Source organism: Mus caroli, unplaced genomic scaffold (assembly GCF_978045245.1).
Source record: "Mus caroli unplaced genomic scaffold, Mus_caroli_1 scaffold_5, whole genome shotgun sequence".
Lineage (NCBI taxonomy): Eukaryota > Metazoa > Chordata > Mammalia > Rodentia > Muridae > Mus > Mus caroli.
The window spans coordinates 8355212-8427300 of NW_028227260.1; the positions used below are offsets into that span (position 1 = coordinate 8355212).

A 72089-nucleotide genomic window follows, 5' to 3' on the forward strand; every position below is an offset into this window, starting at 1 on the left:
TTGAGTTTTGTCCTGGTGCATTTCTCCACTTCCCACATGATGTTGAAACAAGTCCTGATTATCACACCATTTTGGCCATAGATATTTCAGCAAGTCTCTGTGGGCCAGCATGTCATCTTATAAATAAAGTTTCCTGGAAGGCAGCCACACTCGTTCATTTTCCTACTACAATCGCTTGGCTCCTTCCCAGAGTCAGCTTACAGCTTCACAAAATCCAAAATATTTTTCATTTTGTCCCTTAAGAAAAAGTGTACCGAAGCCTGCTTTAAACAAAAAGGATTGAAAAATTATTAATTAAACAACAAAAATAATGGCTTTTAAAAAACAAGATTATTATCATGTCTCAAAAGTGATAATACTTGACAGCATAGTCTCTTGAAATTGTTTAAGACTTTATACATTTTTGTTTATTCATATTCAGATTCTTTGTTATTTGTTATTTCCTTTGAATCATGCAAAGAGGGTGTCAGAAAGAAAGCCAAATCATAATGCTCTTTTTTTTAATTTATTTTTTTAATTAGGTATTTTCTTCATTTACATTTCCAATGCTATCCCAAAAGTCCCCCACACGCTCCCCCATCCACTCCCCTATCCACCCACTCCCATTTCTTGGCCCTGGCGTTCCCCTGTACTCAGGCATATAAAGTTTGCAGGACCATGGGGCCTCTCTTCCCAATGATGGCCGACTAGGCCATCTTCTCATACATATGCATCTAGAGACACAAGCTCCAGGGGTACTGGTTAGTTCATAGTGTTGTTCCACCTATAGGGTTGCAGAATCCTTTAGCTCCTTGGGTACTTTCTCTAGCTCCTCCATTAGGGGACCTGTGTTCCATCCAATAACTGACTGTGAGCATCCATTTCTGTGTTTGCCAGGCCCTGGCATGGCCTCACAAGAGACAGCTATATCAGGGTCCTTTCAGCAAAATCTTGCTAGTGTGTGCAATGGTGTCAGCATTTGGAGGCTGATTATGGGATGGATGCCAGGATATGGCAGTCTTTAGATGGTCCATCCTTTCATTTCAGCTCCAAACTTTGTCTCTGTAGCTACTCCCATGGGTGTTTTGTTCCCAATTCTAAGAAGGGGCAAAGTGTTCACACTTTGGTCTTCGTTCTTCTTGAGTTTCATGTATTTTGCAAATTGTATCTTGTATCTTGGGTATTCTAAGTTTCTGGGCTAATATCCAATTATCATTGAGTATATATCATGTTAATTCTTTTGTGATTGGGTTACCTCACTCAGGATGATGCCCTCCAGGTCCATCCATTTGCCTAAGAATTTCATAAGTACACTCTTTTTAATAGCTGAGTAGTAATCCATTGTGTAAATGTACCACATTTTCTGTATCCATTCCTCTGTTGAGGGACATCTGGGTTCTTTCAAGCTTCTGGCTATTATAAATAAGGCTGCTATGAAGATAGTGGAGCATATGCCCTTATTACCAGTTGCCCAGGAGAGGTATTGCGGGATCCTCCAGTACTTCTATGTCCAATTTTCTGAGGAACAGCCAGACTGATCTCCAGAGGGGTTATACAAGCTTGCAATCCCACCAAAAATGGAGGAGTGTTCCTCTTTTTCCACATCCTTGCCAGCATCTGCTCTCACCTGAATTTTTAATCTTAGCCTCTTAATCTTCGCTACTGGTTTGTAGATTGCTTTTATCATGTTTAGGTATTGGCCTTGAATTCCTGATCTTTCCAAGACTTTTATCATGAATGGGTGTTGGATTTTGTCAAATGCTTTCTCCGAATCTAACAAGATGATGATGTGGTTTTTGCCTTTACGGATTTGTGGATTATGTTGATGTATTTCCATATTCTTTAACTTTCTGACTAGTGTGAGGTGGAATCTCAGGGTTGTTTTGATTTGCATATCCCTGATGATTAAGGATGCTGAACATTTTTTCAGGTGCTTCTCAGCCATTTGGTATTCCTCAGGTGAGAATTCTTTCTTTAGCTCTAAGGCCCATTTTTTAATGGGGTTATTTGATTTTCTGGAGTCCACCTTCTTGAGTTCTTTATATATATTGGATATTAGTCCCCTATCTGATTTAGGATAGGTAAAGATCCTTTCCCAATCTGTTGGTGGCCTTTTTGTCTTATTGACGGTGTCTATTGCCTTGCAGGAGCTTTGCAATTTTATAAGGTCCCATTTGTCAATTCTTGATCTTACAGCACAAGCCATTGCTGTTCTATTCATGAATTTTCCCCCTGTGCCCATATCTTCGAGGCTTTTCCCCACTTTCTCCTCTATAAGTTTCAGTATCTCTGGTTTTATGTGGAGTTCCTTGATCCACTTAGATTTGACCTTAGTACAAGGAGATAGGAAAGGATCAATTCGCATTCTTCTACATGATAACCACCAGTTGTGCCAGCACCATTTGTTGAAAATGCTGTCTTTTTTCCACTGGATGTTTTTAGCTCCCTTGTCAAAGATCAAGTGACCATATGTGTGGGTTCATTTCTGGGTCTTCAATTCTATTCCATTAGTCTACTTGTCTGTCACTATATCAGTACCATGCAGTTTGTTTTTGCTTTTATTATCACAATTGTTCTGTAGTACAGCTTTGGCTCAGGCATGGTGATTCCCCCAGAGGTTCTTTTATCATTGAGAAGAGTTTTTGCTATCCTAGGTTTTATGTTATCCCAGATGAATTTGCAGATTGCCCTTTCTAATTCGTTGAAGAACTGAGTTGGAATTTGATGGGGATTTCATTGAATGTGTAGATTGCTTTTGGCAAGATAGCAATTTTTACTATGTTGATCCTGCCAATCCATGAGCATGGGAGATCTTCTTTAATTTCTTTCTTCAGAGACTTGAAGTTCTTATCATACAGATCTTTCACTTCCTTAGTTAGATTCACGGCAAGGTATTTTATATTATTTGTGACTAATGTGAAAGGTGTTGTTTCCCTAATTTCTTTCTCGGCCTGTTTATCCTTTGTGTAGAGAAAGGCCATTGACTTGTTTGAGTTAATTTTATATCCAACTACTTCAGTGAAGCTGTTTATCAGGTTTAGGAGTTCTCTGGTGGGATTTTTAGGGTCAATTATATATACTATCATATCATCTGCAAAAGGTGATATTTTGACTTCTTCCTTTCGAATTTGTATCCCCTTGATCTCCTTTTGTTTTGTAATTGCTCTGGCTAGGACTTCAAATACTATGTTGAATAGGTAGGGAGAAAGTGGGCAGCCTTGTCTAGTCTCTGATTTTAGTGGGATTGCTTCCAGCTTCTCACCATTTAGTTGGATGTTGCCTACTGGTTTGCTGTAGATTGCTTTTATCATGTATAGGTATTGGCCTTGAATTCCTGATCTTTCCAAGACTTTTATCATGGATGGGTGTTGGATTTTGTCAAATGCTTTCTCCACATCTAACAAGATGATGATGTGGTTTTTGCCTTTGAGATTGTTTATATAGTGGATTACGTTGATGTATTTCCATATTAAACCATACCTGCATCCCTGGAATGAAACCTACTTGGTCAGGATGGATGATTGCTTTGAAGATTTCTTGGAATCGGTTAGCGAGAATTTTATTGAGTATTTTTGCATCAATATTCATGAGGGAAATTGGTCTGACGTTCTCTATCTTTGTTGAGTCTTTCTTTGGTTTAGGTATCAGAGTAATTGTGTCCTCATAGAATGAATTGGGTAGAGTCCCTTCTGCTTGATTTGTGGAATAGTTTGTGAAGAACTGGAATTATATCTTCTTTGAAGGTCTGATAGAACTCTGCACTAAACCCATCTGGTCCTGGGCTTTTTTATTTATTTATTTATTTATTTTTTGGTTGGGAGACTATTGATGACTGCTTCTATTTCTTTAGGGGATATAGGGATATACAGATCATTAATCTGATCCTGATTTAACTTTGGTACCTGGAATCTGTCTAGAAATTTGTCCATTTCATCCAGGTTTTCCAGTTTTCTTGAGTATAGCCTTTTGTAGAAGGATATGATGGTGTTTTGGATTTCTTCAGGATCTGTTGTTATTTCTCCCTTTTCATTTCTGATTTTGTTAATTAGGATGCTGTCCCTGTGCCCTCTAGTGTGTCTAGCTAAGGGTTTATCTATCTTGTTGATTTTCTCAAAGAACCAGCTCCCCATTTGGTTTATTCTTTGAGTAGTTCTTCTTGTTTCCACTTGGTTCATTTTGCCCCTGAGTTTGATTATTTCCTGCCGTCTACTCCTCTTGGGTGAATTTGCTTCCTTTCCTTCTCGGGCTTTTAGGTGTGTTGTCAAGCTGCTAGTGTGTGCTCTCTCTAGTTTCTTTTTGGAGGCACTCAGAGCTATGAGTTTTCCTCTTAGAAATGCTTTCATTGTGTCCCATAAGTTTGGGTATGTTGTGGCTTCATTTTCATTAAACTAAAAAAAGTCTTTAATTTCTTTCTTTATTCCTTCCTTGACCAAGGTATCATTGAGAAGAGTGTTGTTCAGTTTCCACGTGAATGTTGCCTTTCCATTATTTATGTTGTTATTGAAGATCAGCTTTAGTCCATGGTGGTCTGATAGGATGCATGGGACAATTTAAATATTTTTGTATCTGTTTAGGCCTGTTTTGTGACCAATTATATGGTCAATTTTGGAGAAGGTACCATGAGATGCTGAGAAGAAGTTATATCCTTATGTTTGAGGATAAAATATTCTTTAGATATCTGTTAAATCCATTTGTTTCATAACTTCTGTTAGTTTCACTGTGTCCCTGTTTAGTTTCTGTTTCCAGGATCTGTCCATTGATGAAAGTGGTGTGTTGAAGTCTCCCACAATTATTGTGTGAGTTGCAATGTGTGCTGTGAGCTTTACTCAAGTTTCTTTAATGAATGTGACTGCCCTTATATTTGGAGCATAGATATTCAGAATTAAGATTTCCTCTTGGAAGATTTTACCTTTGATGAGTATGAAGTGACCCTCCTTGTCTTTTTTGATAACTTTGGTTTGGAAGTTGATTTTATTAGATATTAAAATGGCTACTCCAGTTGTTTCTTCAGACCATTTGCTTGGAAAATTGTTTTCCAGCCTTTCACTCTGAGGTAGTGTTTGTCTTTTTCCCTGAGATGGGTTTCCTGTAAGCAGCAAAATGTTGGGTCCTGTTTGTGTAGCCAGTCTGTTAATCTATGTCTTTTTATTGGGGAATTGAGTCCATTGATATTAAGATATTAAGGAAAAGTAATTGTTGTTTCCTATTATTTTTGTTGTTAGAGTTGGCATTCTATTCTTGTGGCTGTCTTCATTTAGGTTTGTTGAAGGATTAGTTTCTTGCTTTTTCTAGGATGTACTTTCCGTCCTTGATTTTTTTTTCTTCTGTTATTATCCTTTGAATGGCTGGATTCCTGGAAAGATAATGTGTGAATTTGGTTTTGTCGTGGGATACTTTGGTTTTTCTGGGTATAGTAGCCTGGGCTGGCATTTGTGTTCTCTTAGTGTCTGTATAACATCTGTCCAGGCTCTTCTGGCTTTCATTATCTCTGGTGAAACGTCTGGTATAATTCTAATAGGCCTGCCTTTATATGTTACTTGACCTTTTTCCCTTACTGCTTTTAATATTCTATCTTTATTTAGTGCATTTGTTGTCCTGATTATTATGTGTCAGGGGGAATTTCTTCTCTGTTCCAGTCAATTTTGAGTTCTGTAGGCTTCTTGTATGTTCATGGGCATCTCTTTCTTTAGGTTTGGAATGTTTTCTTCTATAATTTTGTTGAAGATATTTGCTGGCCCTTTAATTTGAAAATCTTCATTCTCTTCTACTCCTATTATCTGTAGGATTGGTCTTCTCAATGTGTCCTGGATTTCCTGGATATTTTGAGGTAGGATTTTTTTGCGTTTTGCATTTTCTTTGATTGTTGTGCCGATGTTCTCTATGGAATCTTCTGCACCTGAAATTCTCTCTTCCATCCCTTGTATTCTGTTGCTGATGCTCTCATCTATGGTTCCAGATTTCTTTCCTAAGGTTTCTATCTCCAGAGTTGTCTTACTTTGGTTTTTCTTTACTGTTCCTACTTCCCTTTTTAGGTTTTGTACGGTTTTGTTCAATTCCATCACCTGTTTGGTTATGTTTTCCTGTTTTTCTTTAAGGACTTGTACCTGTTTGGCTGTGTTTTCCTGTTTTTCTTTAATGACTTCTACATCTTAAGCTGTGTTCTCCTGTATTTCTTTAAGTGAGTTATTAAAGTCCTTCTTGACCAGCACCAGGGTAGCTAGGGTGCAGGGTCGGCTGACACTCACCAGCTACCCACAATACCCGCCACAGGATCTTAAGACTTCTGGTGAGTGGAACACAGCTTCTGCTCCAATCCAATTGCACGCGGGACCTGAGACTGCATTAGTTAGGGAAGCAGAAAAACGGCCTGAGTAAGACCACAGGCCACTTCCGGCAGGACCAGCACCAGGGTAGCTAGAGCACAGGGTTGGCTGACACCCGCCAGCTACCCAGGACCCCCGCCACAGAATTTTGAGACTGCTGGTGAGTGGAACACAGCTTCTGCTCCAATCTTTAAACAGTGACAACGACAACAACTAACCCCAGAGATTACCAGATGGTGAAAGGTAAACATAATAATCTTACTAACAGAAACCAAGACCACTCACCATCATCCGAACCCAGCACTCCCACTTCGCCCAGTCCAGGGCACCCCAACACACCGGAAAAGCTAGACACGGATCTAAAAGCATATCTCATGATGATGGTAGAGGACTTCAAGAAGGACTTTAATAACACACTTAAAGAAATACAGAGGAACACTGGTAAACAGGTAGAAGACAATAAAGAGGAAGCAAAAAAATCCCTTAAAGAATTGCAAACACTGCTAAAGAGTTACAAATCCTTAAAGAAAAACAGGATAACATAATCAAATGGGTAGAAGTCCTTACAGAAAAACAGGAAAACACATCCAAACAGATGATGGAATTGAACAAAACCATACTAGACCTAAAAAGGGAAGTAGACACAATAAAGAAAACCCAAAATGAGGCAACACTGGAGATAGAAACCCTAGGAAAGAAATCTGGAACCATAGATACGAGCATCAGCAACAGAATACAAGAGATGGAAGAGAGAATCTCAGGTGCAGAAGATTCCATAGAGAACATCGGCACAACAATCAAGGAAAATGGAAAATGCAAAAAGATCCTAACTCAAAACATCCAAGAAATACAGGACACAATGAGAAGACCAAACCTAAGGATAATAGGAGTGGATGAGAATGAAGATTTTCAACTCAAAGGACCAGCAAACATCTTCAACAAAATTATAGAAGAAAACTTCCCAAATCTAAAGAAAGAGATGCCCATGAACATACAAGAAGCCTACAGAACTCCAAATAGACTGGACCAGAAAAGAAATACCTCCCGACACATAATAATCAGAACAACAAATGCTCTAAATAAAGACAGAATACTAAAAGCAGTAAGAGAAAAAGGCCAAGTAACATATAAAGGCAAGCCTATCAGAATTACACCAGATTTCTCACCAGAGACTATGAAAGCCAGAAGATCCTGGACAGATGTTATACAGACACTAAAAGAACACAAACTCCAGCCCAGGCTACTATACCCAGCCAAACTCTCAATTAACATAGATGGAGAAACCAAAGTATTCCACGACAAAACCAAATTCACACATTATCTCTCCACGAATCCAGCCCTTCAAAGGATAATAACAGAAAAAAACCAATACAAGGACAGGAACCACGCCCTAGAAACAACAAGAAGGTAATCCCTCAACAAACCTAAAAGAAGACAGCCACAAGAACAGAATGCCAACTTTAACAACAAAAATAACAGGAACCAACAATTACTTTTCCTTAATATCTCTTAATATCAATGGACTCAACTCGCCGATAAAAAGACATAGACTAACAAACTGGCTACACAAACAAGACCCAACATTTTGCTGCTTACAGGAAACTCATCTCAGAGAAAAAGATAGACACTACCTCAGAATGAAAGGCTGGAAAACAATTTTCCAAGCAAATGGTATGAAGAAACAAGCTGGAGTAGCCATTCTAATATCTGATAAGATTGACTTCCAACCCAAAGTCATTAAAAAAGACAGGGAGGGACACTTCATACTCATCAAAGGTAAAATCCTCCAAGAGGAACTATTAATCCTGAATATCTATGCTCCAAATACAAAGGCAGCCACATTCATTAAAGAAACTTTAGTAAATCTCAAAGCACACATTGCACCTCATACAATAATAGTGGGAGACTTCAACACACCACTTTCACCAATGGACAGATCATGGATACAGAAACTAAACAGGGACACAGTGAAACTAACAGAAATTATGAATCAAATGGATCTGGCAGATATCTACAGAACATTCTATCCTAAAACAAAAGGATATACCTTCTTTTCAGCACCTCATGGTACCTTCTCCAAAAGTGACCACATAATTGGTCACAAAACAGGCCTCAACAGATACAAAAATATTGAAATTGTCCCATGCATCCTATCAGATTACCATGGACTAAGGCTGATCTTCAATAACAAAATAAATAATAGAAAGCCAACCTTCACGTGGAAACTGAACAACACTCTTCTCAATGATACCTGGGTCAAGGAAGGAATGAAGAAAGAATTTAAGGACTTTTTAGAGTTCAATGAAAATGAAGCCACAACATACCCAAACTTATGGGACGCAATGAAAGCATTTCTAAGAGGAAAACTCATAGCTCTGAGTGCCTCCAAAAGGAAACTAGAGAGAGCACACATTAGCAGCTTGACAACATACCTAAAACCACTAGAACAAAAGGAAGCAAATTCACCCAAGAGGAGTAGACGGCAGGAAATAATCAAACTCAGGGGTGAAATCAACCAAGTGGAAACAAGAAGAACTATTCAAAGAATCAACCAATCAAGGAGCTGGTTGTTTGAGAAAATCAACAAGATAGATAAACCCTTAGCCAGACTCATTAGAGGGCACAGGGAAAGCATCCTAATTAACAAAATCAGAAATGAAAAAGGAGACATAACAACAGATCCTGAAGACATCCAAATCACCATCAGATCCTTCTACCAAAGGCTGTACTCAACAAAACTGGAGAACCTGGATGAAATGGAGAAGTTCCTAGACAGATACCAGGTACCAAAGTTGAATCAAGATCAGGTTAATGATCTAAACAGCCCTATATCCCCCAAAGAAATAGAAGCAGTCATTGATAGTCTCCCAACTAAAAAAAGCCCAGGACCAGACGGGTTTAGTGCAGAGTTCTATCAGACCTTCAAAGAAGATCTAATCCCAGTTCTTCACAAACTATTCCACAAAATAGAAACAGAAGTTACTCTACCCAACTCATTCTATGAAGCCACAATTACTCTGATACCTAAACCACAAAAAGACCCAACAAAGATAGAAAACTTCAGACCAATATCCCTTATGAATATTGATGCAAAAATCCTCAATAAAGTTCTTGCTAACCGAATCCAAGAACACATCAAAACAATCATCCATCCTGACCAAGTAGGTTTCATCCCAGGGATGCAGGGATGGTTCAATATACGGAAATCCATCAACGTAATCCAGTATATAAACAAACTCAAAGACAAAAACCACATGGTCATCTCGTTAGATGCGGAAAAAGCATTTGACAAGATCCAACACCCATTCATGATAAAAGTCTTGGAAAGATCAGGAATTCAAGGCCCATACCTAAACATGATAAAAGCAATCTACAGCAAACCAGTAGCCAACATCAAAGTAATGGTGAGAAGCTTGAAGCAATCCCTCTAAAATCAGGGACTAGACAAGGCTGTCCACTTTCTCCATACCTATTCAACATTGTACTTGAAGTCCTAGCCAGAGCAATTCGACAACAAAAGGAGATCAAAGGGATACAAATTGGAAAACATGAAGTCAAAATATCACTTTTTGTAGATGATATGATAGTATATATAAGTGACCCTAAAAATTCCACCAGAGAACTCCTAAGCCTGATAAACAGCTTTGGTGAAGTAGCTGGATATAAAATTAACTCAAACAAATCAATGGCCTTTCTCTACACAAAGAATGAACAGGCTGAGAAAGAAATTAGGGAAACAACACCCTTCTCAATAGTCACAAATAATATAAAATATCTTGGCGTGACTCTAACTAAGGAAGTGAAAGATCTGTATAATAAAAACTTCAAGTCTCTGAAGAAAGAAATTATAGAAGATCTCAGAAGATGGAAAGATCTCCCATGCTCATGGATTGGCAGGATCAACATTGTAAAAATGGCTATCTTGCCAAAAGCAATCTACAGATTCAATGCAATCCCCATCAAAATTCCAACTCAATTCTTCAACGAATTAGAAAGTGCAATCTGCAAATTCATCTGGAATAACAAAAAACCTAGGATAGCAAAAACTCTTCTCAAGGATAAAAGAACCTCTGGTGGAATCATCATGCCGGACCTAAAGCTTTACTACAGAGCAATTGTGATAAAAACTGCATGGTACTGGTATAGTGACAGACAAATAGACCAATGGAATAGAATTGAAGACCCAGAAATGAACCCACACATATGGTCACTTGATCTTCGACAAGGGAGCTAAAACCATCCAGTGGAAGAAAGACAGCATTTTCAACAAATGGTGCTGGCACAACTGGTTGTTAACATGTAGAAGAATGCGAATCGATCCATTCCTATCTCCTTGTACTAAGGTCAAGTCTAAGTGGATCAAGGAACTTCACATAAAACCAGAGACACTGAAACTTATAGAGGAGAAAGTGGGGAAAAGCCTTGAAGATATGGGCACAGGGGAAAAATTCCTGAATAGAACAGTAATGGCTTGTGCTGTAAGATCGAGAATTGACAAGTGGGACCTCATGAAACTGCAAAGCTTCTGCAAGGCTAAAGACACCATCAATAAGACAAAAAAACCACCAACAGATTGGGAAAGGATCTTCACCTATCCTAAATCAGATAAGGGACTAATATCCAATATATATAAAGAACTCAAGAAGGTGGACTCCAGAAAGTCAAATAACCCCATTAAAAATGGGGCTCAGAACTGAACAAAGAATTCTCACCTGAGTAATACCGAATGGCAGAGAAGCACCTGAAAAAATGTTCAACATCCTTAATCATTAGGGAAATGCAAATCAAAACATCCCTGAGATTCTACCTCACACCAGTCAGAATGGCTAAGATCAAAAATTCAGGTGACAGCAGATGCTGGCGAGGATGTGGAGAAAGAGGAACACTCCTCCATTGTTGGTGGGATTGCAAGCTTGTACAACCACTCTGGAAATCAGTCTGGCGGTTCCTCAGAAAATTGGACATAGTACTACCGGAGGATCCAGCAATACCTCTCCTGGGCATATATCCAGAAGATGTCCCAACCAGTAAAAAGGACACATGCTCCACTATGTTCATAGCAGCCCTATTTATAATAGCCAGAAGCTGGAAAGAACCCAGATGTCCCTCAACAGAGGAATGGATACAGAAATTATGGTACATTTACACAATGGAGTACTACTCAGCTATTAAAAAGAATGAATTTATGAAATTCCTAGCCAAATGGATGGACCTGGAGGGCATCATCTTGAGTGAAGTAACACAATCACAAAAGAACTCACACAATATGTATTCACTGATAAGTGGATATTAGCCCAAAACTTAGGATACCCAAGATATAAGATACAATTTACTAAGCGCATGAAACTCAAGAAGAATGAAGCCCAAAGTGTGGACACTGTGCCCCTTCTTAGAATTGGGAACAAAACACCCAGGGAAGGAGTTACAGAGACAAAGTTCGTAGCTGTGATGAAAGGATGGACCATTTAGAGACTGCCGTATCCAGGGATCCTTCCCATAAGCAGCTTCTAAACGCTGACACCATTGCATACACTAGCAAGATTTTGCTGAAAGGACCCAAATATAGCTGTCTCTTGTGAGACGATGCCGGGGTCTAGCAAACACAGGAGTGGATGTTCACAGTCAGCTATTGGATGTATCACAGGTCTCCCTATGCAGAAGCTAGAGAAAGTACCCAAGGAGCTAAAGGGATCTGCAACCCTATTGTCGGAACAACATGATGTACTAACCAGAACCCCGGAGCTCTTGTCTGTAGCTGCATATGTATCGAAAGATGGCCTAGTCGGCCATCATTGAAAAGAGAGGCCCATTGGACTTGCAAACTTTATATGCCCCAATATAGGGGAATGCCAGGGCCAAAAGAATGGGAATGGGTGGGTAGGGAAGTGGAGGGCGCTATGGCGGAATTTTGGGATAGCATTGGAAATGTAACTGTGGAAAATATGTAATAAAAATATTAAAAATTAAAAAAAAATAAAGTCCTTCTTGATGTCCTCTACCATCATCATGAGATATGCTTTTAAATCTGGGTCTAGCTTTTCGGGTATGTTGGGGTATCCAGGACTGGCTGAGTTTGGAGTGCTGGGTTCTGATGATGGTGAGTGGTCTTGGTTTCTGTTAGTAAGATTCTTAGGTTTGCCTTTAGCCATCTGGTAATCTCTGGAATTAGTTGTTATATTTGTCTCTGGTTATAGCTTGTTCCTCTTGTGATTCTGTTAGTCTCTATCAGCAGACCTGGGAGACTAGTTCTCTCCTGAGTTTCAGTGGTCAGAGTACTCTCTGCTGGCAAGCTCTCCTCTTGCAGGGAAGGTGCACAGATATCTGGCATTCAGACCTGCCTCCTGGCAGAAGATGAATCCCGGAAACAGGACCTGTCCCAGAAGCTGTGTTGCTTAGGCCTATCCCAGAAGCTGTGTAGCTTCTGTAGTTGGCACTCTCACCTACACAGTATAGTCTCTTAGAGATGATGGACCAGAGATGGCTCCCCCAGGTGCCTCAGAAAAGCCCTTTCCGGCGAGGCAGACACTTCTCCTCTGGCAGGGATGGTGCCTGAATGTCTGGAGTCTGAAATGGGGCCTGCCCCAGAAACTGTGTGGCTTCTGTCTGTCCCAGAAGCTCTTAGCTTCTGTAGTCCACACTCTCACCTGTACAGACTAGTCTCTGAGGGATCTGGGAACCAAGATGTTTCCCCCAGGTGCTCTGGCATAACCCTGCCAGGAGGGGCGGACACCTCTCCTCTGGCAGGGAAGGTGCCTGGATGTCTCCATAATATTCTTTATTTCCCTTTTTGTGCAATAATTTGGAAGCATGGAGAGTTTTAAAAAGAATGACCCTTGACTCATTAATTGAAGAGAACAAGATACTCTGTCCTGCTCAGAATTGAATGGATTTTATATATCACTCACCCCCAAGGGATTGCCAAGGAAGATTGGGGGGAAAGGATTGTAAGAGTATAGATGATGATCAGCTTCAAGGGAACTGTTTTCTCGTCACAACAGGGTACCAGCAAAGACTTAGGAACACACTGGGCATGTGACATCTTGATAAGATATCTAAAAGCTTGAGCCAGATAAAATTCCAAGATGGAACTGAGGAGGTATTAGCATCTGACAGCTGCTAGGATAGGGAATCTGTTGTCTTAATAGTCTGATACCTAGTAGGCCAAACACATTTTAGGGCAGCTCCCCCACTCCCAAGGGTAGCTGAGCAACACAAATTGGCCTCAATATATAATTTTTTTTTTAATAAAAGAAAACTCAACATTGGGTAAATAGTGAGATGAGGGTGGAGAGGGTAGATCTAGGAGGTGAGATGATTCTGATCAGAATACCCTGTATGAAATTCTCAAAGGATTATTAAATATTTTAAAATGACATAAGCAAAGGCAGGTAGTTTGAAGACCATTGGAATAGGATGCTGCATATGATGGGCAAAGAGAAGTGTGGATCCTGTTGTATGTGACTGATAAATTCCCATGTGTTTCTTAGGTGCTCCATTTCAAGAGTATTTGACTTGAGAAAGCTAGTATGGCAAGTATATTTCAGACATGACTTGGAGTTAATTTAAGGTGAGCCTCCTTCAAGCAGTAAAAGTAACAGCAGTTTTATATTGAGCGAGAGTTCCCATGGAACCACTTTGAGTTTGAAGTGCCATCCTGGCATTTGGAGAAACAAAAATCTGTGGGTAAGCCTTTTCTAGCATCTTCCTTCAAAAAACAAAACAAAACAAAACAAAACAAAACAAAACCGTGGTGTGTTATTTTACAGGCTAGATGTGGAGGGTGAAATGTGAGATTTGGGCTCTCTTCAGTTCCATAAGCACCTAGTGTTTGGAGGCACAGCCTGGTTCATTTGTTCCTTAAAACCTGCTACAAACAAAATAAAAAATAATTTTTTCTTAGAAGAAACACATTGGAACTTTTAGCTTTTTTTTTTTTCTGGGAAAGTATAGTCTATATTTGAGAAGAAAATCCAAAAGAGCATATAAAAGTGGGAGATACACTATGTTCAACAATACTTCAAAAACTGTAAGGATAATACTTTCATTTCTTATTTTATTTATTTACCTATTTATTAGTTTGTGACATAATCTTCTTATGTAGCCCAGGATACCCTCAAGTTCCCAATCCTTCGGCCTCATCCTTGCAAATGCAAAGACTAAGAGCTTGTGACACCACACCCAGTTTTGTTCCCATTCAATGGTACAACTCCAGAAAAGGCCAGAAGACGGCATAGATCCCTAGAACCAGAGTTACAGATGGGTATGAGCCATCTGATTTGATTGCTGGGAACTCTTCTGCAAGTATATTACACTTTCTTAACCACTGAGCCATCTCTCTGGGCCCTTAGCACCACCTTTAAATTACTTGAAACCCATCAAACAACTGAAGTTCATTACTGAAGCAAATTCTAGATTGTTTAAAGGGCATGCTTGTTTATGCTGACTAATGAGATAATTTTTTCAAAAAGGACATTTAAAATGTTTTCCACAGAAATCAATTAACTCCTTGGTAGCAGGGCCCATTGCTTGATAATTTTTGTATTTCCAGGATGTGGAACTGTATCTGGCAGGGAATATGGCATTTCGTATATGTAGTACTGAATGGCTATAAAATATCAATATCATTCCTTATCTCTCTATATAATTAAAAATCACATTTCTAGTAATTAAGAGGAACTGATTACCCTAAATATCACTTCACAATGGAGAATCCTAGCAGGTACCACTTTAACCAAGTGCTCAAGTTTAACATTGACATTGAGGAATGACATGAGTCTCAAATACACTGTTGTGGACTTAATAATGGTTCCCAACAGTATCCAAAACCTGGTCCTACATCCAGTATGAATATATCCTTTTACATGACAAGCAAACTTTGTAGACAAAGGATTTTTATTAAGAATTAATTAAGATTTTTAAGATGTAGAGATTATACTGGATTATCTTGGTGGGGCCAATGTCCCACAAGGGTCCTTATCAGTTGGAGGCAGAGAGGAAGACTTGCTTATAAAGAAGAAAAGGCAATGTGATGATGGAAACAGAGAATGAAGAAGTATGGCCATAAGCCAAGGAAATACTGGCTTCAGTTCTCCCAAGAGCCTTCAGAAGGAACCTGCCTAAATAACAATTTGAATTTAGTCTTAAAGGTTCCTTTCATAATTTTGGGACACAGAAGTGGGAAAGAAAAAATTCCTCCTCCTCCACTTCTGTGCCATCAATGATGCTCCTTGGTTATAGAAGCAAAGATTTTGATGGCTTTTTTCCCTCCAGAATTCATCTCCCAAGTCTAATAATAATGAAGTGTTAGGAAAACCAAAATTGAAGGATAGTCTACAAAACTATCCTTGAACCACACTCCTTAAAAGGGTGTTAAGATCAAACTAGATCTGGTATTACAGATCTGAAATGCCAGATACTCAGGAGGATGAGGCAGGAGGATCACACATTTGAGGTCTATATGAGCTAGAGAGTGAATTCAAGGCCACTCTGTTGAAAAATAATTTAAAGGAAAAACTTGGTTCAATCATTAATAATGAGCACACATGGGTTGGGGGTGGGGGGACAAGGAAAGTCTGAGAAACTGTCACAGATATACCACTGGCCTAAAGGATCATAACGATTAACTACCACAGATCATCTTGGATTGGACCCTGAAATTGAAGATGACAGTAGAAGGACCAGAAGTCTGATTAAAGTCTATAGTTTGTGCAATAGTATTGTACCAATACGAATCTCTTAGTTTTGTAAGATGCTAACACTATGAGGAGTTGGGTGATAGATACATTTTTCAGTCTTTGCCCTGCCTTTGCAACTTTTCTGTAAATCTAAAGTTAGTCCAGACATCTATTATGGATAGGCAGAAATAACTCAATGATGCCGCATTTCAGGGCATTTAGCATTCTTCATGGAGGAGGGGAAAAAGACTGGGAAGAAATGGTTGATCTTAGAATGGTACTTCTCTTGCATGCATACTGTTACTGGTTGGGACTGATGCCTCATGCTGTCCTGGGGCAAAGGCAAGGGGGAAAATGTCCCTGTATTTCACAGATGGAAAGCCACAGCACATAACACTTCAGTAACAAATAATGTTCATTGAATTGATTTGACTTGCGCAAGCTCACTGAGCAGATATAGAGATGGCATATAAATTGTCTAATTTCCAGATATATGGTGGCTGAGCAGCTAAGTTCAGCTCATTTTAACTATCTTCAAAATACATATATCTTACCCAGATAAGAAACTTTGCTATTCTTGGAAAACAAATGGATAATAGCCTGCAAAAGTTCTTCAGACTTGACCAGATTTTTATGTCAATGAACACCCTGTCTAAATACTCAAGATTCAACTTGGGTTTACAGCACTTGCCTCTTGTGGTCCTTTGTTTCTTTTTTTTTTTTTCTTCTTTTAATGGTTTATCTTTCTTCCTCTAGTCCATCCATTGTACTGGCTAAGTGTTTTCCATTGTTATGTGACAAATTACCACCAACCAGTGGTTTAACAGTAACAAACATTTATTAACTCAGTCTCTGGTGGTCAGGAATTTGGAAGTGGCCTGGGTTGTGTGGTCCTGAATCAGGGACTGTCATGAAGCTGCAGTCACATATCAGCCAAATCTTTGGCTCTAGATCAGCGCTTCTCAACCTATGAGTTATGAGCAGCCCTTTGGGAGTTAAGGGACTTTTTACAAGGGTTACCTAAGACCATCTGCCTACCAGATAGTTACATTATGACTCATATCAGTAGTAAAATTGCAATTATGAAATAGCAATGAAAATAACTTTTTGGTTATGGGTCACCACAAAATGAGTAATGACATTAAAGAATTGTCATGGCATTTGCAGCATTGAGAAGCACTGCTCTAGAGGGTCCCACTCCTAAAATGACACAGAGCTATATCAGTTCTTCATCAAGTAGGCCTATCAATAAGGCTATTTGAATGTTGTATTAGTTACTTTGTTAGCACTTGTGACAAAATGTCTGCGAGGAAGAGAGGCTTATTTGGGCTTACGGTTTAGAGGGTACCTTCCATCATGACAGGGGGATGCATGGTGGCTTAGTCTGAGGCTGTGGAACCTTGTATCTGCTTGTTACATCTTGGTAGATCATAATTAAAGGCAGAATTTCCTTCAAGGTTCCCCATTGTCAGACTACATCATCCAGCAAGGCCCATGTTCCAAAGGATCCATGACTGCCTCCCCAAAGCAACACCATCTCTGACCAAGTGTTCAAATGTATGGAACTGTGGGAGGACAGTTCACATTCAAGCCATAGCAAGTGTCCTCATGACATGGCGGCTGCTTTCCTCCAGAGCAAATGATCCCCAAACAAGATGCCTTGACAGTTTTTTTACCCTCTAGTGTTGGGAGTTGTTGTGATGAAGCTGCCTGCTTCATCGTTTCACTTGTTAGAATCAAGAAACTGTGTACAGCTTATATGCCACAGAAAGAAAATTAATCCTGATTTCCTAAGTAGACACATCCCATGTTGCTTGTCTCATTGCTATGACTAAATCCCTGACAAAAACAGCTTAGGAAAGGAAGCGTTCATTTTGACTCACGGTTCCCAGGAACAGTCCAGCATGAAGGAAAAGTTATAGTTTGAGTAGCTTGAGGCAGCTGGGCACACAGCATCAACAGTCAGGAAATGAGAGCCATGAATTCTTGTGATTACCTCGCCTTCTTTATATTCATTTTAGGATCCTGCCCATAGACTACGACTGCCCGCACTTAGGGTGGGCCTTCCCATCTCAATGAACCCAATCACAAAAATCCAAGGTGATATTGAGCCCATCAAGTCAACAATCAAGGTCATCCATCACACGTATCAAGAACAGGTAGACTTAAAAGCCACAACATTGGACATTCCTTTAACTTTGAGGTGGGTTAAGAATGTGGTTTTCCTCTTCAGGCTTTCTCTGACCATCGGCATCTGTTTCTGCATCTTTGTAGGGCTCAAACTGACACTTGACTCTTTGAGAACACACCCCTCATCTTCCACGGAAGTTTCTCGGCCCATGAAAAGTCAAGAGTATTGAGAACAGAAAATAGAACTTGAAACAATCCCAGCATTGCAGGATCTGGATAGACTCATCTGCCTTGTCTGGTCCTGCTGCAGTACTAAAATTTGACATCTCTGATTCTTTTCAAGCAAGAGTTACTGCAGTCCTCTACACAGCTCCTCCCTTCTGTTGTCACAGGTCTCACATGGAAACCATGTCCAGTGCCCACCAAACCTCAGCACATCACCTTGTCATCAAAGCTGAATGTCACTCTACTCCTGACTCTTTCATCCTACCTTTGGACTATTTGGCATTCAGCATTCTGGTTCTCAGTTCTCTTCATTACTTACCTCTCTGTCTTCATCTCTCATTTACAGTGACTCCTTTGTTCCTATAGTGAATTCAGTTTGCACAAGAGTAGGCTCAGAATTTCCCTCTGGAGTGACTTCCATCATGTCTTTGATTTTTTATTCTCAGAGTGATATCCCTAAAAGAAAGGAAAACAAAATCACCATCCTATGGGTAAACTGGCACAGACTGTGATTATCGGAACTCAGAAGGTAGAGGCAGGTGGATCTCTAATTTAGAGTCCTGCCCCTGGGTATACTGATGTAGCATAAGACACTGGAACAACTCTCAACCATTATCATGGATATGAAGAAGCCCTGGTGCAGCATTTTACTGTCTTGTCTATTTGTTTTGTAGTATGGAACTCTTGATCCTCCTGCCTAAGACTCCTATGTATTAGGACTCCAGGCTCACATTACCACACTGAGCTGCAAGGCTGCAGTGGTTCTTAGTTAAATTTGAGGTGGTCCAGTTGCTGGTTTCAGACTGAGCATGAGCTTCTAGTCTCTCCTATCCCCATATACCTAGTTTTATGTTCCTATTCTGCTTTTTTAACCATTGTTCCCAGACATTCTTGATGCCTACAATGTCCCTGTATCATACACTTTTAACTTGCATATGACTTTCCTGGACATCTTGTTACAGTGAAGATTAGTTCTTTTAAATGCAACTTATTAGGACTAGAGTAGTGCCTAGGAGTCTGCATTTCTAACGTTGTTTTTATTTACTTAATTTTGTATGTGTGTGAGCATGCACGGGCATTACTAAATGCCACACAGCATGGAGGTCAGAGGACAACTCTGGAGTCAGTTCTCTCCTGCCACCTTGTGGGGTTCACAGATTGAAGTCAGGTTGCTAGGCCTAAGCAAATGCCTCTACTGGTTGAGCGACACCACTTGCCCATGATTCTATATTTCTAGTAAATCCTGAGGTCATGCTGCTTGTTTAAGGATTTACTCTTGGGTAACATGAACCCATAGCAGTAATCTAAATTCTTATACATGTTCCCTTCCTTTCTCCCTCATCAGAAGGGGAAGGACATGGACTGTCATGCTGACATGTTCCCTATAGCCTATGCTGTTTGCCTCGTTAGCCCCCAGTGTATCCCCTAGAGACCTAATGACAAAGAATCATAATTGGGTTCTGGGTTCTGTCATTGAAGATTTAAAGTTAGTAATATAGGGTAGGACCTCAGAAGTTGTATTTTTATGAAGTACCCCTGACAATCTTGATAATTTAAGAGCATATTTTTGTCAATTATGTGTATATCTCTGTGTGGGTACATGTTTGTCAGTGCAGATACTTGGAGAGGCCAGGGACATTGGATTCCCCTTAGAGCTGGAGTTGGTGGGATGTGGCTGCTGGGAACTGAAACCAGGTCCTCTTGAAGAGTAGTATACACTCTTAACCTCTGAACCATCTTTCTAGGACCACCTTTTCTTTTCTTTTTCTTTTTTTCTTTTTTATTAGGTATTTATTTCATTTACATTTCCAATGCTATCCCAAAAGTCCCCCATACCCTCCCCCCACTCCCCTACCCACCCACTCCCACTTCTTGGCCCTGGCATTCCCCTGTACTGAGGCATATAAAGTTTGCAAGACCGATGGGTCTCTCTTTCCACTGATGGCTGACTAGCCCATCTTGTGATACATATGCAGCTAGAGACACAATCTCTGGGGGTGGGGGATACTGGTTAGTTCATATTGTTGTTCCACCTATAGGGTTGCAGACCCTTTTAGCTCTTTGGGTACTTTCTCTAGCTCCTCCTTTGGGAGCCCTGTGATCCATCCAATAGCTGACTGTGAGCATCCACTTCTGTGTTTGCTAGGCCCCGGCATAGCTCTTTTTTTTTTTTAAGATTTGTGTCTTATAGGCTAATGCCAGCCTGAAATCTTAAATAAAAAGTCTTCCCCAATGGATCCAATATCCTTTATTTTATTTTGGTCTCTCTCTGTCTCTGTTTCTCTCTCTCCCTCCTCTCTCTCCCTCCTTTCCTTCTCTACTCCTCCCCCATCCTCTCTCTATCTCTCTTTGTTCTGGACACAATCACTGTAACTAATTTATCATATATATATATATATATATATATATATATATATATCACTTATATATATACTCTACCAAGAATTTTAATCTAGCTAATAGTAGATGTCAAGCCTCAATATACATTCACTTTTAAACTACCATTAGAACATTTCTATATGGCTGTAGAAGGCACAATGCTAATGGCAGCTTTGATAAATCAACACCTGTCCACATCTGCTTAACGTACATGGGAAGAAACACTAGTAGCCTAATTAAGATGGGGAGATATAATGCCCACACGTCCTCTTTGTGTACCCAGACTCTAGAGGCAGAACTTCATAGCAACAACAAGGGATTCAGCACTGTCTCATCCAATTTGCCTCCAGCTGTGTTTCATGTTGTACTCTCTGCACCCTGCTTCTGCTAATTTGGGTGACCTTTATAAAGGGGCTTATAGTAGTTCTCTTGCTCAATGCTACCCTGCTTCCTTTGTGCCACGAAGCATGTGCTGCGTTTTCTCTGTTCAAAAGCCCTAGCCCGCACCTAGGAAATCTTCAATGTCAGGTGTTACATTTTCTTGGGGGGAGGGGAAGGCAGTTAACTTCATTCTAGAATGGGAATGGATCTAACTTGTGATCACCTCAATCAGTGCCGCTCTCTAGCTTCTTACATATGTAGTTCATGGCAGCTATGCATTCCTCGTAAGTAAACAGAGGAGTTGATGATTCACTGGTGTGTGGGGAACTCCTGTCTATTGATTTGAGATCAATCAGTCTTCTGAGCTGTTCCCAAGCAAATCTTTTCCCTTCAATCCCCAAATGGTGATCATGGTAATAGTGATAAGTAGCTAAAATTAATCAAATGGAATAAGTACTATACAGTCTTACCAGGGATGGTTTTTATTGAACTTCATAAATTATCCCTGCTCTACAAATAAAGAACTTGAACCTGAAGATGTGTGCCCAAGCAATGTGCCAAGGTGATAAATGGGTGGGTCGGTCAGGACTGAAGCTCATGTCCTGTATCAATAAGTTGTACTTCTAGCAACTGATTGACACCACTAGACTCATGTTTATTGGCTCAATCCTGGCAGTGCTGGACTCCACTAAGAAACCCTTCTACCTGCAAGCATGTAGCATCATCAGTCCTCTGACTGCTGCCTACAAGGACTCTTTCATGTTACCAAAAGGGTACCACAGCCACCTGGCCATCAAATGCTGCAAAGGTACATGACAACGCCTTTGGAAGCTTTCTGGGTGGGCCCTGACATGGTAGCAAGCACTTTTCTTTATTTCTTATGGGTCCTGAAATATGAGCCTTTCCCTAGCACTATCTGTTATTAACTAGCTTTCTGACACGTATCAAAAAGGGCCAGCTCAATAGACACCATGAAGGTATAGCCTTATGATGTATTTGTTAGTACTAGCAAAAGGTCAAGTCTCGTTCTGATAGCATTTTTAATAGAGTATTTCTCAGTACTCCTTTGACCATAACTCATTTCTTTCACTAGCTCCCCACCCCTCTGTCTCCTGTTTCCTGTTTCTTGAGAGAATCTACAACTGTTGTATACTTCGGAGGAAATTGACAGCTTGCCAAAAATGCAAAAAGCTACACCAAAAAGCCAGCTCATATGCTTTTTAGATCAAAAGAAAATAATGCGTTTTAAATTTGGTTTCGAAAAGATGATCCATTGATCTAGGTGTGCTGAGCCTGCATAGTCAGAGGCTTGGGAAGTTTTCAAGAAAGAGCACATGTGCACCGTACTTCTGGTTTTCCTGAAGTCTGTTGCTGTAGGTTTAAGGTGTGAGTCCGTGCATGCAGTTCTCCGTAGCAGTACCTATTCCGAGGGAACTAACTGGGACAGCTCATACACAGACCTAGATGTGCCATTTTAATACATTAGTAAAGATTAGAAACAGGAGGGTCATGAGTCACATCTGAACTCATGGAGATAGTATCAGAGATATCCACTGACTTTGCAGTGAACAGCATTTATTAAATGCCAGCTATTAGGTGCTCCCAGCTTAAATGTAAAGGCAAAGGTATCTATCTGTTAAGCCACTTAGGAGTTGTGATCTGCTGCCTGATTCTCATTTGGAGAAAGCAGGCAGCTGGGCAGTGATTGAAGCGTCCAGCAGGGGGCTGGCATTCGCTGTCTATACATGGTCCTGGCTCCTCTTCAGAGCGGCAGCTCAGGAGAGCTGCCGTTTGCTAAGGAAGCCAGTGACGTCCAAAGCATCCTGCCTATAGGATTGGAGGCTTTCTTGGTGCAGTTTTTTTCTACCCACTTTAAACCTTCAGGTTCTACAAATCAGGGAAGACGGGAAATGCTGTGTGAAAATAGCAGTCCAAAAGTTCTTAGTAAACTGCAGCCAGAGAGACTCAGTCTAGGATGGAGGTAGGAAGAGCTGAGACAAAGTGGGCTTAATTCTAAGCTTTTCTTCAGGCTGAGTTTCTGTTGCTTGTTAACTTAGTGAATGTACAGATGTATTGCTTGCTGGTGGTGTGAAGGCTGGGACAGAACCAACATCAACAAACTGAGCTAGAGTTTGGAATACCAGTGTGTGTGTGTGTGTGTGTGTGTGTGTGTGTGTGTGAATTCAGAGTGTTTTAAAGGGAGATCAAGAGGCTCGCACAGATCAGCGAGTGTAACTGACAAACCTTCAGCGCCTAACTGAAAAAAACAGAAGTTACAAAGCAGCATCTTGAAGGCACATTTGAAGAGAGAAGCTTTGAGATGGCTCCAAATAATTGTTCCCACCTGAACTTGGATGTGGACCCTTTCCTGTCCTGCAATGACACCTTCAATCAAAGTCTGAATCCCCCCAAGATGGACAACTGGTTTCACCCAGGATTCATCTATGTCATCCCTGCAGTTTATGGGCTTATCATTGTGATAGGTCTTATTGGCAACATCACGCTCATCAAGATCTTCTGCACGGTCAAGTCCATGCGAAATGTGCCAAACCTGTTCATCTCTAGCCTGGCTTTGGGAGACCTGCTGCTGCTGGTGACATGCGCCCCTGTGGATGCCAGCAAGTACCTGGCTGACAGGTGGCTATTTGGCAGGATTGGCTGCAAACTGATCCCCTTTATACAACTTACTTCAGTGGGGGTGTCTGTCTTCACACTTACGGCACTGTCAGCTGACAGGTAAGTACTCATTGGAAGTTATATCTTCTCTTGGGGTGGTGGACCACTCATTGAATCACATGAGAGAGCTGTCTACCCTAAAGGGAACTTGTACTCAAACTCACAATCCCTTCCAGGCATGGTTTTGTTCTGAAAATTACTTCTGGAGTTTGGCATATTAGTTTAAGAAAAGAAAAATGAGAGAATGGTGGAGACCCGAGGAGGCAAATGAGAATTAAATCTCTAAGCCTGAGACTGAGGGGCATTTTTTTCTGAAGAAAAATCATTGCCTTTCCCTGTCTTCTCTTTCTCTGAAAAAATTAATTGAACAGTGAGAAGGACAATCCTACCCTACAGTTTCAACCTCAGGCTAGTGTTTTTTAGAAGCAATTCAGAATCCTTCAGAAAACAGAGAAGTTCCCACTGACCCTCTATAAAATCTCCTTTGAGAACAACAACAAAAGAGGCTCCATTTCTCTGAATTTTGTCTTCCTTGGACAGTCTTAACTTTTCTTACAGCTCATTTTTAGGTATGACTGAACAGAACAGTTGTGTGTTAATTTTTCCAAGTCTCCCTTCAATGACTTTAAATATGTTTGCTCCCTAAGCAAGTTCAAGGTTGACTGTCCTTCTATGTACAATATCTTTGTATCTTGGTGAGGCTGAGTGTCTTCTGTTATTCTGAAAAATGTACATCTGGAAAACACACATGTGATTATACACACACACACACACACACACACACATATATATGTATATATATATATATATATATAAAATTCAAACATGTATTTGTCAAATATCTATGTCTACCATGTTAAAAAAAAAGAAAACTTATGCTTGAACAGGCAAGTAAAGATATATATGAAGGATATTCACACACGTTGTTGATTATATCTTATGTTCTGAAGAATGAACACAAATGATTAGACTACTAGATACAATATGTTGTATCTAGTATCTAGTATCTAGCTAAATGGCTAAACTAAGAAAAAAAACAGGCTTATTGGACCAGAGGTCATAAATTGTTATCTTAAGTCAACTATATGGTGTACGTTAAAAATACATAGGACCAGAGTGTATACTAGAAAAAGTATAGTTGCAATTCTGTAAAGTTTAGAATCTGAAGTAGAGGGCCTCTCCTTTACTACTTGTGGTGCTTGAGTCTCCTGCTATTAAAGAACAAACCGTCCTCAGGTGAGCTGGCCTTCACAAGTAATGGACAAATAAAGATAGCGTTATCAGTATTTGTGGCCATGTGTTTAACTTAAGCTATTTAAAGTGCACCGCTCAGCACCCATGATATTCTCAGAGCCTGAAAAGTAATGGTCCAGAAATGAGGTTATTGTGTGGACCAGACAGGGTTTCTCCACACACCCTCATCTTGCTTGCACCCTGCCTATTTACCTTTCAGGTACAAATGACCACAGACACTTTCTGTGTTCATTCAGGGCCAGCAAACTTCAGGGCTGGCAAAAGCTCTAAGGTTGGTTCCCACTGGTGGAGGGCACGTCAGGCTGAGCATAATTTTCTTGATAGGAAGAAGAGATTTGGGTTTCCGGGCTGGTGAATGCAGTGGTCCAGATGGTGTTTACTGTCTCCTCGGGGAGGCGAACAGCATGGAAAGGGAGGGCATGAAATGGAAAACTGCAGCTGCAGGGACCCTCTTCCTGGAGTTTCAGACCAGACTGAGCTTGCCATCAGCAGTCAGGAACAGCTCTGTGCAAAGCTGAGTTGAATGCCACTGCAGCTGCAGTGTGTCCTCACTAACTTTTTGTAATTGGCCTTGCCTGGCAAAGGCTGATGGATCACTGGAATGACAGGTGCATCACACTAACTTCAATGAGAATAGATGCCTGGGCAGTTTGAAAATACAAAACTTGTACTTTTATATTTATCTTATGTTGGAAAGCTACAAGATTATCTTACAACAGCTTTATGGGCTTGGCAAGGTAAATGTGGATTCTATACTTATCAACAATGTGACATCTATGAACATAGTAAAAAGAGTAAGTTAACAGCTCATCATTTTTACATAATGTCTATGTAATCACGTGACTATAATATTGAGGATATGAAGGAGTCCCAATGTCTTGCCCATTTCCACTTAATATTCCTAAAGAAAGGCAACTGTTACTGTGATTTTGTATACCTGACATTACTTATTGAAATTCTTGAACATATAAACATACAGTGAATAGAACTTTGAGTTTGCCTTCTCATGCTTGGTGTATTTCTGGGGTCCTCATCCATGTTAGCACATTTAGGAGTGGTTTTTCGATTGTGTCCAGGGTCCCATTGGAGGAAAAGACTTCCAGTTATCCTGATGAATACTGATGTATTTCTTTCTGGTTTGGGGCTAAGAACCTTTTCTGGATTTTGTTTCTGTTTGTTTGCTGTTTAGAATTTCATACAATATATCTTGACAATATTCTTTACTCATCCCCAGCTCCTCTCTGATCCTATCTCAACCTTACCCACTACGTTCTTCGCTCTTTAGAAAATGAACAAACAAAAAGCAAAAGCAGAAAAAAATAAACAAGCTAACATGGAGTCCATTTTGTATTGGACCACTGTTTCTGAGCAGGAGTCCTGCCCTGGAGTGGTTGATACCGAGTGTCACTCCATTGAAGAAAACTGATTTCCCCTCTCTCAGCAGCTATCAAGGACAGAGAGCTTCTTGGTTAGGACTGGAACTTTTTTTTGGCTGACATAAGAATTTTATTTCTTTTAGGTGTATGTTCAAATCTGAAATGCTTAAGTTATTAGTTCACATATGTAGTACATATTGTTAGTTTTCATGTGAGCCTTCATATTTGGTAACTTGGTAAAAAAGGGTAACCCAAACTGCCCAGTGTGGATGACCATCAGAACACTAAAAGGGAACAGAAACAGAAGCCTAGGCTCCACCCTAAACTACTTTAACAAGGTTTCCAACATGTGAGTGGGGCTCATAACTGTTAACATGCATGCCCAATCATCGTAGGTTTTTAGCAAAGCCAATGTTTATCTCAGTCACTCTCCTGCAGCCCCCTGTATCCACAGGTAAGGTTGAGTGTCACTAAGAAAAGAACATTTTTCTAGAAAAATATATACCACTCTCACCATCCCAAAAAGGAGATTTCAAGGATTTTGACTGGAACCATGGGATCACCAGTTTTCCAATTTCAGGTTCTCATTCAAGTACCTTCAATTTTAGTCCCTGTCTTCTCTCTCCACTTGCACTCTCTATCCTCATACACACACTGCTGTTCTCATACATGTTATCACATGGCCCCATTCAAAATACAGTCTGATTCCATTTCCCTTCTTATGACAGGGAGCTCCAGACTCAAAATCAGGCTGTTTTAAAAGATGGTGGCTGAGTGACCCAGGGCATATCAGTTTGGAAGGGGTCCTTCCCTGGTTACTTCAATGGTACTTAGACTACTATGTCTAGCTTTCTGGATTCTGATGAGATTGGTCTCCTCACAAAAGAAGACTCAATTTAGTTCCCCATAGAGCATCCTCCTATAAAATCCCTCTTAGAGGAATTTGGGCTGCCAGATCCTAGGTTCTATCTAGTTTGGTTTTTCAGAGGCATATGCTGCCACCCTGGAAGGAAATACACCTTGTGTCTGCCCACAGTCACAGTGACCCAGAAGTGCTGCCAGCAGCTTCTGGGAATGAGCAGAGGCCAGGTGTGTGGAAGTGGGCTTTCCCAGCCAGGATTGCTCTCAACCTGAATGCCTTGGCAGAGGAGAAGAGGGTAACGAAGAACTTCCATGTCTCTCACACATTAGTTTTTCAAGTGTCAGGCTTTCATGTGATTAATTAAGGATCATTCTGGCAACTTAATATGCATGATGGAAAAAAAAAAGCTCAAGCTTCATCATGAAACACGCAGTGTCTCACGAAGGGCTCCCTGGTGAGGTCTTTTGAACTGTGCCTGTCAATAACATCCTTTAAAAATAGACTAAATTTACATTCTTGCACTTATAAATCTTCCTGGTGTGTGTGGTTGCATAAATTCTTCTTTAATTAAAACTCAGGCTTTCAGCATAAAACGGAAGTTCTCCTCTTTTTTCCCTCCAAGTAAAAGCACAAAGGGACATCCAAGAGGTTTCTTTTGCACAGTAGTCTCCTCCTCTAAGAGACTTTCTTTGGCCACTCAGTCTGAGAAAATGGGAGATCCTATCAACCAGGTTCTTTCTTTAGGTTTATTGGAATGTAAGTTGCATATGTGCTTAGGGGGACAGTTTGACACCCCCCACCCCCAAACCTCATCACCTTCACCAACACAGCCCAAATACATGTCATTTCTATCACCCATCCAATTTCTTTCTGGTCCCTTTTTAGTGTACCCCTCCCTCCACCTCAGCTTCTGGAGACCTTGATCTTTTCCAGGATGCCCCATGAACATGTAACATACAGCCTGGTTCCTTTTAGCACACCGTATTGCATGTTATGCTTATATAACTCACTCCTATTTTGCTGTGTAGTAGTCACATCATTGGTGTGTCATGGTTTGTTTATCTGTCCTCCAGTTCATGATCAGTAGGACCGTTTTCCACTTGGGATGATGATGAATAGATCAGGCATAATTTCTCATTTACAGTTTTAGTATGGATCTTCAGTCCTCATAGGTACATACAATCTATGATTATTTTCTCAAGACATTCCTTGTTCATTTGTTTTGTTATGTCATACTGTATATTTATAAGACATGCAAGAGTCTAGAGGCTTGGAGAGATGGCTTGGTTGCAAAGTGTTTGACTTACTATCCTGAAGAACTGAGTTTCACCTCCAGAACATACCTGTTATCTCAGCACAGAGGAAGCAGAGATAGAAGATATCAGGAGCTTGCTAGCTAGCCACTGAACCTCAATTGTCAACTTCTGAGTTCAGTGACAGACCCTGTTTCAAAATATAAGATAAAGAGCCATCAATGTCAACTTCTGGCCTCTGCTCACATGTTCACACACACCTACAAAGTGGGAGTCTATCTCAGTCATTAATATATTCTCTGATACTAGACCAGTTCATAGTCTGTACCGAATGCTCAAGATATCCTTGCTGAACAGATGAAATGAAATATGCATGAAAAAAAGAATAAAGGAGTGAATACATTCAGATGGCTCATGCCGGATGAACTGAGAATACTTGATTATGATCTACAAATCATGTTCATTTCCTCTGATGATTCACAGAGTAACACTAGCACAATGGTTCCAGCCACAGATGACAAGAGCTAGATTCTGTGGAAACCGACGAGTGCTTTTCAAAAGAAAAACCAAACAAAAGTTTGAACAAAAGGCAGATAAACAAATATTTAAAATCATAATCAAATGAGTTACAAATTAAATGGCTTTAATCATAAAATAGTTACCATAAAATTCAGGAAAGTACCATAATACCTACAAACTAGCTTCCTGACTCTTCTTTACCTTGCTTGTTTTCCTAACTCTTTTGGCTCCATCCTCATCTGTCTCCTCTTAAAATATCCATCATTTGGACATATTTTTTTTGCTTTGCATTTTTTTTAAAGTTCTGGAGATTGAACTGAAAGTCATATGCATGTATGCATGCTAAACATACACTCTACAGCTGACCCACACTCCCAGTCTGATAAGTCATTTCTATAAGAAATTACAATCAGTCTTCCTCAAGGATGAACTTCCTTGTAGCTTATCCATTCCCAAGTTGTCAGCGTTAAACACATGTATAAGAGTAACAAGGAGCCGGGCGTGGTGGCGCACGCCTTTAATCCCAGCACTCGGGAGGCAGAGGCAGGCGGATTTCTGAGTTCGAGGCCAGCCTGGTCTACAAAGTGAGTGCCAGGACAGCCAGGGCTACACAGAGAAACCCTGTCTCAAAAAAACAAAAAAAACAAAACAAAACAAAAAAAAAAGAGTAACAAGGACCCTGATATAGCTGCCTCTTGTGAGGCGATGCCAGGGCCTGGCAAACACAGAAGTGGATGCTCACAGTCAGCTATTGGATGGAACACAGGGCTGCCAATGGAGGAGCTAGAGAAAGTACCCAAGGAGCTGAAGGGGTCTGCAACCCTGTAAGTGGAACAACAATATGAACTAACCTAGTACCCACAGAGCTCATGTCTCTAGCTGCATATGTATCAGAAGATGGTCTAGTTGGCCATCATTGGGAAGAGAGACCCTTTGGTCCTGCAAACTTTATATGCCCCAGTACAGGGGAATGCCAGGGCCAAGAAGTGGGAGTGGGTGGGTAGGGGAGTGGGGGGGGGCTATGGGGGACTTTTGGGATAGCATTGGAAATGTAAATGAAGAAATTTCCTAAAAAAAGAAGAGTAACAAATTGACCCCACAGGCTGTATTTATATATACATAAGTATTTTATGTGTAAATTATGTCTCTAGAAGAAGAGGTCATGGATCTGAAAAGAATTGGGGGGAAAAGTTGGAGGAGTTGGAGAGGGAGATGAAGGGATGGAAATGAGATAAATACAATACTCATATGTGAAATTCTCAAAAAATAAAAGGATACCATCAATGGCTTACCATTTTCTTGAAAAATGAAAAGTTGACCCTAAAATGAGGAGAAAGTTGTTTTTTAAAAAAAGAACGTAGAGGAATATGGCTCTGTTTTATCATGGTTAATTAAAATCTAGCTTTTTACTAGAGGTTAGAAAAGTCTTCATTGGGCCCGGAAGGGGATCGGAACTCCACAGGAAGACCAAGAGAGTCAACTAACCTGGATCTTTGGGAGCTCTTAGTTATTGAGCCACCAACAAAAGAGCATACATGGGCTGGACCCAGCCCTCCTGCACATATGTAGCAGATGTGCAGATTGGAGTTCATGTGAGTCCTGAACAACTGTAGTGGGGACTATCCTCAAAGCTGTAGCCTGACTGTGGAATAGGTTTCCCAACTTTCCTTGTTCATTTGTTTTGTTATGTCATACTGTATATTTATAAGGCACGCAGGAGTCTAGAGGCTTGAGGAGATGACTCATTTAGCAAGATCCCTTGTCTGGCCTCAGTAGGAGAGGATCCACCTAATCCTGCAGAGACTGGATGTGCTATGGTGGGGGATACCCAGAGAGGACCTCCAACCTCTCAGAGGAAAAAGAGATGGGGAGAAGAGATGGATTTTGGGGATGGGGAGCCAGGAAAGAGCAGCAATTAGGATGTCAAGTAAATAAAAATGGTTTTTTTTTAAAAAAAGGTTTCCATCCAATTTCACAGCTCATTATTAGGCCTAGAGTATAGAAACTTTTAGAATTATAACGTTTTAGAAAACTATTGGCTTTACCTTGTTTCTCTCTTGTTACAATAGAAATAGTACAGACTGAATAAATTATAAAAGATAAGAATGTATTTAGCTCATTATTCTGGAGGATGTGGCATCCAAGAAATACCAGCAGGTTGTGAGGGTCCCACTGCTGCATAGTGACATGGCATGAAAGAAAAAAATGTGTGTGAGACACCCAGAAACCTGAAACTTCATTACAATTTACTGAGAAGGCAAACCAGACAGGGTAGTGGGGCAGGGAAGGGGAGAGAATGGGAGAAAGACAAACTATTACACTTTGGCTCATGTTAAAAAGATAGATAAATAGATGATAGATAGATAGATAGATAGATAGATAGATAGATAGATAGATAGATAGATAGATAGGTGTTTAAAAGATGATAGATGATAGATGTTAAAAAGATTATAGATAGATCGACTCACACATTCACGTACATACATACATATATACATATATGACAGATAATTATTATTCACTTCCCCAAATTCTTTCCTATCCCTTTGTAGTGTAGTGAACCTTCAAACATCACCTCAGTTCCTAGAAACCTTGATCTTTTCTAGGATGTCCCATGAATGATAATATACAGCCAGGCTCCTTTTTAACACACTGTGTTGCATGTGTGAATAACCCATCCCTATTTTGTTGTGTAGCATTCATAGCACTGATGTGCTGTGGTTTATTTATCTGTCTTCCAGTTCATGATCAGTAGGAGTGTTTTCAGTTTGGGATGGTGAGGCCCAAATCTGACATACATGCTCCTTTACAGTTTTAGTATGGATATAGGTCTTCTATTCTCCTGAGTACTTACAATCTGTAATTATTATTTTCTTGAGAGTTCCCTTGTTTTATACATATAACATGAAACCAGAAGGAGAACTATTATGGAGGAGAATAAATACAAGGGGGAAGGATAGCAGTGGAGTGAATATGAACAAAGCACAATGAAACATATGCTCAAAAACCTCATAATAAATAAATTCAATAAATCAAAAGGTAAAAAAGTAGCCATTTACTGTTGGTGTAACGAATGTATTTCTGCAATAATGGCATTAATCTATTTCTAAGGGCAGAGACCTCATAATTTGACCAGCCCCTGAAGGTCCTACCATTTGACACTATACTGTTTGAATGACAACCAAATTTTGTGAGATTTTTAGGCAGACATAGTGGGTGCAACCACTACCAAAATTTGTTTCCCATGTAGGCTGCTATAATCGAGAGCAGTTCCATTTTCTTGTGTCTTGGGTAATCTTAAGTACTCATTTGATGAATGGCAGCACCTACTATGAGCCCTTTGCTTTCTTCACCAGTCTTGGTATTTTGTGATTATTTATAACACAAGCGAATTGATATTTGTAATTTGGTCACTGGTCAGTTTGCAAACACATTGGTAAATTCAGTTCTACTTATATATCTAAATCAAATATCTTACCCTATTACTTTATTTTTATTGGTCTCACCTGATCTATAATTTACTGTTTTCTTACCTTCTCTGCTGTCTAGTTTTCATGTCCACATGACACAAGCTAGAGTCATCTAAGAGGAAGGAACATCAATAATGCTTCTATTAGATTGGGCTGTAGCAGGCCTGTAGGGCATTTTCTTAATTTTCTTAATTGATGATTAATGAGGGAGGGCACAGCCCATTGTGGGTGCTGTCATCCCTGAGCTGGTGGTCCCAGGTTCTATAAGAAAGCAGGCCAAGCAAGCCAGGAGGAGAAAGCAAGTAAGCATCATCCCTTCACGGTCTCTGCATCAGCTCCTGCCTCCAGGTTCCTGCCCTGCTTGAGTTCCTGTCCTGACTTCTCTCAATGATGAACTACTATGTGTAACTGTGAGTGAAATAAATTCTTTCTTCCCCAAGTTGCTATATTGGTCATGATGTTTTATAACAGCAGTAGTAACCCTAAGACAAATTTTAAGTTAATTTAATATTTTAATTATTTAATTTCACTCTCCCATGAATGTGTTAATATAGAAATCCTTCTCAATACTCATTTACATACATCCCTAAAGTATACAACGTTGTGTCCTTGACTTATTAGACTCTACTACAAATTAGAATTTCTTCACAATATAGGCCTTTGAGGACTATTCAACTTCATTTAAAATTCCTCCTTTCCTTTTTCCTTTTCTTCTATTTGGGGACAGGGGCAGGGGGAGGACTATTGTGTGCCATGCTGCATATGTGGTTCTCATTTTCCACCTTTATGTGAGTTTCGGGGATTGAACTCTGGTCACCAGGCTTTGCTGCAAGCTCTTTTATCTAGTGAGATATCTTGCTGGCCCCATCTGTTCATATTTTAATTCTCTCTGTGTTTCTATAACCCGCAGCACACCAATCGTGTTGTTTGTACATTCCTTATGTTTACTCAATACTTATCTTAGAGTTAAGTCTAGATTTCGATTTATCTTATTTGTCTTTTCTGTATTCTTCACTCCTGTCTGCAACTCTGTGGCTTTTCACCAAGGACCATTTTCCTCCTGTCCAGAGAATTCCCTATAGTGTTCCATTTATTAGTAAGTCCAATAGCAGTGATTAGTCACAGTTTCTGTTTGGCACTGTCCTATTTTCTGCTTATTTTGGAAAATATTTTCAGAACTCTAGGAGGAGGGTTTCTATCTTTCGGTACTTTGCAGCTGCCACTCATGATCCTCTGAATTCTTCTGTGAACCCATAGTTTCTTATAGCTCCTTTAACAACATTGTGTTCTTGTTGTATTTCTGATTCAATTTTTTTTATCTTTCCCCTTGAGTTTGAATCATATTACTGGGTTGCTTATAGACCTCTTTTCTCTTTCTTTCTTTCTTTCTTTCTTTCTTTCTTTCTTTCTTTCTTTCTTTCTTTCTTTCTTTCTTTCTTTCTTCCTTCCTTCCTTCCTTCCTTCCTTCCTTCCTTCCTTCCTTTCTTTCTTTCTTTCTTTCTTTCTTTCTTTCTTTCTTTCTTTCTTTCTTTCTTTCTTTCTCTCTTCCTTTCTTCCTTTCTTTCCTTCCATCTTTCCCATTCTTAGGGTTCATAGTGTTTCTTCAATCTATAGCCTGAAGGTTTGAGTTGGCTTGAGGAAATTTATAATCATTACAACTTCTAACATAAATTCCTTTCCTTTCTCTCTTATCTTTTTCCTTATGTACAGAATAATACAAGCCAACTTTGCATTTTTAAAGTCTGACCCTTTCACTGTTCCTAAGGCTAGAAATTTCATAATGGCTCTGTTACTAAAGGAAATGTCATTTTTTTCATTTGTATGGGTATTTATTTTTGGGTGCTGGAGATAAAAATTGTTTTAAACACATTTTAATGTTACAAATTCTGTCATGACTTATAGATGTGCTTTCCCATTTCTCTATTGCAATTCTAGAATCCCTATTTGGTTCACAAATAGATTCACAATGTATTTTTAAACTTTCTGTGGGGGCTGATGAGATGGCTTGGTGGTTAAGAGAACTGGCTGCTGTTGAAAACGACCTAGGTTCAGTTCATAGAACACACATGATGGCTCATGACTGTTTATAACTTCAATTCCAGGGAATCTGACACCCTCCTCTGGCTTCCCGGTGCTTCTGCACTCACATGTGTGCACATAAAGTCATGCAAGCTACACATGAGAAATATGTAAATGAATCTTAAAAAATATATCTGTGTGGCAAACACTAACCTCTGGAATGCCTGCCAGACTTGCCAGACCAAGTAATTTTTGTTTGAGTGCTTAAATTTTTTTGTATGAAAAACCATAGGCAAGTTGAGGCTTTGGATGATATTTACCTCCCAGAACATACTAGCCTTTGCTCTTGCTTGCAACTGGAAGGTAGTATTGTATCAGACTTATCTGGAAACTGAGCATATTGGACGCTGAGCTTTGGCATCTGCGAGAGTTAGTCTGTGTCTGGGGACACTTCATAGCCAAGATATAACCTGGTCTGTTTCCAGTTTCTTCTGCTGAAGTTTACCTTTCTGGGCATCTCAACTTAACCTCTGTGGACTCCACTTATTATTTATCTTCACCTTAAAGCTGCTTGAAATTTGTAAAGGACTCAAGGGGAAAATATGAAGCTGAATGCCAGCTTCCTGTCTGTACTTCGCTTCTCTCCAGGATTTGAGCTACTCACATTGTTAACTCCATGGTATGCCTCTGACATTTTTTTTTTCAAAGAGTTTTTTCTAAAGTTTGGTTTCTGAAGTTCTGCCTGGCCACAAACTAGTTTGGCCTGATCAGGAGTGGAAAATCCCCCACCACCTCTCTGAAAGACCTTAACTGCTGCCCTTGAAGGGGCACTCAGGCCAGCTCTGCTAACAAGGAGTTTCAAGCCATCTACTTGGGCCTGTGAGGTCAGCATTCAGAGTCTCAGCAACTTAGCATTTAGAGAACTGAGTTCTGGCTCACTTCAAAGTGAGAGAGTCAGAAATCTCAGCGGAGGTCTGTAGGAGTGCCTAGTGTGGAGGGTGCAGACTTATCAAAGCCTCAGGGATTCTGAAACTAGGCCAGGACTCTCGGCCCAGTGAGCAGGGCTTGGAGCTGATATTTGGCCACACAATGGGTTTATAACAATTGAAATTTCTTTGGAAGAAAAGAGACAGAATGGTCCTAAGATGTGTTTCTTTACATTTCATTATTCAATATTTTTGAGAATTTCATAAGCGAGTACTGTATTTATATCATTTTTGCCCTCTCTCTCTCTCTCTCTCTCTCTCTCTCTCTCTCTCTCCAGTTTCCCCTGTAGTCCCCAACTTCCTCTCAAATTTATGACCTCTTTTTCTATAATTATTATTGTCACATACATGTGCATGCATACATATGATACACACACACACATATCTGTATAATCTACATTATCTTATTGAGTTGAATTAGTATTGCCCGTATGTACATGTGTTTAAGGCTCACCACTCGGGATAGGATAACCGTTCAGGAGCTTGTCCCTGGAGAAAATGAATTCTTTCTCTCAGCAGCTCCTTGTGTTTAGAAGACACTGTCTCATACTGATGTCCTGGTCCTCTGGATCTTGCAATGTTTCCACCTCCTCTTCCAAAATGTCCCTTGTGCCTGAGGTGTCTATGGAGTTGAGTTGTAGCTATATCAACAGCTGGTCACCATATGAAGTTTATTCTCTACATTTTACGCAGTCTGAGTTTGATTTTTAAAACTACTCTGTTGCCTTAGTGTACACAGTTGTAGGTTACATTAAAACAGTTTCATACAAATATAAATTGTATGCTGAGCCAATTCCCTATAATACTCGACTCTTTTCTTTGTCTCCCCTCCCATTTCTTCTCATAGTCCCTTTTATTTCCCTTCTTCTTTCATATTATATATACAGGTATGATTTTATGTTATCTCTAATAAAAACCTAGGAACCACATATAAGAGAAAGCACATGGTACTTTTGCAACACTAGCTTAATTTGCTTAATATGTATGGTGGTTGGTTTGAATTGTCAATACCATCTTGAATGAGCTTGGAGAAGGGCCTCTGAGAAGATCTGTGAAGGATGCTCTTACTATATTAATAGAAGTGGGAAGGCCTCCGCACTATGGGGAGTGCCAAAGGATCCAGTGCTGTATAAGACTTCTGACTGTGGACTTAATGTAATCAGTTGCTTCGAGCTCTTCTTACTGGGACTTTCCCACCTAGAACTGTAAGACAATATAAACTCTTCCCCTTGAAGTCGTTTTTGCCTGGGTACTTTATTACAGCAACAGGAGAAGAAACTAAGACCCATTTTCCTGAAAAGAATAGGACTTTACTCTTTTTCTATGACTGAAAAATTCAGAGATATGATACACACACACACACACACACACACACACACACATGTTCTTTTGAGTCACTTAAATTAGTGCTCTCACTTAGCTATTGTGAATAGTGCTGCAATAAACACTGATGTGCACAGAGCTCTGTGGTATATTAGCTTAGAGTTCCTTGGGTAAACACCTGGGAGTGGCATAGTTGGGTTCTGTGGAAAATCTATTTTTAGTTTTATTTCTTTATTATTTTCCTCTCTTCCTGGTCTTCCTCTTTTTCCGTCCCTATCTGTTTTTATCACCTCTGTCCCTGTCTCTTTCATTCTACTCAGGCTAACTGGACAGTGAAAACTCCTGAAGACTTTGTTAAAGAAAAAGGAGAAATGCAAAATCTTTGCACATAATGACATTTATTTTCAGTCAGAAGGACTTCATATGATAACAGCATGTCTATGTGACTCACTTGTTTCTTTACACTGTCTACATATGAATAGAACTATAGGTCATGTGGAAGTTTTTCAAAGTTTCCTTTTGCCCTTTGCTAATTTTGTTTTATTCTGTTCTGTTCTTTTGCGCTAGGATGTGTCATATTTGGGTCAAATGTCTGCTATGAAAAGTACTTTAAACATAGTTTTTAGAACAAAAACCATACTGCTACAATCAGGCAACAATGGTTTTCTCCATGAAAATATATAGGCAATACTGGGTTCTATAATCTTTTTTTTTATGTGTATGAATATTTTGACTGTATGCATGTATGTGTACCATTTACATGGCTGGTGGCTTCATATATGGTGTTGTATCGATCTCGAATTGTAGTTATAGATGGTTGTGAGCCACTGTATGGGTACCAGAAATTGAACCCAGATCTATAAGAGCAGCACAAACACTTAACCGCTGAGCCATCTCTTTAGCCCTTGGGGATGCTTCCTAAAATATGGTGATTCCAACTAATTTTTTCTTGGGATGAGGTTTCTCTGTGTAGCCCTGGCTGTCCTGGAACTCATTCTGTAGACCAGGCTCACCTCGAACTCAGAAATCTGCCTGCCTCTGCCTCCCAAGTGCTGGGATTACAGTCATGTGCCCCCACTGCCCGGCCCAAACGATTTTTTAAAGAAATTTCATTATTGGGTGATTATCTAAGTGGATATTGCCTATTATTACATTAGATGATCAAACACATTGTGGAAGAATTGGAGCCCAATTTCTTTCCAAGATTGTCAACAAAAATGGAATTGAAGGTTGAAATGATCGTTTGAAGGAGACCTGTATCACAGGATGCATACAATCACAGTCAGTATTTAAGCATCCTTTACTTGTGCTTTAAGGGAAGATATGAGGATCTATAAAGAGCAATGCTTTTCTCCCTTCTCTGGGGACTGGCTTTTCATGGTACCAGAATGGATGCTAGCATCCAAAGGAAGGAGGCAACCAACAGTCCGACTCAGGTACAATGCCTATGAATCACACCAATGACTATCAAAGCACGTTACCACTGAAGGTGCAGCAGTGGCATATATACCTTAGCAATAACCAACAGCTCTCAAATTGGATTTCAAACTCACTTAACAAAAGGGAACACATGCCTGGTACTGAAAACTAGCTAACTACTCAGTGCTACTGAATCATGGTTATAGGAGGAGAATTACTAATTTACTACACTAGCCAAATCCATAGCAATAATCTATAAGCATTTGTCCTTATACCTACAGTATAGTCTTTACTCCTCATCAAGGAAACTTCTCTTTGCAATAGATTGTCCATTACAGAAAACCACACATAATCAAAATGCAGATTTTATACAAAACACTTGCACTATCTAAGGCTCAAGGAACGTTGTGGAAGAGGGGGCAGAAAGATTATAAGAACCAGAGGATCGGGGAGTTTGCTATGAGATTGTGCCTCCTATAATAACAGAAGCTACACCTATAAAGTCTTCCCAACATGGTTACCTAAGTATGGGCTGAACAAGGAGGACACCAGTGGGCATGTCAAAATGGAAAGGGAAAAGACTTTGAGGCTTCAACCCTACACAAAGGACTATAATGGGCAGCTGGGGAAACCTGGAATTTGGAGAGGTGGTCTACTCCAGGGAAGGAAGAGCACACCAATTGGTTGTCCAGTGCTAAATGGTCAGCCTTAAAAACAACATCTATACAAGTTTGTATCCCCAGGACATTATATGGACTGAACAGGTTATATTTAGGATATTATATTATATATTCCTATACAATATGTATTTTATCCAATATTAAAATATATGTGCATGAAATAAAAATTAATGAAAGAAGGCCATGAATTTGATGAAGAGTGGAGGGAATATGAGATGATTTAGAAGGAGAAAAGGCAAGAGAATAATGTAATTATAATCTCAAAAATAAAACAATGGCCAGTCATAAGAAATCATCCCTGATTGGGCATCCAGAGCCTTAGGCTCTGGGAGATTCAGCTAACTGACTCTGGGTCTTCTCTTGGCTTTGGTGTCTTCTTCAAGTGAAAGAAATTCTACTTGATGACTTCTTGCTTTCAGGCCTATATTTACATAGAAGAGAGTTATAATTGGAAGGGCGCAGATATTTGTCTGTATTGTGGTAGCAGCACTTCATATATTGATCTACTGCCATCAACTCTAAGAGCTCTTCACAAAGATCTATGCAGAAATCATTGCCATGTTCATTAAGGGCTTTTGGGGGGGCATATTTTCCTCTCAAGTTAGATTTTAAATCCTCATTGGTCAGGAACGTTTACATTCATAGTGCGAAGCAGAGCCTGAAATACCAACTTAGTACTTCAGTGTGCTGCGAAATTGACTAAGCGTGCTGAACAGTAATAGCTTGGTACTAGAAGCCCAATGGCAGGGCTCAGTGGCCAATTGTCTTTATTATTACGAAGTAATAAGGCTAATAAGCAGTGTTGTGTGATGGAAGGCAGGCTTACTTCTATTTAAAGATGGAATGAACAGCTTTGATGGGGACAAGCAAAGAACACAAGAACATTAGCTATGTTCCGATATTCAGTGCACATAGGCCAGAGCTTGGCAAACATTTCTGTAATGGCCAGATGATAAACATTTGAGGATTGGAAGACTATAGGGTCTCCAATGCAACCACTAAATTCTGCTTTGTAGCATGAAAATAGCTATAGATAATGTGTAAACATATGGGCATGCCCATGTGCCAGTAAAACTTTATTTATGGATGCTGAACTTTGAATGCTGTGTAATTTTCACACATCCCATAAATATTAGTCTTTTTTGGGCTTTTCCTCAACAATTTAAAATGTAAAAAACATTAGTAGTTCATGGCCATACCAAAAGAGACAGAAGACCAGATTTGATCAGAGAGTCCCATATAGTTTCTTGTCCACAATGAAGACTTGTGTGCATATTTTTCTGCAATGGTCATTTAACAGTGAGAGTTTCTTGTTTAAATGGAGTGTGCCTAGGAAAATCCATGCTTCTGTTCCAGTTACCCAGGAAAGAGGTCCTAGGGAATATTGTATACAAAATCACTAAATCTAGGGGCGTGGTTATAGTTCAATTGGTCAAGTGCTTGTGGGTGTGAGTTTGATCTCCAGAACATATATAAAGAGCTGCCCATGGTGGTATGCAATTGTAATGCCAGCTCTAGGGAGTCAGAGACAAGAGTGACCCTGTGACTCACTAGCCAGCTTCCCTAGCATACACGATGACCTCCAGGTCAGTGAGACATGCTGTCTCAGAAAGCAAAGTGGACTGCAGTTGAGGAGGAATGCCCAACATTATGATTTGGCCTCATGGCACACACATGAACACACATATGAATACACACACACACACACACACACACACACACACACACAGAGAGAGAGAGAGAGAGAGAGAGAGAGAGAGAGAGAGAGAGTTCTATATCTCTGTGGTATTGTAATGGTTTGAGGCTCTGTCATAGCATGTACTTGAGCTTCTCAGATTATTAAGAAACATTATCATCTATGTTTTTAAATGGTAATGTGGGTTTCTGCATCATGTGATCAGAGAACAGTAAAACTGATAGCAAAGGCAAAGTCTTTCAGCCAGCTATTTCCTCCTGCACGCTCTTGGTTGTCTGTGATGTGACTAGTTTAAATAGAGAAAAGGAAAGGCGTTTGAAGACAAAGCTGGATTCCAGCACACACCATGCCTCTTGCTTCTCCCTTTGTGCTTCACCATTGGGTATGGTGCTGATTCCCCCAAAGTCTTTCCATCTAACTGATGGAACATGTTTAGTAAGTTAAAAAAAAAAAAAAAGAAAGAAAAAAAGAAAAGAAAAATACAGGGGGAGGAAACTGGGCCTGACTAGATCACTTCCTTGCTTATCCCTAGTAAATTTTGAAGCCTTAAAATGATCAGAGAAACAGGAAGCATCTGGACTGTAAGTCTTTGAGAGGACAGTTTAGCTCAGTGTATGGTAGGAGAAGACTGGGTCACTTTGAACATCTCAGACTTGTTTCCTAGTCTAAAGCCCATGAAATGGCAGGCAAATGAAATGAAGAACTCCTAGTTTTTAGTTTTAGTTTATTCTATAAATAAGGCAAGCATAAAAGTGAGCCAGATCTAGACTCCAGTCCTAACACCAATAGACATGCTATCCCAGGCAGGGGATAGCTCATGGGGCCTCCATTCCTACCCAAAGAACTACAGTCAGCTAAGGAATGCTGACAGTGGGGACTATCCAATACCAATGGTCAACCCTGAAAACATCCATAAAAGTAACTTTGTACAGACTGAGAAAGTTGTAGTTCAGATGTGTGTGTATGTATGTGTGCATTTATGTATGTATGCGTGCATGTAGACATATATGCATATGGCCTTGTCTAACATCAATGGGAAGGGAGGCCCTGGGTTCTGTGGAGGTTTGATGCCACAGCATAGGGGTTGCTGGAGCAGTGGGGCAAGAGAGAGTGAGTAGGGGAGTACCCTCATACAGGCAAAGGGGAGAGGGTAGATGTGGGATGAAGGGTTTGTGGAGGGGTAACCAGGAAGCAGGATATCATTTGAGGTGTAAATGAGTGGAATGATTAATTAAAAAAGAAAAAAAGAGGCCATGAATTTGAAAGAAAACAATGAGGGTTTAAAGGGAAGAAAAAAGAAGAGATGAATGATGTAATTATGTTAGAACCTCATTTTCCCCCCAAAACCATATTCTCTTATGAACTAGAGTGAATTGACCTTCTTTTAAAATCCTTATTATTTTTAATTATATGTAGGTGTGTGTGCCTGCATGTGAGTATGTGCACATGAATACAGGTGCTCAAGGAGGCCAGAGGCATTGAATCTCCTGGAGCTGGAGTTACATATGGAGTTACATAAGTGAGCCCCATAACATGGGTGTTGGGAACTGAACTTGAGTTCTCTGGAAGAGCAGCACGTGCCATCTGAACCATCTGATCTGATCTGAACACCACTGAACCATCTTGCCAGCCTGAATTATTGTTCCAGAATAGCGTATGAAAAGAGTTGCTAAGAGTCCAGGTTTATGGATCCATTTGCATTAACTCATTGTAAGTATAGGACCCTGCAAAAGTAGATACTTAAGATGTGCTTGTGTGTTACCAGACATGCTGCTTTCTGGGTAGTTGGGGGTGTTTTGTTTCATTTGAGCTAATTGGTGGAGGCACATAAAGAAGTAGAAACTCTGTTTCCTCGAGATTACCAGACTTTCTTGATAAAACGTCCTGACCAGAGGCTTGCTAGTGTCTGCAGAGTACGACCTGATGTTTGGAGTGGCATCTATCTGTGTGATATCACAAAATGTTTACATGACATACTGATGTTAAAAGGTACAAAAAAGGTCAACTTTTAATCCTGTAAAAGAAGACAAAGAAAAAAGACATTGGGAAGAATTATATCAAAACATCATGTATAAGACTGCCGAGTGATTCTTGTTTTATTTGTATGATTCTTCACTCTCTAATTGCTTTATACTGAGCTCTTAGGATGCTTGCACTGTGTTGTTTTAAGTGAAAAGTCCTTCAAATTTGCTCTGCTTTTCATCCACCTTCCTTGTTAATCTCTTTACTGACTCAAGGCAACTCTGTCAATTGGTTCTTGTTCTGTGTGTGTGTGTGTGTGTGTGTGTGTGTGTGTGTGTGTGTGTGTGTCAGGGTGTGGTTGGGAGGACTGGGGATGGAACCCAATGAATAAAATGGAGCCTCTCAATTCTTCAGATCTGAGCCCAGTCTCAGGAGCCAGATGGCCTCTGCTCAGATTCTAACTCTGCCATTTGTTAATGTAGCCTTGGGAAAGTTAGCCACTCTGTCGGTTCTTTCATTTGTAAGAGTTATTGGAGAAAGGAGGGGTGAGGAGAGAGAGTGAGAGACAGAGACAGAGTTAGAGAGAGAGAGAGACAGACAGAGACAGACAGACAGAGACATAGACAGTGAGAGACAGCAACAGAGAGAATGAGGTGAGGGGAGAGAGAAATGCTAAATAGTATTTACATCCTTCTATTGTAATAAGGATTTTTTAAAGGTAAGAGTAACTAACTATTGAAAAGTATTTCATAGAATATTATACTTTCTTTCTCAAGCATGAGGCCCAAACTCATTTGACTGAGGATGCTAATAGATACAGGCATAACTGCATTAAAGTTAGATTTAGATTTTAATGACAGAAAACGTTTCAAGACTATCCATCTCTTACATTGCAAAATTCAAACTAGAGACCTTTTATCATTTAGTGTCAAGTGAGTGCTTCTTTTTTTAGTTAATTCTTGAAACCAATTGAGAACTGTGCTAGGCACACAGTATGTGCAATGTGAGTTTTCACTGAATAACAAAACAGCCAAAAAAAAAAAACCCAACAAAATAAATTGCTAATGAAGTAAGTAGAGTCCAGGGTTCCCAGGCCTCACCCCATCCCTGTCCTTGCCTTAGGTTTCTTCGTTACACAATAAGACCTCCCCAACACCACCAATGCCAACAAAGTTACAAAGCTCAGCCACCCCCTTACTACTTCTCAAACTTCTTGTCAAAGTGTATTTAAATATATTGCTGTTAAACTTTTATAATTAGACACAATGAGTCATATGCCATGATTTTTGACCTTCAATGCACCTTGTTTTGGAAAAGAGTTGTAAGACACTTTTTAAAGGTAATTTAGAAATTCTATTTTAGCCCAAGTAATATGAAATATATTTAAAACGAATCACTGTCTCTGATATTTCTATGTTTAAATATACATTAGATAAACTAAATTGACCAGGAGAAGGTTTTATGCTGTAGGTAGTGGCTGTGTCCCCTGGTGTGTCCTGGAAGACTTGGGCTTCTTCTCTCAGAGTAAAACCAATCACTGAGTCTAAGGGAGGTTTGGGGCAGGCTGTAGCCATCCCAGGATGAACAACCTATGCAATTCTCAGCCAAAAAGGGCTCAAAGAGGGTTAGAGACTGGTGGGTTAGGCACTTTGTTCTTGGCTGGCATAGTTCTGTAACATGCCCCTGACGCTCTCAAGTGGTCCCTTGCTTTTCCCTTCTCTCTCCCTACCTTTCTGGTGACTTTCTCTTTACTTAATCCAAATCTTCCCCTCTGAATCTGTTTAGAGTGAATGACTAGTTTTGAAGACAATCTATGACCCAAAATTAGTGATCTATTCTACACTAGAACATGGATAAACTTTGTCAATGGGACTTGTCTTGTTCTGTGTATTTCCTAGACTGCAAGGCAGAGTGATTTCACTATGCCTGATTGCAATGTGCAAATGGAATCTGGAAATGGTCTTCCAACTTTGGGGCTCATAAACTGTTGAGAAGTGTAACAAGATCTAAATATATGTTCATCCCTCCATAAAGTTTTTGAAAAATGGTCCATGAGCAGCTTGTGCCAAGATGCTCATGTACCTATTGAAGTTTAACTGGATAACTGCTTTCCTTTGTCATTTTAAATGTAACCAAGGGCAAAGGCAATATTTCAGCCTGCTTATACCCCTTCTGACAGGCTCCCTTATAAGATTAGCATTGAACTCTGGAATTAGATCATCTTGATGAAACTCATTTTTGGCCCAAGGTTCAGTTGGTACCCAATTCCTTATGAGAAAGCATTATAAGATGTCCGATAACTGATTACTTCTCGCTTTCCACTTTATCCCTAAGATTTTACAGCTCTCACATCCTAGAATCAGAGGGCTATATTGCAGTCATTCTGTACTTTTGAGAATCAAACTCAAGGCCTCAAATGTGCTAGGCAGGTGCTTCACAACCGAGCTACATGCTCAGTCTCATTTCTCAGAATCAATATCGTTCTGTCTGAAATATTCCTGGCAACATCCCAGTTGCATTCTAGCTTGTAGGCTTCTGGTTCTTCACTGATACCAATGCCTTTTTCTTTTTAAACCTCACTCCAGGCTCTCACTCAGATGACCCTTTTGGGCGCTGGGGCTTCTAAATATAGAAGAGATCTCAGAGTTCACTCTAAGTCTCAGGCCATATGGGACTCTGTGTGTGTGTGTGTGTGTGTGTGTGTGTGTGTGTGTGTGTGTGTGTGTGTGAGAGAGAGAGAGAGAGAGAGAGAGAGAGAGAGAGAGAGAGAGAGAGAGAGAGATCAGGAATCCCAGGTTTCATGGTCAACCACAGGACCATCAGATTAGGAAGCTATCTGGCCTGGTGATATCCTTAGGAGTCGTCTTGAATAGGCTCAAACTCTCAAACTTTGTTAATGTTTAACATTGTTAGACCTGGATGAGTTGCCGAGCCTCAGTTTACTCATCTGTTAAAGAACAGTAATATTGGTGTCTGCCATCCAGGATTGCTGTGTGGACAAAGTATAGCCCAATCAATCACAGCACGATCCATAGTAAGCAACTATTATGGCGCTGGTGATTCCTTATTGAGTCCATCTAATTATTCCCCAGAACTTTATACACACACACACACACACACACACACACACACACAGAGAGAGAGAGAGAGAGAGAGAGAGAGAGAGAGAGAGAGAGAGAGAGAGAGAGAGAGAGAGAGAGAGAGAGAGAGAGAGAGAGAGAGAGAGAGAGAGAGGGAGAGAGAGAGACAGAGAGAGAGAGAGAGATATTAATGGACGCTGGGGAGATGCCTCAGTCTGAGTCAGATCTCCAGCACCCACATCCAAGCCCCTGAGCATGGGTTCAATATACCTGTAATTCCAACACTTAGGGAAGCAGAGACAGAATCCCCCTGGCTTTCTAGTCATCCAGTCTAGCTCAATTAGTAAGCTCCAGATTTAGTGAGAGATTCTGTCTCAAAAAAAGATAAGGTGGAAAGCTACTGTGGGAGACATGGACATGTGTCTCTGGCCTCCACTCAGTGTATACACAGATGAACACATATACAGGTATTCACACAAATACAGATATACATTTTTAAAAAATATTCCCACAAGGTGGATGCAAAGCAAGACTTTAAAGCAGAAAGTAAATATGTAGAGATATGGCTACCTAAAGCACTTGCTCCCAAATAATGGAGGAATTTAAAAATCCTTTGCTGGGAAACAGCCTTCTTGCCATAGCAAACAGTGAACACACTGACTTCCATTGTTCTCTGGAGCAAATAAGGAGCATCCCCATCCCTAAAGCCAGCTATGCTCCTTAGGATATACTGGGTGTGTACTGCAAGAGGACATGATGGAGAAATTGCAGCCCCCAACTTTAGGATTATACAGTGTATAGGAGGTGTCTTAGTCAGAGTTTCTATTCCTGCACAAACATCATGACCAAGAAGAAAGTTGGGGAGGAAAGGGTTTATTTGGCGTACACTTCCATACTGCTGTTCATCACCAAAGGAAGTCAGGACTGGAACTCAAGAAGTTCAGAAAGCAGAAGCTGATACAGAGGCCATGGAGGGATGTTTTTTACTGCTTGCTTCCCCTGGCTTGCTCAGCCTGCTCTCTCATAGAACCAAGACTACCAGCCCAGGGATGGTCCCACCCACAAGGGGCCTTTCCCCCTTGATCACTAATTGAGAAAATGCCTTACAGTTGTATCTCATGGAGGCATTTCCTCAACTGAAGCTCCTTTCTCTGTGATAACTCCAGCTGTGTCAAGTTGACACACAAAACCAGCCAGTACAGAAGGGTTCTGCTCACGAACACAATTTGATTCTTGGTCTCTTCCAGGAAAATCAAAATTTCAATTACATTTCACAATATGGATCATGACCCAGTTCCTTAGCCTAGGTTTAAAACTTGCTTATTCCCAAAATGGGAAGATTTCTGCTGAAGACTCCTAGAAAGTCCACTAAAATCTTAACTACATCTTCTGGAAACTTTCATATGGGACAATGGATGCCCTGGAGAGTGAACTAAATGCTGTCTGATAGATGAGGGAGGAAAGTATGAAACCATCTATTTATATTGGCTTCTATTTAAAGGGAAGGATGAATTAAACATTAGTGTCCCAACTGAGGTTCACTCCCTGTATGTTCTATCCCAGTATCCCTTCCTAGATGTCCTTCAGGCATCAGAAACAGAGCCCTCATCTACAATGGCAGCTGTACTCTTCCCTGATCTCAGCTCATATCCAGCCACTATAACTGATGTGTATTCTATATAATCTAGTTTTAATTAAACTAGTCACCCCAAATGAACAAGTGGCTTAAAAATAGTCCTGATGAAACAGAAAAAGCACACAACAAAACCTCACAGGTTGTACATGATATTAAAGTCACAAACCCAAGAGAACAATGTGACTATTCCTTGCTCTTGGTGTAGGTGCTGAGCAGATATGATACATTCAATCACGTTTCAGTTATAATTTAATAATGTTGTGCATATGGCAAAGGCTTTTTCCTTTAATGACATAAAGTAAAATATATAACATTATGTCTTAGCTACTTTTCTATTATTGTGAAGAAACATCATGGGCAAGGCAACTTATAGAAGAAAGAGTTACTAGCTTTATAGTTTCAGAAGATGAATCCTTGATCATCATGTCAGGGAGTATGACAGCAGGCAGGCAGGCAGGCAGGCAGGCATGGTGCTGAAGCAATAGCTCAGAGCTTACATGTTAAAACAATAACCACAGGAAAGAAAGAAAGAAAGAAAGAAAGAAAGAAAGAAAGAAAGAAAGAAAGAAAGAAAGAAAGAAAGAGAGAGAGAGAGAAAGGAAGGAAGGAAGGAAGGAAGGAAGGAAGGAAGGAAAGAAAGAAAGAAAGAAAGAAAGAAAGAAAGAAAGAAAGAAAGAAAGAAAGAAAGAAAAAAGAAAGAAAGAAAGAAAGAAAGAAAGAAAGAAAGAAAGAAAGAAAGGAAGGAAGGAAGAAAGAAGAAAGGAAAGGAAAGGAAAGGAAAGGAAAGGAAAGGAAAGGAAAGGAAAGGAAAGGAAAGGAAAGGAAAGGAAAGGAAAGGAAAGGAAAGGAAAGGAAAGGAAAGGAAAGAAAAGGAAAGGAAAGGAAAGGTAATTGGGAATGGTGTGGCCTTTTGAAGCCTCAAAGCTTGCTCTCAGCGATATATATACCTCCTTCCAAAAGGCCACATCTCCTAATCCTTCCCAAAGAGTTCTACCAACTGTAGAAAAACTATTCAAATATGAGAGCCTATGGGGCCATCCTCATTCAAACCACCACACATTATTTTACCCCTTTTCAGTACTGCTAGACAATTTTAAAAATATTTTAAAATACCCTATTACATTCAAGAATAACTATTTCCTTGATTTTGTTTTTACCATGTAGTATGTGTGAATATGAGCATGGATACTTATGTTTGTTTTCTGTATTCTGTTTTGTTGAGCTTTTAAAAGTAAACATCTTGAACTTTTATCCTTACTGATTTCATTGTTTTTCCTCAGAACAAGGACAATCTTCTATATACTCAATCTCATCATACTGAACAAAATTAAAAATAATTTTAATAATATATAATACTTACCCCATAATTGAAATTTGCCCTATTGTCCTTTAAAAGTCTTTTATAGCTTTTTAAAATAATTATAGGTCAAATAAAGACTTATGCATTACATGTCTTATATCTCTTTCATCACCTTCAAGGTAGAACTCTCCATTTTCTTTAGTCTCCATTTCTTTATTAACAAGGACATTGATATTTTAACAATATTTCAAATTTGTTATTTGGCAATTTTATACATATATACGGTGCATCTTGATTTTATCCATCCCCAGATTTTCCCCTAACTCCATTTGGACCCTTCCCAAAACATCTCCCTTCTACTTCATCTCTTGTTTTCTTTTTTAAAAAAATAACCCAACTTCCCATGTCCTCATGAGCATATGACTCTCTACTAGAGAATGAGAAACCTACCAGTTCCCACACTCTCAATAAAATGACTCTGCTCTCCAAGCAGTCACCAATACAATAGCCACAGCTAGGAGTGGGGCTTTATGATCTCCTCCAACAACCATTCTGCAATTTTGACTGGCTTGATCTTTGGGGGGGGGGGGGTTCATTATTACACACATTGTAAGACTCATTCTTCTATAGATGTGTAAATGTACTTTGCTGATAGTACAAGGCACAAGACAATTCTGTCCACATCTAAAACCATCTGGGCTTCATTTTTCTGGTGTCAACATTGGAATAGCTGAAAGATGGTCTTCACAAAATTAATGTGTCAAAGACACAAACTGATTGGCTCTTCTGTCCAAGTTTGGAAAGCTTTGTCCACAGAAAGACATGACATTTATTCAAATTGTCTTTTGTTTCATTATTTTATTCAAATAGTTCAGACCTTGCTTGTCTATAGTAAATTGCTGTAGTCAGTAGGAATATCAACCCTTTAAAACTCCCAATACAAACCAAATGCTCATTCTACAGAGAAGATTGGTCTAGAAGAAAACAAAATGAACAAACTAGTCTCTGAGATAACTGACACATTGCATGCATTTGAATGAGAATCCTACCGGTGTACTTTGACAAAACTCCAAAAGCCTGGATTTATTTTCCCTTGAGAATAGCACCTATAATCCCCTTGAAGAAATGTGAGGCTGTTATTAACTGACTTGTAAGATGCTTGTAACCCAGAGCACAGAGCAGTGGAATCTTTAAGAAGTATGTTCATAGGATATATTCTGATAATGCGTTTCCTTCCCTCAACTCCTCCCAGATCCTCTTCACACACCCCTCTGAGCCATTTCTCAGCAAACAGTTTTGTGGTTCTTACAGTAGATCCAACTGTTCTGTTTTGGGTATGTGATATATTACAGTCATCTTTTTCTATTTTTTTCTCCAGGTTACTCACTCCAGCGTTCCTTTTCATCCCATCTTAATATACTCTAGTTAATATACTTGTAACATAGACTTGTGATCAAATCAGTATCCCCAGGGACATGGATGGATGAAGGGAAGGGTAGAGGAAAAAAGAAAAGGACACAAAGAAGGAATAGGGGAAATGGGAGGAAATGTTGGGTAATTGGAGATGAAAAGAGCAATGAGGAGGAGAAGGAAGAATTAAACCTTAGTCTGACTTTTTAATATGACTTTATTGCTACATCATGCCCTTACCAATATATTCACCTTGACCTTGTCAATGTGCCTTGCTGTTCCTAAGGAAGAAAGTAATTGAAGCAGAACTGTACACATAGGGGCAAAGTACCCATGTCCTTTTCTCAAGAATTTCTTAAGAATGGGCAAGGCTGCCACTCAGAAAGAAGTAACTTTTAGTGAAACACAACTCCACCACGTGAAGTGCATACCTTCTAATCATGCTATAGGAGCACATGGCTGAAGATCCTGAACACTTGCACAGTTGATACAATTGTATACCTTGTTTCCCTATCCCAGACTTTGAGAAGTGATATGAACAAAGAAAAGTGGAGCATAGGGTTGAGGTCAATCTTTCTTCCCTATTGTAGAAGTAGCAAAGAAGATTTTCATTCATATTATATAAAAGATGATAAATGAAATGACACAAGGAACTAACTACTCATCTTCAGCTACACAGTAAAGGCACTCCCCATTGTGCTAGTTGGGAACACTACTCAGTACCGAAAAATAGGAGCATGCACCTGAGTTGTGAAAACATACAAATTTATACCATCTTTGAAGCATAGAAGCTCTTGAGGAAATGGTAAATTGTACATCTGAAGTAAAAAATGTGTAACATGAACCTCAAATACATTCTGATGCCAGACAGAAAGGAAATGTTGAAGTATGAGAGATTTGTATATCAACATAGAAAGCATATTGAAGAGTCTTCCAAGGACAATTTTAGCAAGAAAATTAGAGCAGTGGTGATACATAATTCATTGAATTTAAAGCTATTCATAAATCTATACCATTTTATTATTTATTTTATAAAATGTGTATGTGTGTGCCCGTGCATAAGTTTATCTGCCCCATGTGCATGGGAGAGACTGTAGAGACCAGAAGATAGTGTCAAGAGTCCCTGGAGCTGCAAATTTACAGGCTATCAGATATTATGAGCTATCAGACATGAGACCCAACTCAGGTTCTCTGTAAAAATCATTGCTTGAATGAACTATCTTTCCAGCTTTTCTTTTTAAATTAATGAACAAAAGATAAAAGGCCATCTAATAAGGCAGAAATATGTCTAGATGATGCCCATTTGTAATCATTGACTCAGGTGAAAGCAAGAAAGCCATTGGGTTAAAGGTTTGGGAGTGATGAGGTATTCACACAAGGTGCTAATCAAGTTACAAATGGGAATTTTTTTCCTTTTTGATCGATCATCTGGAAGTTAACCCACCACATATCAAATGCAAGGGTAATTTTCCTTTAAACAGAGCAGGTACATGATCCAATGCTGAAGAAACACTCTTAGAGGTCCAGAAAAATGCTTTAATTTTATTTAAAGTTTGAAAAATATGACTGATCTAATTTTATCTTTACACCAATGCACTCATGAAACGAAACCTTTGATTTACAATTCTCCTGTCTCAGCCCCTTAAGTAGGTGGTATTATAGTCCTGAGTCATCAGATTGGCTACATGTATGATCAGTATTCTTGGCCAAAACATTTAACCAGAATCTGAATGTGGTGGGGAGAGACAAATCAATATTCTGGCACATTTTAAAAGATAATGTTCATTGCAACTGTAACTAGATGGTAAGAACGTACTGCTAAAGAGACCACATACTTTGGTTGCAGAACATAGAGAAATTAAGCTTGAAATTTCCTCCATACTGCCTAGTTTTCTAGTGCCAGAGGTGACGATGAAGGTCAGTCACTTGAGTGGAGTGGTGTCTGGGCAAAGTCATTAGTAGAATTTCCCAGCATTGAACCCTGTGTGCTACAGTATTAACTTGGTAGGCAAGATGCTCCCAACTATGCAATAATGGAATGACTGTCCCAGAGGTAACCAACCCTTTTATGGCTGGGTTTGAGGATTTATCCACAGAAAGGATTTATGCCTGGCACTATGAACCTGGTCAAAAGTTGATTGGGAAGATCATGAACCCCAGGGAATCTATTACTGCTTTAAATAGATGGGTCAAACTGCCTTCTAAATATGGTTGAGGCTGGAGAGATGGTTGTGCAGCTAAGAGTGCCCTTTCAGTGCCCTTTCAGAGGACCAGGCTTGTTTTCCAGCACTCATATGTCAGCTTACAACTGTCTGTAACTCCAGGTCCAGATCCAGTTCCATGGGTAGTTGGCACACATTCAGTGTACATGCAGACAAAACACTGCTACATATAAAATAAAAATAAATAAATCATTAATTTTGTATTTATGCTTATATCCATAGATCAGTGCTGCTCTCAGCCTTGGTCAGAAAAACTTTTTTTTTCCAGTGGGTTGCATTCCATGCAGAGATTCATAACTGATACAAGTATTCAGAATAACTGTTGGATGTTCATCTCTAAATGGGTCATCTATGTTAACTTCCATGTCCAAGTCTCAAGGGGCATCTCAGAAGAGGTCAAAATAATGTAGGAACCAGATGATGGTAAACAGTACCGGGAAATGCTGACTTCTGGATATGAGATGGCTGTTGCACTCATACACTCACTTGTGAAAATGTAGAACTAAGAGACTCTCCTGCAAGATATATTTTGGCAACCAATAGCAAGTGTTTGCTGAGCTCCTACTTAAACATGGGTAAAAGAGGGACTTGAGACCTTTTACATGATACAGAAAGAAATGAAGAGAAGAAACCAGAATCTCAGAAAACTGATTTTTTTAAAAGTCAAGTAGAAAAGTCATACTAATAAAAAATTAGCAAACAATAAATTAAAATCTGGCTGGGTGGTGTAGCCTATAATCCAGGTTACTCAGAAGGCAGATGCAGGAGAGTTGCAAAATTCAAAACCTATCTGAGCTACATAGAAAGTTCAAGACAAGCCTAGGAAATTTATATGGACTGTCTCAAAATGAAAAGTAAAAAAAAAAAAAAAAATCTAGGGCTTTATACAGAGCTCATGTAGCTTACATGAGTAAGGTCTTGGGCTAATCCTCAGTACCACAATCTTAGGTAATTATCTAAAGACAGTGCATAGTTATTTTAAAATGATAAGAGCTGATCACCCTATCAAAATTTTGATAGATTGGGAGAAAGAATGGAAATGTTTAAGGCATTGATTACTTTCAAAATCTTCAAGATGCCATTTAAGCTGAGATACAGAAGGATTGGGTCCACATGTATGGAGATTGTGGAATAGAGCCTCAAGAGAAAGAGGGAAACAGAGGTACAAAAGAGACATAAGCACTTGGGTATCTATCTCTGGAGTACAATATAAAGAGGCAGTTTATTTTTTTAAGGGTGTCAAAATGACACATGGGAAGCAATCCTGGAAATCATGGTGACAACTTCAAACGGCCATTGTAGTCGACTGTCTCATGTAAGACTCTTTTGGTCATGAATAACAAAAGCCATTCAAAGTAACTCAAGAGAAAAGCCAATGAGATTCCTGATTATAACATGAGACTGGATGTTCAAAAGTAGCTCACAGATCAGAACACAAGGACCCCCTATGACATAGGACCATATCGTCTGCTTCTGCTCCTTCTGCTTCCTTCTCTTTTCCTTCCAGTCCGTCTACTCTGTTTATTTATCTTTTCCAGAGTTCAAGCACAGCTGCTCTGATCATTTCTTTGACAGTAAAACCTTTTCTTTTCATCATCAATCATTAACTAGCTATATTTTCTGGATAAATGTTTGAGAGAAAAAGAAACTCTTTAGTACCTGAGTAAATAGTCCATCAGCTGGTTTAGCTCAGGTATCCACCCCCAATAAACCTTTGAACCTTTGACTTCAGGCCTGTGTCTGTTTCCCAGACTAACTCAAGGCAGTAGAGGTCCAGGTACCTGACAAAGCAGTAGGGGTGTCAGACAGAAGGAAAAGGGTAAGAAAGTGAAGCAAAGGTTAGTTTGTTAATTACTGGCCTCCTTCAGGGTATAGCATTCCCAATGGCCTATTCATTCCTATTCTTTGGAAGAAAGAAGAGAAATATTGAAAATATCCAGTGACCTCAGAGTCCTAAAACTGGATGTGAATATTCAAAATGTAGATTTTACAAAATAAAACCAAGCTCTTTGTCTTCATATCTCTCTTTAGGTAGCAATTTGCTTTGTTCTTCATTTCTACAATTTATTAAGAAAAATGGAAGGAGCATCAGTTTTTCCAAGAATCAAGAGACAGGGTGAATTGTGCTGCACAGTGACTGCAGTTGTTAACAATGTATCATATGCTTGGAAATCACGCAGTCATTTTTAATTGGCTTCACAGAAATAAAACCACATAACTATGTGAGATAATGCATATGCTAATTACCCAATCTAGCCTTTGTATAATGTATACATATTTTGAAATTTAATATTATATACAATAAATAAATATGTATAAATTTTAAAGAGGAAATCTCATGGGAACCCACACATAGACAAAGAACTCCAAGAATCTAAGGAATGCTGGGGAGGAGGGTAGACTTCCCCAGGGAAGACTTCATTTAATTGGTTATTCAATGCCAAGTGGTCTGCTCTCAAGTTTTATGCATACAAGTAACACTAAATGGACTGAGAACATTCTCTTACATAGTTAAATGTGTGGGTATGTGTATGTGTGTGGGCATGTGCATGCCTGCAAGCATGCATGCATGAGAGGGGGTATATGGAAGGAGGGAAGGGAAGAAAGAAAATGATATCAATTGCATTATATAATAATTCAAACAAAGAAAATAGAGGAAATGTACATAAAATGATTTAAACTTCTAAACTAACAAGAGAGAGAAAGGCAAGACAAAAGGGGGAAAAGACAAAGAACAGAATGTTACTTCTTAGGGCATCCATTATAGTGCAACCAGAATGAGCCAAGGTACATACATGCTCAAGGTGCCAAATTTCAGAAGGCACTCACGTTGGGGGTCATGAGAACTCAGAGTAAAGCCTTTCATGAACTTAAGGGTAAGTACCTCCTTAAATTTTGCACCTCAGCAGCCTAACTTGCCACACCCTGGTCCTGGCTCTGCCATCATCCATGATGATGTCTAACTTACAGAGAATCATTTTCTTTTGTGCTGCCCCAGGTACAAAGCCATTGTACGGCCAATGGATATCCAGGCATCCCATGCCCTGATGAAGATCTGTCTCAAAGCTGCTTTGATCTGGATTGTCTCTATGTTGTTGGCCATCCCAGAGGCTGTGTTTTCTGACCTCCACCCCTTCCATGTGAAAGAGACCAACCAAACCTTCATTAGTTGTGCCCCCTACCCACACTCCAATGAGCTGCACCCTAAAATCCATTCCATGGCTTCCTTTCTGGTTTTTTACGTTATCCCACTGGCAATCATCTCTGTCTACTACTACTTCATTGCCCGAAATTTGATTCAGAGCGCCTACAATCTTCCCGTGGAAGGCAATATACATGTCAAGAAGCAGGTAGGTGCTTCCTATGGATTCATTTTTCTCCTTAGGCACTTGGCCTTGTATTAATTTTGAATCTTAGTGATAAGTATGGTGTAGAAGTGACCACATCACTCGACTTTGACATTCCAGGAGGTGAATGATGCTTCTTCATTAAGGTTTTCTTCCATGATAGGGCACTTTCCTAGCATACGCAAGGCCCTGCTTCAGTTCCCCAGAGCTGTGAAAAGGAAAATAGTTTGAGAGACTCCAATGCTTTCTATAGACACTTCTTTTAATCCAAACACATTGTTTGTCCAGGAAGAGTTAACACACAGATAAACAGAGGGAGCAGAAAAATGAGACTAGGTGAAAGAAAAGAAAAAATCTGGTTAGGAAAGTCTCATGATGGAGAGAGGTATAGAGGGGCTACTAAGGTCAAAGGACATCACATACTTGAACAAGTGTCTTCATGAAATTCATCTCTATGTATGATAAATGTGTATCAATGGAAAAAAAAGAGAAAGATTTACAGAATGATGGCTCAAATCCAGATTTGATTTCTTGTCTTGAGGCCTTAATTCTCTTATCATTGTTATACCAGCAATAGCTTCTATTTTGTAATGTTATTGGAAAATTATGAGAGTGTGTCACAACATGAAGGATACGCCAATATGTTACTCTTCCCTCTATCTTCCATAAACCTCTGCAATTTTATCCTAGAGGGACAAAGGGTAGAAACTAAGGGCCCTCCCTGGCTTTCTTTCCTTGTTAGTATTTTTTAGTTTTTAAAAGATTTATGTATTTAAATTTTATGTATATCACCAGCCCAGCATGACTGGTGCCCACAGAAGTCAGAAGAGGGCACCAAATCCCATGAGACTAATCTTATACCCACGTGATTGCTGGGAACTGAACTCAGGCCCTCTGCAAGCCATCTCTCCAACCCCAGGCAGTTCTTTTGCCCCTCCCCATCCCTACATGTAGCCTACATGTAGATCTTTGATATATTTAATTGTAGACCAAAAAGACGTCTAAATCCATGGAAATGAATAGCTGACTCCATTTAGAGGGCTCCCTTTTCAAAGTTCTTTTCCTAGCAAGTAGAAATGGCAGTTGACGATGCAATTGGCTGCCTATTTGAAAAGCCTTTAGTAGATAGCAACTGTACCCTAAATTATTTAATGAGAAAGAAGTCCCCCCTGAAGTCACAAAGGGAGTGAAGTGCAAAAAGAGATGTTCATTCCACTTTGCGTGATCACCTTCCTCACTGTGTCGTCCAGAAATAGCTAGAGATTAAAAAATAATAATACAGACTTATCTCAGCTTGGCCAATGAGGAAGAAATAAAGCTGGCTGCTGTTTTGAGCATCAGAAGGGATAAGAAATAATTAACTGTAGAGCAAAAAAAGACATGAAGGAGAATGGCTGATAAACTGCCCCAATGCTCTCTGGAGGAAAAAGAGGGCACTTACTAGAATTTCATTGTGCAGTCCATTCAAGCATGTAATCAACTTTGTTTAAAGATCTGTTCTCCATGGCACGTTCTAACTATTTTGCCTCACAGGTTTCTGCTTCCTGCCTTGTCAATCTGTGTGTTTCTGATTCTTTTATTCTTCCTTCCCCCCATCTCTCTGTGTCAGTGTGTGTGTGTCTATGTGTGTGTGTGTCTGTGTATCTATCTATTTCTCTATCTTTGTCTCTCTCCCCCCTCATTATCATTTCCAATGATACTTTCTATGGCCCTGCTCCCTCACCCATTTCTCTATCTCTGTCTTCATACCTTTAACACTTCCTCCCTTTCTGCCTCTCTTCCTGCTCAGATCGAATCCCGGAAGCGGCTTGCCAAGACAGTACTGGTGTTTGTGGGCCTCTTTGCCTTCTGCTGGCTCCCCAACCATGTCATCTACCTGTACCGTTCCTACCACTACTCTGAGGTGGACACCTCCATGCTCCACTTTGTCACCAGCATCTGTGCCCGCCTCCTGGCCTTCACCAACTCCTGTGTGAACCCCTTTGCTCTTTATCTGCTGAGCAAGAGCTTCAGGAAGCAGTTCAACACTCAACTTCTCTGCTGCCAGCCTGGCCTGATGAACAGGTCCCACAGCACAGGCAGAAGTACCACCTGCATGACCTCCTTCAAGAGCACCAACCCCTCGGCTACCTTTAGCCTCATCAACGGAAATATCTGTCATGAGGGATATGTCTAGACTAAACTTCAACCTCTTAAGGAACTCAGCCTCTTAAGGAACTCCTGGTATTGTTCTACAGATGTCCAGGGGCCCTGGGATGGATTGTTGTCTCTATATCTTCTGAAGACTCTTCAGGTGGATAAGTGATACAGACGGATGGGAAAGATGTCCAAATGCACCAATCACCATTGTATCTCAAAGTAAGCCTGCAGGCTTCATTTTCCATCTCAATTGTGAGGGCTTCTTCTGATGGAGATCAAATCTTCCTTTAAAAAAAAAAGGACAAATTGGAAATTATTATTCAAAGCACCAAGCCCCACTAGGCAAGTATGGTCAATTAAGTCTTAGAAATTATATGAAAAAAAGAGCTGAGAAACCATGCATTGGGTATCTGCTCTGTGAGTTATTTTCTTTAAACAGAAGCTGGTTGCTTGCAAAACATGGCTTGGCTCTTTTTTTCCAGAAATATCTATAATATGTAAACCAAGGGACAACTTGTATTTACATTCCTAAAATGAAAAGCCAACTCTAAAAAAGAGTCCCATGTGTGAGGAATGGACTCCATTTATAACATTGGAAGCCAGTGTAATATAAAACAAACTGCTAAATATTGACTTTTTCAGAGATGTTGCTGAGGACACAGAAGAAACACTCAATAGAAAATGTTAAGGCGAAAAACAACCAAACATAGACCCATGTATGACTATGGAGCAATGGCTTATGCCCAGATTTCCCATTTCATAGAAATTCTGATTCTTGTTAATCCAATTTTGGTCATTATAGTGTCATTCTACCATAGAAGAGAGATCTTTTTGTGGGAAAAATGCTCATTTTATTAAAGTACTAACTATTACAAATGTATAAAGGATGGCATTTATTCTTGATATACATGTTTTGAATCAAGTGTATTTGCTTAGGGTTAACTATCTTTGCTGTGGTAAAGCAGTAGTTTCAATACAAGAAAGATAATTTTTTCTGTGCAGAAATAAAATCATGTTTATATTGAATGTATAGTTCCCCTAAAGTGTGCAAAGAAAATTAATATAATTTTACTAATGTGACATTGTGTCTGAACATGCATAAAAAAAAGAGTCACAGAAATCTTAAATTGTTGAACTGACCAAAAAGGGTACATATTTGTTTCCACTTTAAAATATGTGTGAAATAGCCCACATGCAGAAAAAAAGACTGGAGTAATAGCACTATCTCTTCTAAAGTCATAGAAATGGCTCTGGAGTACAGTTGGGACTATCTTATTTGAGAAATCCTGTTTTCACTGTTTCTGAACTCAAATATGGGCCAATCATGACAGACTGAATATGAGAACCCACTTGAATCTAAATCCAAGTTGTACAAGTGTCTCCTAGTATGTATCCCTTAAATCCTACGGCAATTTTAGTTCAAGCTTTCTCTGCCTCTCAACAGCAAAGACAGCACATATAAGAAAGCCTTCCATGGCTTGATGTGGAGAAGTATTGGCTGGCGTGGAGCATTAGGCATTAGGACCAAAGCAGTGTAAGGATCTGTGTTTACAGTTGGAACAAAACTTCTCCACTCCTGCTTTCTCTGGGCTCTTATATACTATACAAACACTAGCTTTTCTGGTAGCCCCTAACTAATTTTCACTGTTTGAAAAAAAAAAAACAGACAGACAGACAGTGGAGGTCTTAATATCCCGCTTTTAGCTATATGACTTTGGCTATCTGGCTTCCCCATCTAGGCTCCTCTTTCCATGAGTGAGAAGAGAGAGCTAAGTCCCTTCTCTTGCTAAGGTTCTTTGAGTCTCCTCCAGTTCTGTCTTGAGAGCATGTATGTGGCCCACCTCCTTAACAGTTAAGGTACTTCTGCTTCTCTTACAACTGTAAATTTTTGGAGAACTCCCTCAACCATTCTTCCATGTTCCTGTGCACATGGCAGAATGAAAGAAGCTAGGTTGTTCTGCTACTCAGGGACTCCTCAGCATCATTCACATTAATAAAGTTCAATGAGCTTGCAGGGTTTTATAATTAGAGCTGAAGGATACATAAGAAAGTGTGTGGTCCGGTCTTCTCATTAGTCAAAGGGATTTCTTGCCCTTCATTCTTCTTCAGCTTTCACATGCTTGCTCTCTTAAGAGTACAGTGCCCCAACTTTGCTCTTTTGCCTCAAACCTTCAAAACCCTTGAACAAATGTCTCATTGCCTAGATAGTTGCTAATATAGACAGCATTCTGGATGTCTAAAATTCTGGCATATGGAACTTAAAGTAGTAGTTTTAGCCACTCTGCTATACCTGTTTCTAGAGGTGATTTAGGAACAGGATTCAGCTTTCCATCTCCTTTAGTCAACATCGAGGCACAGACAATGTGTCTCTTTACTAGCTACTAGACAAACAATGAGAAGATCAAGGTCTGGATATTGCTGTGTGTTCTAAGGAAAATCTTGTTACTTCCTTGTGAGTTGTAAATGAAAGAGTTGGAGGGAGTTTTTGCCAGCCAGTGACCAAAACTGATAAAAACATATAGTGGATTAAATAATGGGTTGAGCTAGACCTTCTTATTTGGAAAATCATAATTGGCCCATCTCTTCTCTAAGGAAGCAAAATTTTTATTTTAAAATCAAGAACCTAAAATCAGATGAGAAACCTAAGACCCACGTGGCATCCCTTCCTTGCCTGGGCAGACACATAGGGGCTGGAACCGAGACATTTCATGCCTGGCTTCCAAAGATAATCACATTTAGCACTTATGTCTTTGGCGAAGGAAAAAAAATCAATTTTTGCTGTGGAAAACCATCTGTGTTTATTCAATTGACAGATACTACCTTTCAATCTATCTTAAATTGAGACTCCCTGAGGCAGGCAGCTCAACAGTGATAGATTAAGCAATAAACAAAGCAGTCTCCCTAGCAAGGACGGACTGCTGCTGGCAGGGAAGGTCCAGCTGCCATTGGGAGTGATCTTCTACAGCAAGATGATCCTCCCTGCTTAGTGCAGACAAAGCCCCTCCCTGCTGATGATTTTATGATTCCCCATAAACATGGATGGCTCAACCCAGTTCTTCTGGCTGCTCTTACTTCCCCACTGAATCTAGCCTTCTGCCTCATTAGCAAGACTTCTTTGCCCCACCAATAATTTGGTTCTTTGGCTTAGAGGAAGAATAGCCCATAGGGAAACTGTTCAGAAGCAGCTACAGATGAAGCAACCTCGTCTTGTTATGAAAGTGCACACTGACCAGAAATAAATGAGTTTGACTACAGAACATGGGAGAACTTGGGTTATAAAGTTCTCGTTTCCGCCAAACTGAGCAGTTAGTTATTGGTTTCTGAGCCCCATCATATGTCAGATGGCTTCTAAGAAAAGAGATTATCTTTGTTTGGAGAATGATATGTTGAATGGCACCCTCATCCGTTGGCTAAAAGGTGGCTAAGGCATTTTCCCCAGAAGCCAGACAGAAACCGTTGTCCTGAGGACCTGACTGTATGAGAACTGAATGAACACTGTACCTTGAATCTTGGTAAAATGGGGGAGACACACTTTCCTGCCATCTTCTTTCTTTCCATCCACACTAAGAGGAAGCTGTTGTGAAAGAATGGATTAGAATTAGCCTTGGCATTCTGGGAAGAACAGAAAATATTTTACAAAATTCATCTACCTATGGCCCCATTTTCATGGGATGAACTAAGAACAGAAAGGGAGCAAACATTCTTTCCTTTTATGGGACCAGTCTCTCTCACTCTCTCTTCTTTCTCTTTTTCTCTTTCTCCATGTGCATGAGCACACATGCTATTCAGGAAAACATTACTGCCCAGGCTCTGCTTTCTTCTATGTCCAGATTGCTATTTCTCCCAGCCATCCCTTACCATATCATACAGACACAATGTATTTAACACTACTCCATTCTTCCGATAACTTTGCCCTTCAGAATTGGTGAGATAGCTCAACTGGTAAAGGCACTTACCACCAAGCCAGACAAGCTGGGTTCCACCTGAAGAACCCATGTGGTAAAAGGAGAGAACTATCCTGCAAGCCATCTTCTGACCTCCACACATATTCCATGACACAAGCATGCCGCACACATAACCACCCTGTCCAACACACACACACACACACACACACACACACACACACACACACACACACACACACAGAGAGAGAGAGAGAGAGAGAGAGAGAGAGAGAGAGAGAGAGAGATACAAAGATAATAAAAAGAAGTTTTACAATATTATCATGTGGGCCTTCAAAGATATCCTTTATTTAGATAAAGGAGAATCATATGTATGCTCTGGAAGAATATCTATCTAGAGCAGTCCACAAACACCTCACAAAGAACAAAGTTTCCTCTATGTTAGAAATGCACTGGATGGAGTTCAAGTATCTTCGCAAAGTTTCAAGGTTGCACATGTGTTCAATTTAGGAACCTTGGGCTATACTATTATGATCCATGGTTAATTCAAAAGAATATTACATTTACCTCATGTTCATGGTCTATAAAGTATTCTCACACTCATTACCTCATTAAACTGTAGGTATTCCCATCGGCCAAAGAGCCCATTTCCATCCTTTACTATGGGATTTTAGAAGTATTAAATTCACTTGCTTGTGACCATCTAGCACTGAATTAAAATGCCCATGGAACCATGGGACTGAAACATGAGCTGTCAAAATCAGACCACATTTGACCTATGAGAAAGCTGTGTTCATCCACACTGCAATTAAATCTGATTCCCATTTGCTCTAATCTGAATTAACTATGCTTTAGTCTATGTGGCTTGTTCTGTGAAAATGACAATCACTGCTTCCCTGGTTTCCAGGACAGTCTACTTACAAAGGAGTTAGTAAGGTGTTCTGGGCTCAACAGAAGTGGGAATAACTTACCATGTTATAAGGAAGTGGAAGGCAGAGACACAGGACGAGATGGTTGGGGGAAAATGATGGTTATGAAATGTGTAACATTTATTCCGAACCTGAATGAAGTCCTGTGGCTCTGAATGTGCTAGAAGGCAAGGAAGGTAATGTCACCAAGTGTTCATATATGAACTGCTGTCCTTCTTCAAGATCATTATCTAATAGTCCTAAGGTTACATGGAAGAGTTGAACGGCAAAATACACATATAGGCCAAAATTTTTCTTCCAACCAGTATTACTTCCCAAATCCAGACTGTGCGAGAAATGAAGTTCACAAGACTTCATACAAAGCTCTCTTGCTATCTAGATATTGTCCAAAGGCCTGAACTAGTGATAGACTCAAAGGAGATCAAAACACACAGGTCAATGACTCACTGAAGGCCAAAGCTAAGATGCAGTACAAACTGGTGGAGCATGGAAGTCCCCGAGCTTACACACTCATCCAAACGCAGAGGTATACTTCAGTTGCAAGCACCAACTAAATCACATGGTTGTAATCCCAGCACTCAAGATGCTGGGGCACAAGAATTGCTGTAAGTTCCAGGCCAGCCAGGGCTACATAATGAGGCTTTGTCTCAAAATAGCAACAAAACCTAACTCAACAACAGATAAAGTCAGAGAAGAGGAACCAAGTATTCACAATCTAGACTTCTTTGATATTAGGTTTCATTGGAGATGAGGGATCAGAAAAGAGGCAGAGCCACTCCCTCCCTCTCCATCTTCTCACTAAATGAATAAGATATGGCAATGGTTGATTTCTAGGAGCCTGGTGAGAGAGGCTACATGAATGGCCTCTAATAGAAAAACACTTTATGGACTAAGGGACTTGGCCAGGAACTCAAATTTGAAACAGTAGTCAAGATGGCTAGCTCTGGATGCCCTGCTGGAATCCCAGATTCCACAGTCTCTCTGCTCTCTCTGAGCTCCACAGTTCTAGGAGTTAAGATTTATACTTCCCCAAATTCAAAATTCACTCCCAAAATAATTGAACATAGTGAGACTTTCATAACTTTATGGTTTCTTAAGAGAATCGTTTTAATGGATGATAAAACTTCATATATTCAAGACTTCATTAACTCCCAGACAAACTTGAGTTGTTTTTTTTTTTTTTCAGTATAACTCAGGACCTTAATATTAAAGACACACTGTAGAATTCAAAATTTTCTTTATGTTGGCCTTAGCTATTGACATTGATCTGCTTATGACAATGATGTACAGGGTTTGAGATGACACAGTCCAGTGAGTTGTGAAACTGGCTCAAGCTTCTTTAGTGTTATTTTATGTTTTGTTTTAAATAGCAGGCACATGTTATGTAAATTATAATTGTACTTGTTAATATTAGCATAAATATTTATTGCTTTGAAAAATACACTCTGGGTTAAATAACTCAGAATGAGTTCCAGGTGTGGGACTTATTGTAAATAATGTCATAGTCGGGTTTTGTCTGGACTCTTTCGATTAATGAATTGTGTAGAAGAAGTTCACAACACAACGCGACAGACTCAGATCCTTTTCACTTTACCATGTGTGTAACTGTGTGGCCCGGTGAACTGTGCTTGGAAGAAAGTATGCTCTGTGATTGATTTGGATTTTTCCAGAGATTTGGATCTTTCCAATGCTACTCTCCCATCATATGTGCTCTCTGTGACAGTAGCTCAATTCCAGTGTAGAAAACTGAATGTTCAAAGTGGTAGAAAATAAGTAGTTGCTTTTATTTTGTGACATAATAAAGTATAACTTATGAACTGGACAAATGCATGTATCCAATGTTCAATAAAATGGTTGTTGCATGACTGCACTCTGTGGCTGAGCCCCTTTTGTTATTACTAAAACAAGTTATCATCATCATCATCATCATCATCATCATCAATTTAGGGGCGCATGTACACCAAAGCATGCAGGAGACCAGACAACAACGTGTGGGAGTTGGCTCCTTCTTCTGCCATGTGAGTTCTGGGAAACAAATTCAGTTCTAAGGCTTAGTAGCAAGCACCTTTTACCTGCTGAACCTTCTCACCAGCCCCGTCCTGTAGATTGCTGGCTCCTCCGACTTATATCAGAATCAATCAGACTGATGTGTTGCAAAAAACAGTTCCTATTATTTTGGGGGAGGATTGAATATTGCATTGAAAAATAAGCATTCCAGGTAATTCCCCATAACTAGAGTTTTATTGTATTTTTACTTATACACTTAACGTTTTTAAAACATATTTTATTAATTCTTTGAGAATTTCAGAAATGTGTTTTGATCTTCCTCTCTTTCTTCCTTTTCCCATCCCCTAATTCTTCACAGACCCACTCTGGCCTCCTTATGCACCCACAACTTCATATAGTTCTCTTCTCCTTTTTCCTCCTCCTCCTCCTCCTCCTCCTCCTCACTTCTCTTCTTCCTTCATTTAAAATAACTCCTTGAGTCCTAATTTGTGCTGTCCATATATTCCTGAACATCTGATGGAACGAGATTGACATACCAGGAATTACACCCTTAAAGAAAATCAATTTTCCTCCCCAAGAAACCATCAAGTGTCCATCGCTCCTCAGTTAAGGGTGGGAGCTTGTGAACCTTTTCCCCTTCCATGCTAGAATGTTGACTGTCTTGGTCTTATATAAGTCTTGTTTGGCAACCTCTACTGCTATGAGTTTGTGAGTGCAGTGGTCCCCTCATATCCAGAGGACATTGGTTTGCTCTGATGCTCCCTAATCTCTGTCTCATGATTCAGAACTCTAAAATGGCATCCAGTGCAAAGTTATTCAAGTATCAATATACTCTTTTCTCATGATGCTCAACATCCATCTGCAGTTGGTGATCATTGTTGAGCTGTTACTAGTTTCTTTAATGTTTCCTGCAGTGTTTACACACATATACAGAGTAATAACAAAATATTTTCAAATATCCTATCTTCAGTTTACAGAAATGATAGCCTATTGGCTGCTATGCCCACTTGTTTACACATGACACAGCATATCTTGAAGTTATTTCTCTACCAGTGCCTAAAATGCTTCCTCGTCCTTTACTACACCTATGTAGCCCAGCCACATTTACTTACCCAGTCTAATTTGAGCAATATTTTGCTATCATCAGCAAAGACATGATAAATAACAAACATATTTGACATTTCATGCACGTACAAATGTTTGTGTGGGAAAAATTCTAGAATGTAGATTTATAGAAACAGAGTAGATGCCTTTATAATTTTGATAATTATTCCAAATTGTTCTCCTTAGGACCTGGATGATTTAAGGATCTTTGCTTTCTAGAAGTATCCTAGATAATATGGAACAGAAGAACTCTTAAAATTTAAGTCTTAAACCAGACCAAAGCATGGAGAGGGGAGGTGGCCATGAAATCCCACCCCAGCCAAGGAGGGTGGGGTTTGACAATCATTAGCTGCTGGAAGAAGGAGAACCAGTTTTCTCCATGAGTGTAGTCACTGGTAATTCCACTATGGTCCAGTGGAAGACCACACACCTAAGAATATTTGGACAGCAAAAACTGGACTTTATGTGCTCTATTTTTAAAAGAACACAAACTTGTCTTATGAGTGGGGACAGATCTTGGAAAAGTTGAGAGGGGGAATGAAAGTAGTCCAAATTTGTTATGTGAAATTCTCAAATAATTTTTTAAAAACCTACATTAAAAAGAAAAGGCAAATGTGAATGAAAATGTCTCCTACCATTTTGTGCAATGAATATATAAAATTATGTAAGAGATTACAAATTAGGTATGTGTGGGTGGGTTGGGAGATCCTTATGAATCAAGGAAAACTAGCTAAAGATGCAACATAGTTAACACATTGCCCTGCTGGGTTTTACTCTTTTTTCTTTCCATCTAGCCAATGGCTGGTTGTGAAGAAAAATGAACAGATAAGGTGGTATTTCCAAAGATAATGAGGCTATCTAACATTCAGTTCATGAATTGTCTCATTCATTTCTACAGAGCCAATAATAAAAAACCTAATTCTTTCATCCTTTGTCACCAACTCACTTACATGAAATTTGTCTGCAAGGGCTTGGCTTCCACAGCAATAAAGTCTTTTGAAATATTTAAAAGAGTCAACAATAGCTATGGATGGGTATGGTTTGATTATCTCCCAGGGCTTCATTCTTGAGCTGCAGTCCCTGGTGTGAGGTAACAAGAGGATCAAATTTAATCCAGCTATGATATTTAGAGTTGGGCCCTTCAGATGATGAGGATTAAATAACCCCCCATGATTAAATCCTGATGGTTTTATAGAAAGAGGGAAAGAAATCAGAAAGCAAAATATCATATATTTTCTTTTATTTGCAGTTTCTGAGTTTTAAGTCCTATACAAAAACATGTATGTATATGTAAAATGAAAGTAGAAGTGAAAGGGTCTAGTGATACAAAAAGAACAAAAGAGAGGAGAGAGGGGTAAGGAAAGGGATGGCATGATTGGAGGCAATATGCTTTGTATATATTATAGGAACATTTAAAAAATAAAATTTAAAACAGAAGCTATAAGGAACACACATACATATGCATATACCTCACCCCCCCATAGCCTATACATAATACACCATTCTCTCTCTCTCTCTCTCTCTCTCTCTCTCTCTCTCTCTCTCTCTCTCTCTCTCTCTCTCTCTCTCTCTCTCTCTCTCTCTCTCTCTCTCCCTCTCTCTCTCTCTCTCTCTCTCCCTGTCTCTCCCTGTCTCTTGACATGTCATAAAGAAAGCCATCTGGTCTTGGTAGCACAAAAATGCCTGTAATGTCAGCACTTGGAAGTCAGAAACAAGAACTAATTGAAAGTTTGAGGTCAGCCTTGGCTTCTTAGTGAGTTCTAGGTCAGCCAGGACCACAGAGTGTGATTATGTTTCAAAACAAACAAACAAACAAACAAACAAAAAAGACAAAAGATTATCACCAGCCATGGATGGCACCTTGATCTTGGACCTCCACAGATGGAATAAATCTGTGATCTTGGTAACAGAAAATGGCTAATACAAGAAAGTTGACTGCAGAGCAGTGGCACAATCACAGTGGGTGTAAATATGGCCCACCCAAGCCTTGCCGAAAAGAGGTCATTCTAGGGGTTGCCTATCAGACGTAGTCAGCTAATGTCTCGAAGGACACACTGGTCACCATGCCAAGGGGCTTCCAGAGGGTGGCCTTTGAATTTGTTTGAAAGGAGGTCCCTTCATCTCCCACATTCCCTGCCATGCACTCTACCCTCTTGAGTTGTAGTGTGTACAGTCTACAATTATGTTGTAAATGCTTTATGAAAGTGTCAATACTTCCATATCATAACTGTACCTAAAGAAGTGCTTGAGTCTCTGGGTTCAATGAGTTACACGGGAAAGTAGCTCAGCCAAAATCTTTTGGGATATCCAGGCAATGCAATGTTAACTGAAAGTAAGGTTGTTCTACTTTAATCACTCAGAACTCCATTCAAAGCAATGGAAACTCCATGGATTCTATGAGCTGACACTAGCAAAGACTCCTAGTAATGGGGGACAGGGAGCCTGAACTGGTTATCCTCTGAAACCAGGCAAGGGCTCAAGTGGAAGGATTGGGACACCAACCCATCCACAAAAACTCTGACCTACAGTTTTTCGTGCCTGCATGATGTTTTGGGACCAGAGCTTATCTTATTGTAATAGTCATTAGAGAGATCAGAGAGACTTCATCCACCAACTGATGGGAACAGATGCAGAGTTCCACAGCCAAATAATAGGTGGGGTGCCAAGAGTCCTGCGGAAGAGGGGGAGGAAGGATTTCAAGAACCAGAGGGGTCAGGGACACCATGAGAGCATGGCCTACAGAATCTACTGAAGGGAAGTCATGATTCTCATAGAGATCAGGGAGCCTGTATAGGTCTGACTTCTACAAACAAGTTATGGTTGTGTGGCTCAGTGTTCTCGTGGGATTCCTAACAGTGGGAGTTGGGGTTGTTTCTGACTCTTTTGCCTTTCATTAGGATCCTTTTCCTCCTACTGTGTTGCCTTATTCAGCCTTGATGTGAGATTATGTGCCTAGTCTTATTATAGCTTGTCATGCCAGATTTTGATCACTGGAAGGTCTGCTCTTTTCTGAGGGGGTATGATCAGGGTGAATAGGGGGAAGGGGGATGAAGGGGAGATATTGGGAGGCTGGGAGGGAGGGGAAACTATAGTTGGGATATAATATAAGAGGGACGAATACATTGAAAAAGAAAAGAAAAAGAAACTCTGAACTCTTTGTAAGCATTCTACTACCATGTCAGAAAAGAAAACTTTACTAATCCACAGATTATAATATAGATAGGGTAATATTCTCTCAGGAGCATGGAATATTAGCATTGGAAGACACCCTAGAGAATGCCATATATGGCCCCTAATTTTACAAATGAAAAAGTTAAAGAAAACTGTCACAATTTATGCTACACTTAGTCATTGGGGTTTGGGAAAATGAAAACTAATGGGCTTGGAGATGCTGTAGATGAAGCAGGCAAAGTTTCATCAGTCCCTTTTTGCTGGAGAAAGGCAAATCTGTACAGGACTACATTGTAACACACCAAGCTTACTCATTAGGCTCGACACTGATAAGCCATGGTGTCTACTACAAGAAAGATGGGATAATTTCTCAAGGAGATAACAGAAAAGCATAACACCTATCCTTTGCGTATGGACTGAATTGTGCCTTTTATTATAAAAATGAATTTCTGAAAATACAACCCCTTTTTAGAATTGAAGTCAGGCCAATTTTAACTTCTCCAAGACCTTCTAGGCTTTTCAAAGGAGCTACAATAGTTCTAGCCAGTGCTTTCTTTACTAGGGATAGTCTACTTTTGGGTGTTCAGCCTGAACAGTGAAACCTGGTGTATGGTTTAGGAACCATCACCTAGGAACTGATTAAAACCCCCTACCTCAGAGCTACTGAATCCAAACTAGCCCTTTAATAAATCCTTAATCACTTTCATTCTTTGTGGTTCTAGGAAATGATCTAGGATAGCTATATTTTAAGTTTGGAATGAGTAAAATTATGTAGTATATAACATGCAAAAATAAAAGAATAAATACTAAGCAACCGATAGCTGGCAAACATTACCAAATGGATATGTAAAGCATCCAGTAGAAACCAGGCTGTGATGGTGAGTGCCTTTAATCCCAGCACCTGAGAGGCATAGCAGGAGAATCTTTAAGATTTCAAGGCTACCCAGTTTACAGAGAGTTCCAGGACAGTCAAGGCTACAAAGAGAAACCCTTTCTCAAAACAAAACCCAACAAACAAACAAACAAACATCTAGGAGAGACAACTGGGGTAGACCAAATGAGAGCGCAAACAAAAAGTACACCACCAAATCAGCAGAAATTTACTGGACAAGCCGCATTGAGACAGCTGGAGTTCCCAATAGAGACTCAGGCAGAACAAATGTTCCCTCAGGTGAGGTTTTCAAGTGAAAGAATAGGACCACACAGAGATAACATCATTGAATCAGACACTGGCAACATCCAGCAGAAACTAAGGGAGGGAGCTGAGGGAGTCAGATGGAGTTTCCAACAGATTAGTGTCTCTATAAATGAGCTTCCTATTAATGGGTTCCTAGTTTCTTATTTCCATGATAGGCACTATTATATCATGGGATAAAATAATAGTGACCTCTGTTGGAGATGCCTCACCTTCTGGCTTTTCTCAAGGACACAGTTGGGCTTGTATTATTGTTCTCTCCTTCCTGTCAGAGTGTTAGGAAGAGGCAGTCCATCCCTTGACAAGGGACTTTGGAGGACACTTTGAAATAAACACGCTTGGGTTTGAAATGAAGGGTGGCAACCCTACTTCAAGTGCCAGCTTCTTGGTGATTTCAAGTAGCACATGACTATTTACCAATATAATGTAAATTACAAGTTCTTATGTATATTAAATTCATGGTCACAAGCCAAGAACATCATTTACCATGAAGAAATATGTGTTGAACATGGGGCATCTGGTGCCTACTCAATTATCAATACTTTTCTTTCCTGTGGAATGTAAATGATGTCAATGGACAATGGCTATTGTTTACTGAACCCAAGTCACACTTTGCTCTCAAAATCCAATAGCAGCTGTGGTGGTTTGAATGGGAATGGCCCCCATAGACTCATGTGTGTGAATGCTTGGCCCATAGGGAGTGGTACTATTAGGAGGTGTGGCCTTATTGAGGAAGTGTGCCACTGTGTTGGCAGGACTTTGAGCTCATGCATACCCAGAGTATACCACTGTGGTTCCCAGTCCATTTCTGCTGCCTACACAGAGCAAGATGTAGAACTCTAAACTCCTCCAGCACCAAGTCTGCCTGTGTGCTGCCTGCTTCCCACCATAATGATAATGGACTATACTTCTGAAACTCTAAGCCAGCCCCAATTAAACATTTTCCTTTATAAGAATTGCCTTGGTCATGGTGTCTCTTGACCCTAAGACAGCAGCTAATTGAGATACATAGCCAAGGTTCCTATGAGAACCTTTTGAGGAAAAGTCATAAAAGCATGCATCTGTTAATGGAGCTTGGGGATTCTTAGGGAAGAATAGGAGGAAGGATTGCAGGGCCTGAAGGGGATAGGAACTCTACAAGAAGACCAACAGAGTCAACTCACCTAGACCCTTGAGGCTTTCAGAGTCTAAACCACCAACCAAAGAGCATATACCAGTAGACTAAGCCTCCCCCCACATATGTAGCAGCTGTGTAACTTGGACTTCATGTGAGTCCCAAACAACTGGACCATGGGCAATCCCAAAAAATTGTTGCCTGTACATGAGATATGTTCTTCTAGCTGGGCTGCCCTGTGGGAGAGGAAGCATCTAGCTTCAAAGAAACTTGAAGTGCCAGGGTAGGGGAATACCCAGGGGACTAATACCCAGAGGAGAAGGGGAGGAGAGGATGAGATAAGGATTGTAGGGGGAGTGACTGGGAAGGGGGCAGTGAGTGGGGTTTAAAGTGAAAAAGTAAAAAAATAAATTAATTAAATTAAACTACCTTGTATCTGGAGGCTGGAGAGAAGGCTCTCTCTGTAATTAAGAGCTCTTCTATTGCCATATCCAGGGATCCATCCCATAATCAGCTTCCAAACGCTGACACCATTGCATACACTAGCAAGATTTTGCTGAAAGGACTCAGATATAGCTGTCTCCTGTGAGACTATGCCGGGGCCTAGCAAACACAGAAGTGGATGCTCATAGTCAGCTATTGGATGTATCACAGGGCCCCCAATGGAGGAGCTAGAGAAAGTACCCAAGGAGCTAAAGGGATCTGCAACCCTATTGTTGGAACAACATTATGTACTAACCAGTACCCTGGAGCTTTTGTCTCTAGCTGCATATGTATCAAAAGATGGCCTAGTCGGCCATCACTGGAAAGAGAGGCCCATTGGACATGCAAACTTTATATGCCCCAGTACAGGGGAACGTCAGGGCCAAAATGGGGGAGTGGGTGGATAGGGGAGTGGGGGTCGGTGGGTATGGGGGACTTTTGGGATAGCATTAGAAATGTAAATG

At 39.9% G+C, this 72089-nt stretch overlaps 1 protein-coding gene across 1 annotated transcript; it reads left to right on the forward strand.

Moving 5' to 3' along the window:
• The first annotated feature begins 23365 nt into the window (after positions 1-23365).
• On the forward strand, positions 23366-57757 carry Grpr (gastrin releasing peptide receptor). Its single transcript, XM_021153916.2, has 3 exons — positions 23366-23827; positions 55233-55584; positions 57371-57757. The coding sequence occupies exons 1-3, from the start codon at positions 23412-23414 to the stop codon at positions 57755-57757; spliced, it is 1155 nt and encodes a 384-aa protein (XP_021009575.1). The 5' UTR covers positions 23366-23411.
• The last annotated feature ends 14332 nt before the right edge of the window (positions 57758-72089 follow it).

Excerpts from the sequence above, each read along its gene's own strand:
- Grpr (XM_021153916.2), top strand. The coding sequence starts at position 23,412 with ATGGCTCCAAATAATTGTTCCCACCTGAACTTGGATGTGGACCCTTTC. Across the intron at positions 23,828-55,232 it reads ACGGCACTGTCAGCTGACAG|GTACAAAGCCATTGTACGGC; the intron begins GTAAGTACTCAT and ends GTGCTGCCCCAG. Across the intron at positions 55,585-57,370 it reads ATATACATGTCAAGAAGCAG|ATCGAATCCCGGAAGCGGCT; the intron begins GTAGGTGCTTCC and ends CTTCCTGCTCAG.